The sequence below is a fragment of the Prionailurus viverrinus genome, chromosome C1, assembly GCF_022837055.1.
Source record: "Prionailurus viverrinus isolate Anna chromosome C1, UM_Priviv_1.0, whole genome shotgun sequence".
NCBI classification, from domain to species: Eukaryota; Metazoa; Chordata; class Mammalia; order Carnivora; family Felidae; genus Prionailurus; species Prionailurus viverrinus.
The window spans coordinates 16,690,813-16,762,901 of record NC_062568.1 but is presented as its reverse complement, the minus strand read 5'-3'; the positions used below and the strand labels follow the sequence as shown (position 1 = coordinate 16,762,901).

The 72,089-nt window shown below is 38.4% G+C and overlaps 1 protein-coding gene across 1 annotated transcript; it reads left to right on the top strand.

The window, feature by feature from the left end:
- Window positions 1-41,970: 41,970 nt before the first annotated feature.
- Window positions 41,971-70,443, top strand: ATIC (5-aminoimidazole-4-carboxamide ribonucleotide formyltransferase/IMP cyclohydrolase). The gene is made up of 16 exons (XM_047871552.1): window positions 41,971-42,137; window positions 42,441-42,567; window positions 46,074-46,150; window positions 47,061-47,127; window positions 50,799-50,887; window positions 51,446-51,597; window positions 51,925-52,081; window positions 57,104-57,229; window positions 58,148-58,255; window positions 59,109-59,194; window positions 60,573-60,662; window positions 61,913-62,041; window positions 66,542-66,634; window positions 67,839-68,021; window positions 69,762-69,917; window positions 70,212-70,443. Exons 1-16 carry the CDS (start codon window positions 42,119-42,121, stop codon window positions 70,329-70,331), a joined length of 1,779 nt encoding a protein of 592 aa, XP_047727508.1. The 5' UTR covers window positions 41,971-42,118; the 3' UTR covers window positions 70,332-70,443.
- The last annotated feature ends 1,646 nt before the right edge of the window (window positions 70,444-72,089 follow it).

Here is a 72,089-nt window from a genome sequence, read left to right as displayed (position 1 = left end):
CTGTAATTTGTCTCAACTCCTCATTGTCTCAGTTTTTTTTGCCTGGTTTGGTTTTAAAGAATCACATGTCTTTTCCATACTTCTCCTACTCTCCAGTTATTTAATTTAATGGTGGAATGAGGGGAGAATTTGTATACTCACATGGTAATATATTTTTACACTCATGAAGCATCTCAAAGTATAGTGTGCAAAAGAATCATCTGGAGAGATTGTTAAAACAGGTTCCTGAGCTCCACCAATAGAGGTTATAATTCAGTAGGTGTGGAGTCAGGTCTATAAAATTGCATTTATTTCATGGTTTGTGTTTTCTTTAAGAAATCTTTGCCTAACCCAATGTCACAATAATTATCCTATGTTTATTTATCATACCTTTTCTTCCGGAAGTCTGATAGTTTTAGCTCTTACTTTCACGGTTCATTTCAAGTTGATTTTTGGTTTGGTATTAAATAAGAATAGGGGTTCATTTCCCCCCCCCCATATGGATATCCAATTGTTTTAGCACCATCAAATTACTCTAGCATATCTGTGAAAATCAACTGGGTCATGTATGTGTAGATAGATCTCTGGGTTCTCCATCTGTTCCAAACTGGGTTGAATATGGTAGCTTTACAGTAAGCCTTCAAAATCAGGTATTGTTTGTCCTCTAAACTTGTTCTTCTTTTTCAGAACTGTTTTGGCTATTCTGGGTTCTTGGAATTTTCATATAGATTTTAGAATAAACTTAGCAGGATTTTGATTGCTACTGCATTGATCCAATATGATGAGACTTACCATCCTAATTTTGGGGCTTCCAATTTATGCATGACAAAGATCTCATTTAATTTCCTTCAGTAAAGTTTTGTATCTTTGAGTATATAGTTTTGATACATTTATTCTCCATAGTTACATAGCTATTCAGATTTTCTATTTATTCTTGGGTTCATTTGAAACTGCTGTCTTTTTAAAGAATTTTTTCCATTTCAAAGGGAATTTGCCTTTATAAAAAGCTCCCAGATATTGATATGATACTGTACAAGGATAGTGCTTTGATACCATTTTGCTGTATCACTACAAACTGTCAGGAGCATAGCAGATTTCTGTTAGGTACTTACTCTTTTATTTGTTATAATTTACAGACAAAATCTCTCAGGATATAAATCTCAGGAAACAGAGTGACATCAAATTCTTAAATATTATCCCAAATAGACATTTAAGTCACAATATGTTCAAATTCTAGAATGGAAGTTATATTCAACTGTCAGTAATAATTGTGAGTGACTTTTAGCATCTATTCTTGTCCAGCTTAAAAAACATAGAAACAGGATCACATTGTTATACTCAGAAGATGTTGTCTCAGGGTACAAATAAATGACAGGCTGTAAGTGGAGCTATTTTGGTAGATTTGAGTAAATGTTGCCCTGTTCTGGCTATCCCAGGATACTGCAGCAGCAGTGATTTCTAAGAAATACCAAATTACCACAGGCTGACACACATATGACTAAAGAACATAACAAATTAAGTCAAAGGTTAATGGGTGATTAATGGCTAAATATTAGCCTAGTGGGAATCACTGCAAGGAGGGATTTGTTCTGAGTCCTTGGTAGGTTATATTTTACATAAATCTGAGTCTGCTACTATTTTAGTTATCCTCAGAGAAAACGAATGTATTTCTATTATCATACCATGAAGGTATTAGGTTTGTGGCTTGAACCAAGTAGTTGGATTAGTAACACTTTAAGAACCATGGCTGACCCAATGTAAGCTCGAAATTTTAAAGAAATAATTTTCTTGATCAGTGATGATTTAACAAGTATAGGAAGGACCCCAGGTCAACTAATCACATGTTGGTAACAGATCTTCTCTCATATTTCTATTCCTTCTCCTGATGGCTCTTCCTAAGTCTTTACCAAAGAGGACGTTAGGACTGGGGAAAAAAAAGCAGTACAGCGTTTGGACTATGTTTACACGGCAGTAAGTACAGAACAACTGTTGAGGGAGAGAATGTTGACCTTATCAATCAGTTTCAGAGATAAATTCCTATAGAATTTATGGATTGACAGTGAGGAAATATGTCATATCCTGGGCATGATGACAGGCCACAAGTAGTTGTGTGATGACTAAAATTAGCTCGAGAGGCTTATATCACTTTATTTTGGTTAGCTGAGGACCTGAGGAAATTCAACCCTGTTGCAATAGCCAATGAATCATTGCCAAAATAGCCATTGATTCATTGCCAATGAATCATTGGCAAAAGCCAATGAATAAAAGGTAAGTGTAAGTAGCTGAAGGGGCAAACTTATTAATTATCTCTGAAGAAAGAACCACCAATGGCCACCAGTATATTCAGAAGCAAATACTAAGAAGAAAATACTAGAGAAACAAGGTAAGATGAATGACAAGAAAACACTTTGTGTATACCTCTCCCAGGATACTCACCACTTTGTTTCAGAGTCACTTGTTGACAGGTTAGTTTCCTAAGTATACTATATACTTCTTGTGACCTAGAAACTTACTGTAATCATCTTTGTTTCTCTAGCACTGGGCACAAGGCTTTAATGGACACCTCACGGATGTTTAAAAATGAACGACTGCCCGAAGATGAGACACAAATGGCCACAAAACATATGAAAGATGCTCAACATCAGTAATCATTCAGGAAATGCAAACTCAAACTACAATAAGATATCACTTTATATCCACTAGGATGGTTACTATCACAAAAACGGAAAACAAGTGTTGGTGAGAATGTGGAGAAGTTGGAACTGTTGTGGATGTTGGAACTGTTGGTGAGGATGTGGAGAACTTGTGACTGTTGGTGGGAATGCAGAATGGTGCAGCTGCTATGGAGAACAGTATGGTGGTTCCTCAAAAAATTAAAAATATAATTACCATATGATCCAGCATATGATCCACTTCTAGGTATATATCCAAAGAACTGAAAGCAGATCCTCAAAGAAGTATTTGCATAACCATATTCATAGCAGCATAATCTACATGTACTGGAAGACGAATAGGTAAATAAAACTTGCTATACATGTGCAATAGTATATTTTTCAGCTTTTAAAGGTAAGAAAATTCTGATGGATATTACAACATGGATGAACCTTGGGGACATTATGTTCAGTGAAATAAACTGGTCACAAAGAGGCAAATAGTATAAGTTTCCACTCACACAAAGTATCTAGGGTAGTCAAATTCATAGAAACATAAAGTGAAATGATAGTTGTCAGAAGCTGGGGGAGGGGGAAAAGGGGAGTCATTTTTTAATGAGCACAGAGTTTTCGTTTTGCAAAATGAAAAAGTTTTGGAGATAGTTGCACAAGAATGTGAATATGTTTAACACTACTGAACTGTACATTTAGAAATGGTTAAGATGGTAAATTTCATGTAATTAGCTTTTATTATAATATAAAAATTTTTAATGAATGAGTTAATGAACGTAGGCCTAAAAATGAGTAAACAGTAAACATTTATAACAAGAGAAAATCTAACGATATATGATATATATATATGATTTATGATATAATTATGTCATGTTTTAATTTGTTGGTTAAAAAAATACAAAGTCTAGAGTGTTATCCTGTACAACATTTGTAGAAATGCGTATGGCAAAATAGCACAGATGCCACAGATACTTGTATTTGTCAGACTCCTCAGAATACAGTATTGTGTTTGGGACTCGGTAGTTTAAAGAACTGTGAAAAAAGCAAAATATTTCCAATAAAAGAACAAAATACTTAAAGAAGAAAGGAAATCCCAGAAAATATGTAAAGAATTAATTATTTCAATGAAGAGGAATCCAAGAGTCTTATGAGTCTTCACCTACAGGTTGGATAATTACAGCAGACGAATTCTAACTTCACAGGTGAAATTGGCTTAAATTGCAATAAGAGAGATTTTTTTTTTAATTTTTTTTTTACATTGATTTATTTTTGAGAAACAGAGTGAGACAAAGCATGAGCGGGGGAGGGGCAGAGAGAGAAGGAGACACAGAATCTGAAGCAGGCTCCAGGCTCTGAGCAAGAGGTCAGCACAGAACCTGATGCGGGGCTCGAACTCACAAACTGTCAGATCATGACCTGAGCCACAGTCGGACTCTCAACCAACTGAGCCACCCAGGCGCCCCAAGAAAGATTTAAGAAGATCCACAAACGACACCAATGACCATTTAGATTTTCTAATAAAATTAAAAAACAGAACTCAAAAGTTCCGACTTGAATTTTAAGAGAACTATAACTTCAAGGTAATAAGGAAAATTATCTAAAATTTGGGCAGAAGGCAAAGGATAGTGCCTGTTCTTGCAATGTAATAGGAAGTATTGTGTAACATACCCACCCAAGAATTACTTCAATTTCTAGGAGGAAGTACCTTTGTTTGATTTACTGTTTTATATGAGTAAGTACCTAGTCTTTGTGAAATTAGATGTTAATTTTCAGATTTCTGTTCATAGAAAAGATAATACAAATGGTTATAGTTGCCTTGTTGAGTAGCACCTTCACCAGTTTGATATTTAACTATGCAACCTTATTTCCGCATTCTGTGTTTCATTGGCTAGAAGTACTCAGACTCTCAAATGCCCCATTTAATTAGATTTACCATCCTATTGGTCCCTCTCTTAATGTGTCAAATAATTATTTAACACACACTCACTATGGCTATGACTATGAGTCATGTTTTTAACTTTTTGAATATTATACTTTTACCCAATGCTACTATTTGATTTCATTAAGATGGTACCTTTGTGATTCAGATAGTAAATAAACACAAGCAAAGAAAACTTATAGATCTATTTATCACTGAATGAAAGGAAATGCGAATATAAAGTTCAAAAGGAGCACTCACTGACCAAATCTCTGACGATTTGTGCCTCAATTTAAACAATGAAAGCAACAGCATATAATCCAAATAATTAAAAATAAGAACCTAAGAATACGGGCTGATATAAGTAAATGAGGGGACGAGTGAATGAACGAGGAAGAAAAGTTCAACTTTACACTATAATGTGAAAGGAATAAGTGATATAGAAAATCACCTTTTAAACAACTGATTATTAATTAACCAATACATAATTGATTCAGGCAAGAATCATCAATGGATGCTAAAACTAGTGGATGAAGTTTTGATGAAGAACAGGATATTTACATAATCTCAAAGTATCTCCCCATAAATCAGTTATAAATCACAAAGTATATATAAACTACAAAGATATGAGAAGATACATACCCTGAAAAGGACACAATTTCCCTTCATTGTATTCCTCCCCCAAAATGCATAACCTAAATCTACTCATGAGGAAATCCCAAACTTAGGAACATTCTGCAAAAAACTAACCAGTATTCTTCAAAATACTTGTGTCATTTTATGGGGGAAAAAAAGGCACCCTGTGTACTGCTGGTGGGAAATTGGTGCAGCCACTATGAAAAATTTATGGAGGCTCCACAAAAAATTGAAAATATAACTTCTATATTATCCAGCAACCTCACTTCTGCATATATATCCAAAGGAAATAAAAACAGGATATCAATGAGATATTTGCCTTCCCATGTTCACTGCAACATTATTGACAACAGATAGCATATAGAAACATACGTTGTTTGGACACTTGTTTGTGTACCTTCCAAAGTATCCATCAATGGATGAATGGATAAAGAAAATGTAGTATGTAAAAATAATGAAATATTATTTGGCCATTAAAAAAAAAAAAAACAAAAAACAACACACACACAAAACCCCTGCCCTTTGCAACCACATGAATGGACCTTAAGGGCATTATGCTAAGGGATAAATCAAACAAAGACAAATACTACATTATCTCACTTACATGTGGAATCTGAAAACAAAAGATAAACTCGTAGAGACACAGAAGACACTGGTGGTTACCAGGGACTCAAGGGGTAGGGGAAATTGGGAGGGAGGTTCATCAAAGGGTATAAACTTTTAGCTATGAGATGAATAAGGTCTTTGGATCTAATGTATAGTAAGGTGATGAAAGTTGGTAACATTATATTCTATACTGGAAATTTTCTAAGACAGTAGAACTTAAATGTTCTCACATGCAAAAAAAGATTTAAAAAACCTATTAATATCACTTTAGACAAAGAAAGGGTAAGGAATTGTTCCAGATGAAGGAAACTAAAGAGATATGACAACTGAATGTAATGTACGTGGTTTCTGGATTGGATCCTGGACTAGGAGGAAAATATATAAAGAACATTATTGAGATAGTGAAATTTCAACATTTGAAAATGTTTTGTAGATTACACAATGATATGGGATCCATGTTAAATTTCCTGATTTTGGTTACTGTACTGTGGTTATACAAGGTAAAGTCCTTATTGTTATGAAATGCACACCGAAATATTTACTGGTAAAGGAGGATGATGCGTACAACTTGCCCTCAAATGGCACATGAAAAAAATTGTATCTCTATTTAAACATCTGTATTTCTACCTATCTACATACATACACATTTACACATACACATATGTACACACGCATACACATATATGTATTATACATATACACACACGTATGTATTTTTAGACTGTGAGAGCAAGTGCACTAGGAAATGATAAAGTGTTGCAAATTGTAAACAAACAATGAATCTAGGTAAAAGGTATAGAGAAGTCACTATACTATTCTTGTAAATTTTTAGTGATACCGAAATAATTTTGAAATAAAATGTTAAGAAACCAAGGTTGGTTATCAGTGACCAAGACATCTAAAGAAATTGATAGTAAGTAATAATTTCCCATGATATATGATAAAAGGCAGAAATATAAATTTTAAAACATAATAGTAAATATTAGACAATATTGAGCATTTATATTCATGGGTATAGAGGAAAGTTTAAACAGTCAAATGATTAATATTTCCATTGTATTCTGAAAATACAAAAATAACAAGCAATTATGCAAGATATCTAATTTCTGGGAAAACTTAAAGGAAGGATGACCTCAATAGGACTTTTGCATGTCAATTATTCTCACAAAGTAAGAATTATCACCACTGACAATTACAGAACATCAGAATACTGATGTCAGTTCAAAAATTTTATTGGAATACCGATGTCAGTTCAAAATTTTTTAGGGAAATAAATGACTTTTCAAACATTACATTTCCCTAAAAACACTGCAAACCCATTGATACCTGAAAATTCTGAAACAATTATGGCCTAAAATGGCTGAGAAAAAAATAAAACATTTTCATTTAAAAGAATGCAACAATGAACAATTAAGAAGTAAGGATTATTAAAAGAATATGAGCTATTTGTTTTTGTTTTATAAACAGGTTAGGGAAGATGCTCATTTCTAATGTTCTGCACACATTGGCAGGTTTGACAAGAATCCTAAATTACAAAGGGAATTTGTTAATGAATTCACTGCAGCCTGAATTGGTTTTGTGAGGTCTTAAAGAACTAAGAAGTTGCTAGGGAACTGAAAGAAAACAAATGTAATTGTATCTTTTAAAGAAGTTATTGAAGCAATTAACATCAAGTAAGTCACAGGAAAATAGCTAGCAATGTGGTGGAAAACAATGGAAGAAAACTGTCTACAAATGGGTAATAGGTAACATGTCTCTATCAAGGAAAGTTCATGAGTCATAAAATAGGTTAGATTTTCAAAGGAGAGATCGTCAGCTGCCCCACAACTTGGGAGCTCCTTGGAAACAAAGGCATGCCTACTCAACTTTGAATAAAACACTGTAGGTATTTAGCAAAGGAAGGAAAGGGAAAAAAGGCAAGGAGAGACAGAATGGACTAGTGTGGGAAATGGAGTACATTAACTGAACATTAATGTGCTACAGTTTGACTTCTACAAAACATTCAATTTAATGCCTGATGAATACCTACAAATTTTATTTAACCTGAAAATATAAATAAAGCATAACAGTGACTCACAATGACTGAAGTTATGATACTGAATAAACTCACTCTGTAATGTAATGTTCAATAAACCAGGGAAGTTCAGAGGGAAAAAGATGCTGTTTTGTTTCATTTTTCTATTTCAACAGAAAATTCAAACTACGGAAAACATAATTCAATTAGTGCAAATGCAATAGCTGTGCATGACAGAATGGGTTATTTACCCTCTCTGATCAATATAAAAAATATGCATTTTTATTCAGCACAAGACTTGACTCCTTGGCAAGAATTATACAAAAGCTGCAGCTAATAATCTCAATGATATCCTGAGGATTGAGGAATAAAACAAGTGAATTCGTGCAAGTGCAAGGCATGAGAGTTTAATATTCAAGTTGACTTCCAAAACAAGTAAGTTCTCCATTAAAAGGAAGATAAGGATGCAAAGAATTTACGTTTACCCTTTCTGATTTTTTAAAGAAATAAATCAGGTCTAAAAGGAAAAAAAAAATGACAATATTTTGAATTTAAGAGCTCACTTCTGGCATGATCTTCAAATAATTTTTATAAAGTCTTCACATCTATAAGATGTGTTATATCCCTTGCCCCTCTCTGGTAAAAACTTAATCTAAGATACTGATAGCATATTTACACTTGCTACTCAAGTATCTCAAAAAAAAAAAAAAAAAAAAAGTGCCTTTCCAGTTGCCTGCAGGGCACCAGGTATACTCTGGAAAAAAATAAAACAGAAAATGATCCTTAAGTCCCAAGGCTAAATAATCAAAATATCAAGACTATGCCACATGCAGTTAGTAGAACATCCTACAAATCTATTAATGGCCTTAATGAAGATAATATAAATGATCAAACTAATTCATTCCACAGCCCTTATAGGAGTATTTTGGATATACAAAGTAAGTATCATGAAAAGTGAGAAAACCATTTCCACTGTTGCTCCACTATCCTTTTCTAGCAAGCCATTTTTTAAAATTCATTTGTTTTTAAAAATTTTAGAGCGAAGCATCTTTCAATTGCTACTTATAGTACAAAAGAATTTTGATGGGAGTCCCTACTTCCATCCAGGGAAGACCCCCCCCAAAATATTCTTCCAACTGAAAAATTGACAGTTTACAGTAAGTCTTTCCTACTCTGCACTCCCTCATCTAGATTTCTTAAATTGTCAAGTTCATGCTTCTTCACCGATTCTGCAACTAAAAACTCAGGCTGATGAACAGAGCAAGCAGAGAGGACATGATAATAGGAAACTAGAGTTAGGAATGAGTGCTTATATAATTGTTCTTGTTCCCTCACAATAGAAGCTCCCATCAAGGATCTGAGACCTCTTTCTTTCGAAGACAAGGATGAAGGACCTCAGCAGGCAGATGGCTGGCTGTTACACCTGCACTGAGGTGTAGTTTGAAATTACTGAATAATTCAGCAATGGCTCACTACAAGGCTGGAAACTCTTTGCTCTTCAACCTCAACTGACAAAGCAATGACTTTAAATCTATGGGCAGTCAGTCCTTATTAAAAAGGAGAGAGATTGAAATCAAAAGGAAAATTTTGCTGAGATACCAAAAAACATTTCTCCTTGTCAGTTCACTAATCAAACCTGAAGGAATGCTATCCTCCCTGCAATCTTGCATCTTTAATCTAGCCTCTTTTTTTTCTACTTTGAAAATAGTGTCCGTTAGATTTTAAAGCACGATCACTATTTACGTTAATTCTGGGAAAAGAATTGGCTGCCTCACTATGATATTGACGTTTTCTTTGTCTAATTGGGTGGGTCAAGGCACTAAATTGATTCACAGCTATGGCAAGTTTTTATACACTTTGGTGAACTTTAATTGCTTATAAATATTGTGTTATAAGACCACAAGCCTTCAGGAGAATCCTGTTCAGCCCCATATGCTTTCAAACTTGACAATATGTTGTCCATTTCCTAAGAATCTTTCATTTCAAACGGCCCTGAGGGTAAGAAAGAAAGGAATAACACATATGGCTCACATAGCGAAGTCCATTAAGATTTTTGCTGTTGACAGCACCTAATGAGTTATTGTCAGGAAAAAATATTGTCAATAAGCCCTTTGACTCATAATAAAAAATTGAAGTACGAAGACAGCAAAGCTCAATGCCCTGTAGTCTTATTATACGGAAGTCAGATTATATTTAAATGATGTTCGTGATTCCATAGCCAGCCCTACAGTAAGTGCTAATGGAAACCTTCGACAGGGTAACAGCTTGAAACTGATGGAATCTCCTGAGCTCGATAGTAAGAGACCTAACTGGCCTCAGGTAGAAGTTGGTCACAGCTCTGCGACCAGACCGTCTCTCCCAAAGTCTGACCTGCACCGCCAGTGCTTCCAATGGGGGACTGTTACTCTTGTCTGTGCTCCTCCAGTGCATCCCGGGTTGCAGGGAAGGGGTGCTGCCAGGCCTCTGGGGTCTAGTTGAAACTATCAAGAGTAGTCAGAGCCGGCGAGAAGAATCATACTTTGCTGCTGGACTAAGCATGGGCTCTGGAGGCCACTCATCACCACCATCCCCAAATAGGCCTTCAGACTCCCCCGGCAACAACCAATGATTGTCCTGAAACTGCAAAGGTCCCCCTGGTCCCACTTCCTTTGGTTCATCTCACCAGAGCCATCCTGGAATCTATAATGGCCTGCACTAGGTCAGATCAATAAGATTCTGATTCCTTCTGTTTGCTCAGGCCACTACTCTTCACATAAAGTTAGTTCCATTTGAGAGTCAAGCACAGATTCTTTGGTCAAAAAGGCCATGAACTCAAATGGTAACTTTGCCACTTGACATTGATGGCTGCATACCACACTGAATTTTATTAAAACCAAGGGACACACATCTATTTAAAATTGTTCGTTTTTTAATGTTTATTTATTTTGAGAGAGAGAGAGTGCACAAATGGGGGAGGGAGAGAAAGAATCCCAAGCAGGCTCCGCACCATCAGTGCATAACCCAATGCAGGGGCTCAAACTCACAAACCGTGAGATCATGACCTGAGCAGAAATCAGGAGTCAGAAGTTCAACCGACTGAGACACTCAGGCGCCCCTAAAATTGTTCTTTTAATAGGAGTTATTTTGTAACTAAATACTGACATTTGAACTGGATAGCAAAAGGTTTCTGTCTGCTCTTACCTTCAATTTTTTTTTTTTTTTTTTGGTGCTTGTGCATGTAAACATTACATTTTTTTAATGGCTCTGGTTGCTCTGTGGAAATTATGAGGCTGTTACAGTCACCCAGGAAAAATATGCCAGTGACATGGAGGAGTCTGGTGAATGGAGATGGATAGAACAGTGTTACCCAGGGTTCAGCACCTATTTCCAAGCTGGAGCCAGCAAGACTTGATGGAACAGAAACAAGGATGACAAGTCCTCCTACAACAGCCCCCTAAAGGAAGGAATAGTGCTGAGGCCCACAAGACAGCAGACAGCAGCCTCAGCAGCCAGATTCATGGTTAAGAGCAGAGCAACTCGGAAAAAGCAAGCAGCAGGAGAGCCTTGCCAGGAAAATGGAAGTGCTCAGAATTTCCCTGGAAAGATGTGGTAGAGGGAGTGGGAATGGGAGAGTAGGGCCCTGGTGTTTTTACAGTAGGTGGGATGGGGGCTCAATTCATTTAGTTGGACCCAGTGGTGTGCTGGAGCTGGCACACACTGGCTCACACAGGTGACTGTTAAATATTCAGGAATTTTACGAGTCCATTGGTAGCTTGAAATTGCCCACAGTTGGGAATGTTTACACCACAGATATTGGCAAAAGCTACAAATCAGAGCTTCCCCACGCCCCCCCCCCTTCCTTCTCTTCCCCACCAATGCTGGCTGTGAAATATTTGCCAGCACACCACTGAATGGACTCCACGAGGCTGGAAGCACTGAGAATGCTGCCAGATTATTTGAGTTACATGAGCAACTGACCTTGTTCTCTCCTCCAGTGAAGCAAAGAATGTTTCTGATACTCTAAAATTTAGGAGGTTCTGGAAAATTCCTTGAAATACAATGTCTATTTTCCTACTAACCAAACTTCCTAATTCCTAGTTGTGTTTTCTGGAAGCTAATATTAAAATCATCTTTTATTAGGGAGCACATATTGCATAGGAAATCTTTTGCATCGGGAAGCTGCTTCTATTTGCATAGGCACATATTGCATAGGAAGTATTTTGTATCACAGGGAAAGCTAGTCCAGAAGTTAAAACATCATAAAGAACTAGACTATAAAAGAATATGCTCAGTATCTGAGTAATCAAGAGTTTCCCTTATTTTAATTCATTGTTGTGATAATTTTGTGATAGTTACATGACCCAATCCTACTCTGACTGAATTACTATCAATAGCAGTATATTGTTGATAATATAAAAATGAAATATACATTTCTATGATCCTGTAGAGAAGCAAAAAGAAGAAAATTAAATCAATAATTATAGCTCCTGGAGATCATCACTATTCACAATTATAGATCAGTGGTCAGCAAACTACCATACCCCATGGACCTGCTACCAAGGGGCTGAATTCAGCCATGCCCATTTATTTACATACTGTGGATGACTGTTTTTGCCACAACAACTGAGCTGAGTAGTTACAACAGAAACCATGTGGCCCACAAAACCTAAAATATTTACTATCTGGCCCTTCACATAAAAACTTGCTGACCTCCAGTATTTTCTCTATGAAGAGATATAATCTGCAATAAAAAGAGAATTGTATCATACATGTTGCTTAATAACCTGCTTTATTCTCCCACTTATACCATGTAGGGGATGTCCTTCCATGTCATTAAATGACAAATGTTCTTTGTCTCTAACAGAAATACAGATTTGATAAATGTTTCAATCAGTGACATATTCTATTTTGAGCCAGAGTGATCCTGTTAAAATATTTACTCTGATATTGTCTTTCCACTCCATGGCCACCCATTTCACTCAGAATCAAAGTCCTTACAGCAGCCCAGTCTTCTCATGGGCTACCTCACAGCACACTTCTCCCTTTGTGTGTTCCATTCTCTCCACCACAACCATGTCAGTCCCTTCCTTTGTCATCCCCAACAAGCCAGCAGTCTCTGGCCTGAAGGCCTGTGTATTACTGGTTCTGTCTGCCTTCTTCCAGATATTCAGAGGACTAACTCACTCACCTCCTTCTCAGGAAAGCCCTTCTTAAAACTTCAGCCCCCACCTGTGACTTGCCATGGTCCTTCTTCAGCTCTGTTTATCATTTTTCTATAGCATGTAGCACCTTCTAACATATGATGTAATTTACTTATTATGCTTATTATTTATGATGTGTCCTCCCTCCTCTAAAATGTAAATTCCATTTGGATGGGATCTTTGTTTTGTTCAACAGAGCAAATGAATTAACAGCTACATGCTCACTAGATAATACTGAGACTGTATCAAAATAATGGTCAAAACAAGGATTTAGGGGGGGAATGTAGAACAAAATATGGAAAATGGATTAAATAACATTAAGTTTTTAAAAAGTCTCCATGTTAAATGCCAAAAAAGAAATTTATTCAAAACAAGTAAGGAAAGGAATAGATCAATAAATAGATTAGACTCCCAGCTGATTAAAAAGCAGGAAACCTTCAGAAAGGTCTTTACTCTGCCACTTGTTAACAAGAAGGGGCAACCACGGTCATGAATAGTCCACAGCATGGAATATTTCAGGAGCATCAGTTTTCTGATCCATAAAACAGGAACAGCCATTTATTTCTTTCTTACCCTGGAATTGTTGTCGGGCAAACACTTCTTGTAAATTGTGAAGTGCTTTATAAACAGAAGTGATTTTAATGTTCTAGTGTTAAAATAGTTGCTTAGGTTGCCTTTTCCCGGCTCTTAATTGACAATTTCAGTTAGCACATATGAAGCCCTCAAGTGGTTCTCATTTAGGAGAAGGGAAATTGATCCCTGTCTAACTTAGCTCTTTCAACACACACACAGAAAGCAAATGGGTGATGGGCAGGATCTCTGGAGAAATAGCTGCTTGCTGCCAGAGTTCCCAGCAGCACAGCCTTCAGGATGCAAAATGCCCACAGCCTTCTTAATTGGCAAAAAAAGATAGGGAGTGTTCCCAAAGAGTGGATGTGTAACAAGGGAGGCACAAATGACACAGCATTTTTAGGAAAGTCTTAAATGAAGAGGCTCCTTTTTCTACGTAAACTCTTAAATTACATTATTTTTCATTGATAAAGATATCAATTAATTGACCAGTAACTGCATCTTAAAAATTCAGCAATGACTAGTAATGAGTCAGAATCTAGCTGCAGTGTTCTTCATTTATTAAGGGCGTCTCTTTCAGGTCTGCTTTAAATTTTATAAGACGGGTAACATGAAAATAGGTTGAACACAAAAGTTTTAGAACATGTTAGAAGCTCGATGTAGGGATCTGTAAACAGAGATAAATAAATATGTGAAGATCTTGCAAGCAACTCATTTGGCATCTGTATTTCTGTGCTCTGAAAAGATGCCTTTTCTGTTTTTAATTGTGCTAGTGCCCTCGAGTGGTCGGAGTGGCACCTGCAGTTTTACTAAGTCCTTCCCAGCCCTCAAAACAGCGTGCCTTACCTCCCAAAAGAAAAAAAAAAAAAAAAAAGCCTATCAATAGAATCATCATTTTTTTCAATGCTGCACCCAGAATAGAAGAACATATAGGAAAAAATACAGGAAATAAATGAACTACACATCTCGATTAGAAAGAAAGCTTTGTATGTTAATGAAATCTCGAAATTTTGAAGACAGACTTCTGAGGTCAAAGATAAAGCTGAGAATTTTGAGAAAGCTATGAACTTATTTCTCAGAAAATTATGCAACCGCCTATACTTTCAGCAGTTCAGGTAGCACAAATTTAAAGGCTTGGGGTTGGGGCACCAGGGTGGCTCAGTCAGTTAAGCCTCCGACTCTTGATTTCGGCTCAGCTCATGTCATGATCTCATGGATTCTGAGGAGGAGCCTCAGGTCAGTGAAGAGTCGGCATGGGATTCTCTGTCTCCCTCTCTCTGCCCTCTCTCCTGCTGGCGTGTGTGCTTGTGCTCTCTTGAATAAATAAATTAATTAATTAATTAATTAATTAAGGCTTGGAGTTTATCTAGCTGTATACATGTTCCAGGATCCCCAGGTCAAAAATTCTATCTGAAATGTTGAATTTGAAAATCAAGTTGGAGAAAGATATGCACATTATGACAGGATGTAAACTAAGACTATATAGTTTCTATGTATACAGAATAAAAATATACAAACCACAGGAATGATGCACATTGATTTCATAATAGTGATTATGTCTCATAGCAAGGGAGGGTAATGGGAGGGGGGGAATTAAAGATGGCCACAGTTACATCTGGATTTCTTCAGAAGGTATTCAGGTATAAATGGCATAATACTATTTTACTAAAGCTTCATAGTAGATATATAAAGAATGAATTCCTATAATTTTATTTTCCATTCTTGCCCATATATTTGATGGACTTCCCAGTTTTAAAAACTTAAATTAAAAATAATATATAATTATTATGTATTAATAATATATGACCTAATTTCATAGCGATGGGATTCAGGACAGGCCACCTCAAAATGTGCCACTTTTAGGGGCGCCTGGGTGGCGCAGTCGGTTGAGCGTCCAACTTCAGCCAGGTCACGATCTCGTGGTCCGTGAGTTCGAGCCCCGCGTCGGGCTCTGGGCTGATGGCTCAGAGCCTGGAGCCTGTTTCCGATTCTGTGTCTCCCTCTCTCTCTGCCCCTCCCCCGTTCATGCTCTGTCTCTCTCTGTCCCAAAAATAAATAAACGTTGAAAAAAAAAAAATTAAAAAAAAAATGTGCCACTTTAAGATACTGACTACTAAAATTAAAATTACTTAAGAAATATCTCATGCAAGAAATGTCTTCTGTCCCTCTGAAAGCAGGAAATAAATTCCCCATGTGAAGAGTACCCTCCTTGCACCTGGTAGGTAGGAGGCATGCTTCTCACCAGAGGTAGGCAATTCCTGGCCAACGGTGTATAAACAAACCTTGCTAATTATTCATTAATTTGCTACACCAAGCCCAAACCCCTTGGTCAAAATAATTCACAAATAATTGTGTATTTGAATAAAAGGTACAAAAGCTGCTTGCTTTGGTCACTCCTTTGAATCTCTATTTCTATGAGCTCCCATACACACAAAATTAAATTGTCTTTCTGCTGTTAACTTGTCTGTGTCAATCTAATTATTAGGCCAAAGAACCTAGAAAAAAGTTTTCCTCCCCTACAGCTTTTATGTAAAAAAGGTTAATTTTCAAAAACATCCAAATGTAAGTTCATGTTCTGAAAAGCAAATTTAATTCTACGTTGTATAAAATCTTATTTTATAATATTTTAAAGCTTATTTTAAAATATAAGCTAAAATATTAATATTATAAAGAGAACCACTGTTCACAGAGTCCTAAAGTAGAAAAGCTTTTATTTTTATGGTTATAATTTGATTTCTTGATAGAGAAAGAGGAAAAGAGTGAAATTCTTCTGAAACTAATGTTACATTAGAACAAAAGTTATTATCGATCCATATTCATTCTACTATAAAATATAATGAAAGTTTAGATAAGGGATTATTCTCTTTGGGGATTTCATATATAATGAAGACAGTGTGAAGCTGACTGTGCCATGGCCTGAGAGGCTGAACCTAATAGCTTCATGCTCCTAGCTGATCTGCCACATAGCAAGCCCATTCAGAGGCTGCATCAGATACAGCTCATCACAATGCAAAGCAGCAGGGGCTTGTGCCTCCCTTAATTTAAATGGAATGTGGGAGGAATGAAGCAGCACAAGCAATATGGAAGACTGGTAAGGAAGAGGCATTATCTTCTGGTTCACCTCTCCATTGATACAGCTGGCAGACCCTAGACATGCCTGGGGTGGTAAATCATGACCACAGCATTAACCATCTGTTGGACAATACACATCATTGGCCTCTGGGGTCAGATCAAGGGTGCAGTCTTCCCTGCCCTCCACTGTTAAGGAGAAGCAATGTTAGTTTCTGAGGACCTTTGCTGGCCATGGTGTTGAGGCAGAGGGAAGAACGTTCAGTGTCATGGTAAGGAAGCACGGTAAGGAAACAAAACTTTCCACTTCTCTGTCAATGTCCTCCAGCTTCATTTGGTTTCTTAGAGATGCTATCCTTTCTGACTTGTCTCATTAAAATGACTTCCCCACCAGCTGCTGAAGAGAAGAGGCACTGTTTTCCATACACAAATTAACTCCTTCTGCTGCCTCCCCCTCACCATACTTTCTATTTTGCAAAAGGAATGCTTGGCCTGGAGTAGAGCATTAGCCCACTTCACTCTAGATCTTACGGGGAGAATATCATCCCACCCACCCCTTTCTTTCTTTTTCTTTTTCTTTCTTTCTTTCTTTCTTTCTTTCTTTCTTTCTTTCTTTCTTTCTTTCTTTTTCTTTCTTTCTTTCTGTCACTAGAATAAGAAGATCCGGAGGAATTCCTTTTAGTTAGGTCTTTGATGAAAGACACATAGTTGATGGTTTTAGCCCTGTGTAGTCCAGCACAATCTTTCAGGCTTAGGAATTCCACACAGGGTATTGGCACCAAACCCATATAGTAATAAACAGTATTCATAGGCCTGGCCTCATCCTTAGTGCACGCATCTTGCATGGTGAATCCAGAAGAAGTAGGTGTGCACAAGTGGCTGTTTTGGAATTTGGTGCTCTTGAGTGAGTCCTGGCCCAATATCAACTCAGAAATGACCAACATATGCTCTTGAAATAGTTTGGAATGGAATGGGAAAAGTAAGGATTAAGGCAAAATGAAGATATCTTGTGCAACGACCTTATTTATTTCCTTGTTTACTTATTTATTTATTTATGAGAGCACACAAGCAGGGGCAGAGGGAGAGAGAAAATGTCAAGCAGGCTCCCTGCTCAGCATGGAGCCCAACACAGGGCTCAATCCCATGACACTGGGATCATAACCTGAGCCAAAATCAAGAGTTGCTGCTCAACCAACTGAGCCACTCAGGTGCCTACAACCATCCTAAGACATGGACCCATCAATGTGGCTTCCACTAATACATGGCATTTCTGAAGCACCTAAATTGTATCTCTGAATATTTGCATATTTTGAGCTTTTTTTTTAACCTTGTTTACATTTAAGCTACTTCCTAAAGCAAGTTCCATCCATCCTAAATGATTTACTCTAAACCCAATCTGTCTTTAAAATATTCCTACAGATAAACTGGTGACGAATATCATCAGTCTAATAGGTAAATATTCAGCACTAGAATATGATCAGCATATTTCACCACCAAATAATTTGTCAAAAAAGGCAAATAATCCTATCTTACCCGCGCTGAATGAGAATTCACTCTAGAGTTTCCTTCTCATGAGGCAGAGCTTGACATTCAACAACTCACACATTTCATTTTCAGAGGTAAATGAACATGCTGTAGTTAATTTGAGAGTTAATTCCTAGTTAGGAATAAATGGAGTAATGTGGGGGGAAATAACTCCTAATTGGAATACACTGAGTGGCTATAAAGTTACTCATAATGCTATGCATACCAAGTAGATTGTTAATAGCCACATAAAGGTTGAGGATCAATGTGGCATCGGGACCTTGCCCATGTTAATGATCTATGGCAACATGGAACATGCACTGGACTTCTAGAATTGTCCTTAGAAAAAAGTGCCCAGCACCAAATCTCCCAGAGTACAACATTTTATTTTAGGTGGAAGGCTAGATTAGATTAGGTGGTCTCTGAATGCAAGCAAACCTAAATTTGAATCCTAGTGAAACCACAGCTAGCTGAACCTTGGGAACAAATGCCTCAGTGTTTATAAATCCAAGGAGAACATCAGGACACTACAAATGATGGATTTGGGTACCACACAGGTATAATTATAGTCTGTAGACTTCCTCAAGGGAAGGTGGAGGTGAGGATGACAAAGTTAGCCTCATCAAATTCTCTGGGTTAAAGAAGTCCCTAATCTGAAGTCCCTATTAGATTTCCAGCCTGCGCCAAAAAACAGCATGGGGCTTGGAGATGAACGGCAAAACCCACTGCCACACTGAACTGTGGTCTGTATACCTGCTGCAGGTCCAAGAATGGTGTGTTGTTGGTTCATGGGAAGAGAAGTACAGAAATTAAGAGTAAGGATTTTAAACTTTTAGAAATATTTGACAATAATGTATACCTGTTGAAACTACTAATAAAAAATGTGTTTCTGTTTTGTATGTCTTTATTTTCATGCTTCCACTATTCTAGTACTTCAGTTTTACTGTATTTTATCAAACTATTAGTCTGTGACAAATTGGGAGGAGGGAACCTGGTGCATCATCAAAGACAACATGTAAAAGCTCTGATCTCGATGTTAAGGCCCTTAAGTCTATGGACTGAAGTTGAAGAATTAATCTTTTTATGCAAAAGTATGGATTCCATACAGATCTATGGTTTTTTTTTAATCTTTTCCTCCAGTTTGGTTGATCTCAGTAAGCAAAGCACTGAAGTCCAAATTTAAGCTAATTTTTTTAATGTTAATTTTTGAGAGACAGAGAGAGAGAGAGAGAGAGAGAGAGAGAGAGAGAGAGAGAGACAGCGCATGAGGGAGGGGCAAAGAGAGGAGACACAGAATCCGAAGCAGGCTCCAGGCTCTGAGCTGTCAGCACAGAGCCCAACGTGGGGCTCCAACTCACGAACCATGAGATCATGACCTGAGCCAAAGCTGGATGCTCAACCAACTGAGCCACCCAGGCACCCTGTTGAAGTCGAAAATTAATGTCAAGATTTGGATTTGACAAGATCAGAGCTAAATGGAAAACTAATTAGCAATCATTATGCTCATCAAATATAAACCTATTTAATATAATTTCTTTTGCCTGGTTCAATGCTTTACAGGCTTCCATGAAGCAATACTCTTAATCGAGTACCAATGGCACACACTTGTTTCATGTGATGCTACATTACATAGGCAATAATAAAAATGTTATTAAAAGTCAAGAGAAATGACTCTAGTCTAGATGAATGAAACATAATTTAATTGAAAATATGGATCTGAAGACTTGATTTTTCAAAAAGCAATTTTCTCCTTTGGGTTTGTCCTACCTTTATAGTTCTATGCAAATTTTTAATATCCAATATAGATCTCATAGTGCTATTCTTGAAGCTCACAGTTGAAAATGCTCGTTTACAAATGTTTATCTTACCAAACAGATAAACATTAAGGTGCTCTGTAATGGGTTTTTGTTTTGAGTTTATCCATTGATTTGTAAAATTCAGAGTGAGCAGATCCCTGTGTTAGGCTTTTAAATTTGCAAGCACTGGAGTTCAATCAATTCCAATTGTTGGAGTGGGACCAACATCCTTAGGTGAAAGAAAACATTACTTGATAACTCCTTTTATCTTCTTTAAGCTGAGAAAAGCAGCGGTCTCATTCAAATGCCAACTTCCCAATGAGAAACACACACTTTCTGCTTTATCGCCAACATAAGGCGGAAAGAAAAAGGGAATACAGCAAGCAGGAGAACATTACATTGCGTGTGAACATCTGATAGTCCTACACATCAGAAACAGATCTAATTGAATGGTCTGTACCTTTTAACAGATACAGCAGTTATTAAACAGCCTTATTCCTTTAATCATTCAAACCAAGTCTTTATATTTCCTCTCTTTTATATGGTATTAAAGGTTTTTATTACTTTTTTCCTGATTATAAGAGTAATGCTAGTTCATTATAGAAATGCATAATAAGGGGCACCTCAGTTAAGTGTTTGACTTCAGCTCAGGTCATGATCTCACAGTTCATGAGTCCGAGCCCTGCGTAGGGCTCTGTGCTGACAGCTCAGAGCCTGGAGTCTGCTTCAGATTCTGTATCTCTCTCTACCGCACCCCCACTTGCACTCTGTCTCTCTCTCTCTGTCTCTCAAAAATGAAGAAACATCAAAACAGAAAATGAAAAAAAAGTCATAATAAAAAAATAAAAAAGCATCCATAGTCTTACCACATTTAAAGATAAACATCATTAATGTCTGTATATACTACTTCCCTTTTCTTTTTCCTGTAGATACTCATACATGTTTAATTTTCTCTATAGCTGAGATTATAATGTGAGTATCATGTAAATGTGTATCTTATTCTCTTGTTTACTATTAAACTATATGTATTTTTAAAACCCAATAAAAATTATTTGGGCACATAATCTCCAATAACTGTATAATATTATATTGAAGTTATAATGCACATAAGCATCCTTCTATTGTGGAACATGTAACTTTTTAAACAGGTTAAGAAGATGTTTTCAGAATCAATGATTTGGTTCAATTCCTGGCTGGCTCCACCACTTATTAGCTATGTGACCTCAGTCAAGTTCTTAATCTCTCTAAACTGTAATTTTCTCATTCATAAAAATTAGGGTAATAATACCAGCTACTTTATAGGGTTGCGACAGTAAACATATAAAAGAGCTAAGCACCATGTCTGTATTTTCTCATTAAATGTTAATTATTTTGATACTAGGATAAACATCTTAGGTCAGACAGCTTTGGTCTATTTTTTTATTTAACTTAGACATATTCCCAGAAGATTAGAAATAGGAGAATATATTTTAAAAAGTACTTTAGGGGGCGCCTGGGTGGCGCAGTCGGTTAAGCGTCCGAATTCAACCAGGTCACGATCTCGCGGTCCGTGAGTTCGAGCCCCGCATCGGGCTCTGGGCTGATGACTCGGAGCCTGGAGCCTGTTTCCGATTCTGTGTCTCCCTCTCTCTCTGCCCCTCCCCCGTTCATGCTCTGTCTCTCTCTGTCCCCAAAATAAATAAAAACGTTGAAAAAAAAATTTAAAAAAATAAATAAATAAATAAAAAGTACTTTAGTTCAGAACCAAAAGGCTAATTCCATAAAAAAAAAAAAAGAAAGAAAAGAAGAAAAAAGTACTTTAGGGGCGCCTGGGTGGCTCAGTCAGTTGGGCATCCAACTTAGGCTTAGGTCATGATCTAATAGCTCGTAAGTTCGAGCCCCATGACAAGTTCTGTGCTGATGGCCTAGAAGCCTGGAGCCTGCTTCAGATCCTGTGTTTCTCTCTCTCTCTCTGCCCCTCTTCTGCTCACTCTCTGTCTCTCAAAAGGTGAATAAACATTTAAAAAAAAAAAAAAAGAAGAAGTACTTTAAAGGGTTTCCTGGGTGGCTCAGTCAGTTGAGCATCCAACTCTTTCTTGGCTTTGGCTTGGGTCATGATCTTATGATCTCACAGTTCCTGAGTTCGAGTGCCACATTGGGCTTTGAGCTGACAGAGGAGAGGCTGCTTCAGATTGTGTCTCCCTCCCTCTCTGTTCGTCCCTCACTTGTGCTCTCTCTCTTTCTCTCTCTCTCAAAATTAAATAAACATAAAAAAATTAAAAAAAAAAAATTAGGGACGCCTGGATGGCTCAGTCAGTTAAGCATCCCACTTCGGCTCAGGTCATGATCTCGCACTTCGTGAGTTCGAGTGTCATGTCTGGCTCTGGGCTGACAGCTCAGAGCCTGGAGCCTGCTTCAGACTGTATGTCTCCCTCTCTATCTGCCCCTCCCATGCTCATGCTCTGTCTCTCTCTCAAAAATAAACATTAAAAAAATTTTTTAATTAAAAAAAAATTTTTAAAGTATAGCTTTGAGTACAATCAAGAGAAACTGTTGAACAGTGACTAGACTTTGTCATAATACATTAGATTACTTACTGTTAGCAAACAGCAAGACAACGTGGAAAAGTTAATGGATTTAAATGCTGGAGTAACAAAAACATTTTGTTAATGCCTACTTCACTTGTAATTATTCACTCATTTCTCAGATAAGTGTTAAACATAAAAAGATGACTGGCCCACTCAGTAAAAGATGTTAGAAATAGATGGAGGGGTGGGTAGGTAGACAGACAGATAACCAGGAGATATACAATATTTTGTGCTTATCTTAGAAGAAATAAAACCTTTAATATGCAGTAACTCTGACCTGCCCAGGCTTTCCGTCTGTCTGAACCTCCCCTTCTTTCTTTTTGTTCATCCCTTATCCCACAGCTAACCAAGAGAAGTAGTTGCTGATTGTCGATCTTCTATACAGATGCTGACTTCACTGCAAAATACTTTCATACACACCATATCTGTTTACTCCATAACCTCAGCAAATATGAGAAAGAGGAACAGAAAGGAGTAAAAGGAACTTAAAGATATCCAAACCTATTTACTCTTACAAATCTCTGAAACACTTAATAAGAATTAGAAGTTAGCTACCCTAAAAATCAATTTATTGCTTTTGTCATGTCAATACACATGTATTAAGTAATTTTTTTCTCCATCTACATTTAAAAAACAAACAAGCAAACAAACAAACAAACAAAAAACCTTGGGTAACTGAGTTTAAAGAGTAACTGTGGCAGCCAACCTCTAAGATGACCCTTGTGTAGTCACACTGAATATGGGTCCCCTGTGTAGCCAAAAGAGTACCTTGGAAATGACAAGTGTGACTTCACAGGCTAGGTCATCAAATACATTGTACCCACCATCCTATCTCTTGGATCACTCACTCTGGTGGAAGCCAACCACCATGTTGTAAGGACACTTAAGCAGCCTTATGGAGACAGCCATGTTGTGAGGAGCTGAGGTCTCCTGCTTCTAGCCAGCATCAACTTTCCAGCCTTAGGAGTGAGCCACCTTTGAAGCAAGACCTCCAGTCCTTGTTGAGATGCTCAAGCTGACATCTTGACTGTAACCCTGTGATTCCTGACACCCCGAGCTAGAACCACTTAACTAACCTAGTTTGTGTGCCCCAAAATACTTGACCTACAGAATAATAATAATAATAATAATAATAAATGCTTATTTATTGTTTTAAGATAGCAAGTTTTAAAGTAATTTGGTATATGTGCAATAATATATAGATAATACAACAACTGACGATGGTGCTCTTACAGGATTATTATTACAGTATTCATTTAATTCACATTGACCAAGTAAAACTTTCCTTCATGATGTATAAAAAATATATAGAATAAAAACTTAAAAGAAAATTAACTCTGGGGTCAGGTAGGTAGTATATTCAAGTACTATAGTCTGTAAGTACATGAAAAAATATTCAATCTCACTTGTCATCAGAATAATTCAAATTAAAACCACAATAGATACAACCATACATCCACCACAAAGGCTAGAATTAAAAAAGAAAAATAATACCAAGTGTTGGTAAGGATATGAAGCAACTGGAATTCTCACTGACTACTGAAGAATGTACAATCACTTTGGTGAACTATTTGGCAGTACAGTATGTACTAAAACTGAACTTATCCATGCCCTATGACCTAACCATTGTACTTCTAGTAACTCCAACAGAATTGTATACATGTGGGCACATCTGGTCCAACACTGAGAACAATCCACATGTCCCATAGCAGTAGAATGGATAAACTGAGATATATTCAGACAATGAAATACTAGACAGCATTAAGAAATAAACAAATTACAGAGATACTCAACAACAAGAATGAACCTCATATATTAATACTGAGTGAAGGAAGTCAGTCTTTTAAAGCAGGAAAAAAAAAAGAACATAGTTCATAGTTATGTAATTCCTTTCATATAAAGTTCAAAACCAGTCAAAACTAATCTATATTTATAGAAGTCAGGATAATGGTTACCTTTGAGGAGGAGGAGGTAGAAGAGGAAGAAGTAACTGGGAAGGGACACAGGGTAGGAAGATTTTGGGGGCTGATAATGATCTATTTCCTGATCTGCCAGGTACTTATCTGGGTGTGCTAACCAGGTGGAAGTTCATTAAGGTGTGTAGGTGCTGTGTGTCTATGATTTGTGTACTTTTTTGTATGTATGTTATTCTTAGATTAAATTCATTTCATTTAATAAATATACAACATGCTAAGTATCAGTCTTAATTTCCTCATTTTCATGGTTGTACTTTCATTAGATGGGAGAGGGCTCTTGTTTTTAGGAACTACATATTTTTTTTAGGAACCACATATTTAAGTATCAAGGAAGAAAAGGACACATGTCTAAACCTCAAGTGGCTTAGGAAAAAAATAATATATATTTTATATCACACACACACACACACACACACACACACACACACACACACACACAAAGAGACAGAGAGAGAAACCCAGTGATGAGAAAAATGTGATAAAAAAAAGTTAACAATTGGGGAGTCTAGGTAAAAGGATGTGAGAATTCTTTGTATTATTCTTATAATTTTTCTATTGTTGTAGGATATTTTACCTCAATACCCAGGTTTCATTGTCTTGCCGCTTTGAAGAATGAAAAGGTGCTCAGAATAAAAGGAGCAGCAGGTAAAACTTTATTAAAGTGTAAGATTAGAAAGTAAGGATAGTATGAAATCTCTCTTTGCAGAGAGGGGGCATGGGAAAGTGAATACCTGTGGACTATAGGCAAAGGACTGTTTTATAGGGTTTGGTTGGCCCCCTTTCCTTCTCCCTTGTTTCTCCTCAGGTTCTACCCTTACTGGCTAGGTAACTCTAAATGCCTAGTCATTCCTTTTTGATTGGCTTGTTTCCACTATATGAGGGGTGGTCTATGGCCATACCAGTTTCTTTTTGGGTCAACTGTTTTACAGTCTACTTATTTTTAGTCAGATCTTTTGTCAATTTCCTGAGGGAAACCTGAGGGGGGGGGGGAGGTTAGGTGGTGTCTGTTACATTCTTAAGAGGAACCTTCTGCCTGAAGGAGTTTGCTAGAGGCCAAGGTTCTGAGCATTGTTCCAAAGCATGTGTTTTTTCCCCACCCAAGGTTCTAACCTTTTCCTTTCAGCCTCTTTTATTCTATTTTTCCCTATCATACTATGAATTTGAAATTATTTAAAAATAAGAAGTTAAAAAGTATAATTGAAATACATCTGATAGCTCACTTACTGACTGCATTTTCATAGGTTTATAGTCAAATTTATAGGTAAATTTCTCAATGCCTCAGAAGGCTCTACTGTTACATGGAGATATTAATATCTATTTTTCAAGGCTATTTTAATGATTTGAGAAAATAAGAGAAAAACTAGGTAACAGTTGTATAACTTGTCCTATGTCACACAGCTAGTTAGTGTGAGCCAGAATTTGAACTCAGGAACTCTGACTCAAGAATCTACACTGTCATCTAGCATGCAAATCAGTCAAGCAAATGACATAGTGAATGCCACATAGTAGATATCTTTAACAGTATCTATGATGATGACGATTATAGTTGTATTATCAGTTTGCTACTTCTGTTGTAATTAAGTACCACAAATTGAGAGGCTTAAAACAACATAAATGTATTCCCCCATTGTTCTGAAAGGATAGAAATTCAAAATCAAGGTGTTGTCAGGGCCATGATCTCTGCAAAGTCTCCAGGAGAAGATCCCTCCTTCATCTCATTATAAGGACACTATTCATATTGGATTAGGGCCCTCCCTAATTCAGTATGACTTAACCTTAACTTGATTACATCTACAAAGACCCCATTTCAAAATACAGTCACATTCACAAGTACTGGGTGTTAGGACTTAAACCCGTATTTTGAGGAAACACAATGCAGCCCATAAAAAATGCTTTAGAACTTTCTGTCATGTTCTTGCCAAACTGAGTAAGTCTAACTGAAAGAACACCCCTGCTGATTCCTGGGCAGACAGGAAATGATACTTGGGCACGAGGTAAAGAAGTCCTCTTATGGCTCTTCCTTCTGCTTAAAATAAGTGAAACAGAGATGCTCCATTTTGCTCCCAGGAATGCAGTCATTTCAGTTTATCCAGTTCTTTCTGTATTAAAAGTATCGGAGCAAAGGCAAATTCCTCTAGAGTTACTTGAAAAAGGCATAGTTTTGAGGAAACTTTGTTAAAGGGTACCTCAGGGCAATAAATGTAGATAAAGTGTTATAAATATATATATGTGTGAGCAGTGGCAAATTGTTATGCTTAGGTAAAGGTTTCTCTTCCTCTCTGAGAAGTACCTCTATCCCTCAGAAATATGTGTGTCTGTGTATGTATTAAACTTGGTTATTGAAAACTTCCAATGAGAGAGTATATCTGTGTTTAACATTGGAGGAGGGATGGGAAAGAAAGAATGAAGAAAGCCATTTGAGTTCAATTAGTGCCCACTTTAGTCTATCATGGTGAAGCCACCAGGGATGACATTCTAGCTTAAATAACTCAGATATTTAGAAACATGCTCTGCATTATTATTTCTAAAGATTAAATGGTAGAGGAAGATCAGACACATCCCTGTGAATGGAGAAGTGAGTTTCCCAAAAGGGAAACTGGAGGTTCATACAGTGTATGTATGAATAAGAAAGCAAGTGCTGAGAAATATGGAATTGAGGGTAGGAGATCAAGGAAAGAAGGAATCTGAGTTGTGTCCACAAAGGAAAACCTCTACAAAGGTTCTAGTCTTTGGGAGCTTTTCCCTCGGGCACTGAGAATAATGACATGCAGCATACTGCTTAAAAATTTTTGTGTAGTAATTCTCTTTACTCCTAACATGATAAGTGAGTCAGATATATCTGTTCAGCCCACTGAGGTATGGAGCTAAAGGGTTAAAGGGTGGAGAATAGAAGGAGGTGTAGCAGGTTGTCCATCTATCCCTCTGCATCCAATCGAGGGTGGCCTATTTTCCAGAAAACGTAGGCATTGTTAACGTCAAAAAAGGGTAGTGATCAGTCCCAAAGCAGAATGGCATGGGATAGGGAAGATCAGAAAGTCAAGAAAGGCAACCATCCACAGGACTATTCAGAAGTTGGTGTAAGATAAAATTTCCTAAGAAAGGTGATCTTGGGAATCTATGAATAGAGAAAGGGAGTGTGCGATACTGCACAATTACACAATCACTACACAAAGCTCTCCCACAAAACCCCACCACCTTATCACTTATTCTTTTGTATCACATGTTCACATTAAGTTACCAGAAATTTGTAGAAAAGATAATGCTGTTATCTTTTAATATCATGTAAATAAGACCACCTAAGGACCATATAACTACAGAATACAACTTCCTTTGACTTACTGTTCACTACTGCTTAGGGTTTAGTGTCTGTGCAGTTAGGTGTTTCACTTGTAGAAACCAATCAATTGCAAATGACATCTGTCCTAAAGAGAAGCTAACCCTGAAAGTTATTGTCTACTGCCATGTTGGCCATTAGATTTGCACGTAATTTAGCAACTGAATGCCAGAACTCTTCTTTACTTGTATTTTTTACTTGTATATAACAATCTCATATTCTTGTTTGCACTCGTTTTGTTAACCTAGTCATTAAATAACAGTTTGATCCATACTATCTATCTGTATACAAATTATATTTTATATTTTGAAATATTAACACCTGCATACATTTGTAGAAAATCCTATCAAAAGACACATACTTTCCTTTTTGAGCCTGGTTGTTAGAGATGGAATGGACAGAAAGGGGAAGAGCAAGAAAGGACATATCAGACATTTCAAGAAGTACATTTGGAGTTTGTAAAAGCAAACAATATATTTTATATTTGATGACAGTAAATAAAGCTTCAAAATTGATTTTGGCTGGTGGGAACATACAGATGATGGCAATAATTTTCAGATGGAGCATGATGATTTTATGTTTATTAAAAAAGGAGAATTATGGTCAAAAAATTCCTTTAGGAAATTGTTCAAAATTGTAAACCTTATGCCTGGAAGTATGATGCACTATTCTGTTTATTACTACTCTTATTTTTAAATCATATAAAGAAACCAAAATGCTGTGCTTGCCACAAATATACTTGAAGACCTTATCTTTGGTGTTCCATAAATAATCATTTTGTAAGTTACTTTGGTGTGTGACCAATTAGCTCAGCTCGTTAGTTACTGTGCTAATGAGGCCAGGGCCTCAGATCTGATCCCCAAACCATCAAGCTGGTCTTGCAAACTCATGCTGTATCATTAGTCACAAGAGGGATCTAACATTTATAAGAATGTGAATGAAGCAGCACAAATCCATCAACCCCAAAATAACCTCAACTATACACCACAGATTTCACAGGTTAATAGCATTCTTTATCATAGTGTGTGGGCTACAGAAACATGTCAAGCCTGGAAGTGACTACAACCAATGACTTTTTTTTTTTTTAACTAATGAAAACCAGGAAGAATGTTTACCATAAAATTTCATAGAATGCTTTAATTTTAGCAATCCATTCAACAATATTAATAGTTAGGGCTTCTCTTGTATTGAAAAACTGATTTTGCTCTAAGCCAATCTTTATAAATTGGAGCCTCACCTGATACTAACCTACCTTCGGCTTATATTTAACTCACTCTGACTTATTTGGCTTATCGAGGGATTGTGGATTCCCTGTCATCAACCCAATTCTAAGAGTGTTAAAACCCCCTGAAGCCTTTCTTCCTTAGCCATAGGCTTTCAGTGGCTTTAGGAAAATGCACTCCCTCTCAGTATCTAAGGAGTCAGTCTCCGTTGGTCTCTTTACATAAGGAAGAAATTGGTTTTTCTGCTCCATATGACAAAAGCAAAGAGAGAGAGGGAGGGAGGGAGAGAATATACCCTTTTTCTAATATCGTGATATGTTCTTACCACCTACCAGCTATTTTTATTGATTGATTTCCTACACCAAGTCCAACAGGATTCTATATCAAAAGCAGCAGGTTCCCTGAAAAACTGGTACTTCGTTTTTGTGAGTCTATTCTCTATTAAAGAGATCATATTTTTTCAAGCAATGTTTTTACATGCATTCAAATAGGAAAGGCTCCTTTCCAGAGGCTTCTCAGAAGCTAATTTTATTACATTATTTCATTATGGAACATCCAATAAGTTAATAAAATTACCTTCTTATTTATATGTAAAGTTTACGGTGTGTTAGATGGTGATAAGGCTATATAGACAGGAGGCTGCACAAGGAAAAGGGAGAAAGTATAGGAGGATGTGAAGGGGATTTGCACATACTGTAGTCACTCTATTTTTTTCTCCCTCAAGCTTTCCTTAAATGTCAGCCTCTTAGTGACATGGCTCTGTATCACTTTGATCTTCTCACGTGCGTTCTGCTTTGCTCTATAAGACTTAAGGCCAAATTTATGTCTGTATTACATGTTGCTTATTATTTGCCCCCCCCCCCTTATACTGTGAGGCAGGAATTTTTGTCCATTTAATTAACTACTGTATTCCAAGGCTCTAGAGCATTATGTAACACAGAGTAAGGGCTCAATAAATATATACACAGTATATGGAATGAATGTAAGGGATGGCTTCCCTGGAGGGCTGACCATGGGAAGAAATGTAACGTTGGTAAGAGGATGAGCCTCGAAGGTGGACTCATGCCTGGAGTGTTGAAGAAGCGTGGAGACTCCACCGTGGCTGCAGTGGAACAAGATGGGTTGGAGTGGAAGAAGGCAGGGGAGTAAGGGCCCGGATGCACAGTGTCTGTGGGTCACTCTAAGCACTTTGCCTTTTCCTTGGAGTAAGAAGGGAGGCCACTGAAGTTAGAGCACAGTTGAATCATGATTGTATATGTTTTTCAAAGGATTTCTCTGTCTGGCTACTCTGTTGAGAATAGACTGCAGAGGGGTAGACATGAGAAAAACATTTAGAAGACGGTTGCAATAATCAGGAGGGAGATGACAAGTACATGGTGGCAGTAGAGAGTGGTCACATTCTGCACACATTTTGAAGATTAGAGTTGATGGCATTTACCAACAGATTGGCTGTGGGGTAGAAGCTCAGGGTGACTTCAAAATGTTTGACCTAAGCAAGTGGTTGGATATAGATGTCATTAAGATGTAAAGACTATAGGAGATACTCTTGGGGGGAACAAAAAAAAAAGGTGCTGAGAATGAATATTTTTCTGTTAAATTTTGATTTTCATGGTCAAAATGGCCCAAATTTGTCTTATATTCCCAAGCCACCAAGAAGTTTTACGGTGTGGACTTACCTCCAGGCTTTGTAAGTCCCCTAATGGCTGCCACCCGTTGCAGATTCCCAATATAAGTACCAAAGAACCTTTCTAGGATCTTCTGGGAATTTACATACATATATGTATATGTGTGTATATATATATATATATATTCCCATATATATATATGTATATATATACTCCCAGAGCAGAGCTCAAATCTGAGAGTGACTTACCCATGGCCCTTCTGTAAGGAACACAGGAACAGGGAACAACTCAAAGGGTTCAGCGGGAACCTTGCCTCATCCCATAGGCCAGTAGCAGTCAGCTCTGGATCTCATTCTTTGTCACAAAAAGCTGTTTAAAAAATGATTAAGGAAGACAATTTAGGTGATGCAAACTTTATTTAACACTTCATAAAGCAGTCTCCTTTTGGAGGACTGTAAAACAGAGGTGAAGGCAGAAAGCTTTTATAGAATAAGGAACAAGGAAAACACAAATAGAAAGCACCTGATTGGCTGAGGCCACAGAGTCAACCTTATTTGGTGTGAGAAGGAAAAAGGAAGTAAGTATAGAACCCAGAGTTGGCTTTTGTGGATTGGCTGACTGGTTAATACTGTGTTTTAGTCAAATGATATCTGTCTAGGGACACAAAAGTTATCTAAGTTTTGGCTTGCTGATATGGAGTGACTCCATGTTGGGCCTAGAAACTTAGTTGAACTTAGTTACACTGTGTAACAAATTACTCCAAAATTTGGCAGCTTAAAACAACAAGTGTTTTTTTTTTTAATTTTTTTATTTTTAACGTTTATTTATTACTGAGAGACAGAGAGTGAGCAGGGGAGAGGCAGAGAAAGAGGGAAACACAGAATCTGAAGCAGGTTCCAGGCTCTGAGCTAGCAGCACAGAGCCCGATGCAGGGCTCAAACTCACAAACTGCAAGATCAAGACGTGAGCTGCAGTTGGACGCTTAACTGACTGAGCCACCCAGGCACCCCAAAACAACAAGTGTTTTTAACATGATGGTTCCTGTGAGTCTGAAACCCAGCACTGGCTTAGCCGGGTGGTTCTGGCTCAGCATCTCTCACAACACTGTAGTCAAACTGTCAGCCATGGCTGTGGTCCTCGGAAGTCCTGACTGCAAATGAGAAAGGAGAACCCACTTCCACTCCTCACCACTTGGGCCTCTCCATAAGGTTGCTCACAGCATGGCTGCTAACCTCACCCGAGGAAGTGATCCAAGAGAGAGGAAGAGGGAGACAGTCCCAGATGGAAGCTGTCCCATCGCTTCTGTAGTATGTTATCCGTCATACAGACCAAACCTGCTTCAGGGTGGGGTGGGACTCACAAAGATGAGAAGACCAGAGGTGAGCGTCGTTGGGGACTATTCTGGAGACTGACTATACAAACCCAGTTTTACCAATTCCCATGTTTTTCTGCACGATAACTATGTCTCATCAAGAGAATTGATAATGCAGTATTTCTTAAACAGTGTTTCAGTATTATTTCCTTAATTAAGAAAGCTGGGAGAAAGGATTTTCTATCCAGCTACCAGCACCCATTTTGCAATTAACACTGGCACTGCCTTGATCTTACCATGTGGCATTGAAAAGTTTGTTGGTTTTTCTTTTTGGTTTTTTTGCCTGAACATTATTTCTTAATCTTAATGTTCCCAGTGCCAGTCTAGTATAAGACACACAGTAGCTGTTCTAAGAATGTTTATTGAAAGCATAAGCTTTTCAAATGATCTAAGCTAATTCCTTAATTTCAGTATTAGCCCATGGTTTCTCAGCTCTTTTAGAAACCCTGAATGTCAGAACAATCATATTTCCTGCACGCTAAAAACTGTCTGGTCATTATAGGCAGGCAGAAATACATGTAAAGCAATAAAGGGGTAGTCTTCAATAAGGATACAAAATAAGGATGAAGAATGCATCCACCCCCATAGTGTAACTGAACGGTGCTGCAAGGTTCACCTCCAGCAAAATATCTTCTCTTTTGCCACCAACCACCATTATTACCTGACCTGAAATTGCACACTGCCTTTTTTAAAGGAATAAGTGCTTTTGGAGCACCTGGGTGGCTCAGTCGGTGGCTCAGTCAGTTAACCATCCACTCTTGGCTTTGCCTCAGGTCATGATCTCACAGCTCTTGAGTCCAAGCCCTGCGTCAGGCTCTGTGCTGACAGCTCAGAGCCTAGAGTTTGCTTCAGATTCTGTGTCTCCCTCTCTCTCTGCCTTCCCTCTCTCAGTGTCTCTGTCTCTGTCTCTCTCAAAAATAAATAAACATCTAAAAATTTTAAAAGAATAAGTGCTTTTGAGAAGGGAAGGACTCCATAAGATCCCTTCCTAGTTTTGTTAATGAATCAGGAATCATCACTTTGAAATTTCAAATGAGAAGTGACTCTGAATACACTTTAGTATGAAACAAGAAGAGGGAGAATGAGAAAGACAAACCAGGGAATGAAAAGAGTACAGCTCCACTATACCATTTTCTTTAAAAGGTTATCAACACAGACATACACACACACACATAAATATGAATATGCACACATAAATAAACTTGAATTATATACATATATATTTACATACATATATTTATATATATATATTACTTTCTTAAGTTTACAACATACTTTCTTTTTTTTTTTTAATCCTCTGAAGTTAAAATGCAACTTAATGTGGGGGTGCCTGGGTGGCTTAGTTAGTCAAGCATTTGACTTCAGCTCTGGTCATGGCCTCATAGTTCTTGAGCTTGAGCCCCACCTAGGGCTCTCTGCTGTCAGTGCAGAGCCTGCTTTGGATCCTCTGTCTCCCTCTCTCTCTGCCCCTCCCCCCACTCTCAAAACTAAACAAACATCTGAAAAAATTAACATGGAGTGTTATGCCTCTCTTCCTACTTAGCAACAGAATACCCAATATAAAATCCATGGTGTACCTTAGAGTTGAAACATTCAGTGGCTGCCCCTGTCTAGGCTGAAATTTATGCTCCCAAAGGGGGTGCCTTTTATCACATGCTCTCTATAGCCTATTAGTCTCAGCACAGACTTTGGGGTGGGAAAAGGCAGTTTCAACTGTATGACTTCCTGGCACTGTGACCTTGAGCTTCCACAGGCCTTTCCTTTCTACATCTGAAAAATGGGTAAGAATAGAAGAATATCCTCGATTGTGTTATAATAGAAATGAGTGATAAGAGCGCTCATTACCTGGAAAGCACCATGCAAATGTAGTGGTTATTTTTATGCGAAATTCTGAGATGGTGCTGATGACCCAAGGAGCAACCTCCACTGCCCCCTGGCGGTGGTGTGTTCTCCTGGGAGCAAGGTTCTAGAAATAAATCCTCTCCGCTTTCATTACTCTCTGAGGAAATGCTTTTCTTTTGATATGCTGAATATTGTGTGTAGAACTGCATGAGGTCATTACATGAATATGTAGAGAATACTCTAAGCAGGAAATCGTTTATGTATTCTGTGACTGCACTTTCTTGAACATCTCCATTTCTCTGCCCTTGTTAAGCTTAAATGACCTAAATGGCCTCCTTTTATCCATTCCCATCTCCTTGCCCTTAACATCTTAGCAAGCATGAATTTTTGGTGATTACACACTTATGTTGTGTTACTGTAGGTCCCCTGGCCCCACTCTAGTTTGCATTATCCTTAAAATTAAAAACTAATAATTTTATTTAAATATAGCTTTTCTAGCTTCTTTTCACTCTTGACCAGAACCAGTTAAAAGTTTTTCCTAACAGCAAAAATCATGCTCATTTTTTATTACATTATTTAAAAGACCTACTCTTTGCCCTGTACTCTCCACTATTATACACATGTTGAATACAATGGTCCTCTCAAAAAACAAATAAAGGAGACACATTCTTAAATGCATATTGAATACTTGATATCAAAGAATCCAAACAGATTATAATGGGTTTCACAAAACTTAAACTTAAAAATCATATGAATTTATAGTTGACATCTCTTTACATTTGATGACCAAAAAAAGTGATAATAAAATATACTGACACTATTGTGAAATAATTCTTTCGCTTGGAAGTTCTTTTGATATCCAGGTTCAACAATAAATTGATGTAGTATGTGGTCTTGGGGTCTGATATTTAATCTTAATCCTAAACGAGATTCTTGTGGGAAAGAAGACATATGACAGATGACAATTGTGTTCTGTCTATAATTGCACATATGGAGTCTTTTTTCTACTCTTGAAGGATTGCATGGGTTTTTTTGCTGCAAGAAAGGCATCTAAGTATCTTATTATGCTCTTATTATTCCTAGTAATCCAAAATATTTTTCTTTTGCTATTGGATTTTTATATGGAACCTTCCCAGATGTTAGGTTGAAGATTTTATTTTAACCTTGCAAACTGACCTTTTCTCTTCAAACACTAAGGATATTGGTTTTAAGTTCTAAAAATACGATGTAATATTAAGATTTGATTTTTATGAATAAATTCTGAGAAAATACAGCTGGTTAAATGAATTTATCTACATGAAGTATAGAGAGCAGTATGCAGCACATAGTAATATACGATTATTAACTATGTATTTATAAGAGCACATAAACATTGCTATAGCTATACATTTGCAATAGGTATGTATAGAATATGTTGCTAGAAATCAGTATAATATATTTTGCTGAAAGAAGTTACACAAGACTAATATAAATCCATACAAATTATTCCCTTAAAAAATTAGTGCAGACAAGACTTTTACGAAAACCTTAAAATACAGAAATTTACTTTCCTATGTATTCAGTCACAATGTACACTTTAAAATCTATGTATACATTCAACTATTTTTTTTCCTAAATTTAAAAACTTACATATTGGCAAGCAACCCTTAAATAAAACAACACTTCTACATAATGATTACTCTTCAGCATGAGGGAAAGGGCAAGGTTCATCCACTTCCTCAGAGTCTTATGTAGGAACATAAGGAGTCTATATCAGACTATGTGCTATTTCTATTTTTTTCTAATGATAATTATATGCTTTAAATCAAGTTTTAATTTAGCTTTTCCTGTTGATAGAAACATACCCTATGATAGAACCCCAAATCCAGGGTTCAGAGTTAGATAGAGAAACTGACATTTTTCTAATTTCTGATAGAGAGAATTGAAATAGTACAATATGCATTTATTTGTCCCCATATATTATTTAGTATCTCAGAGACAGGAAGAAGATATGAAAAATACATCTGTAGGATCTAGTACCCAATCCTGAATATATATAAACTAGATTCTATATAATCAATCCTAAGTGTCTGGAAATCTTAACAATTCTGGCAAAACCAAATGTACCACTTTCCACGTTATTTTATTATTTTTTTAAATTTTTTTTTTCCAACGTTTATTTATTTTTGGGACAGAGAGAGACAGAGCATGAACGGGGGAGGGGCAGAGAGAGAGGGAGACACAGAATCGGAAACAGTCTCCAGGCTCTGAGCCATCAGCCCAGAGCCCGACGCGGGGCTTGAACTCACGGACCGCGAGAATGTGACCTGGCTGAAGTCGGACGCTCAACCGACTGCGCCACCCAGGCGCCCCTATTTTTTTAATGTTTATTTATTTTTAGAGGGAGAGAGACAGAACATGAGTGGGGGAGGGGCACAGAGGGAGACGCAGAGTCTCGGGACTCGAACCCACGAACTGCGAGATCATGACCCAAGCGGACGTCAGACCTTTGACTAAGCCACTCAGAAGCCCCATACTTTCCTCATTTTAGATAATTTCTAAAATTTGAAATTTATATTTGAATCTTGCTATATAAATAGCATTTGCAAAGTGTCAAATGCTGGAAATGGCCAGCAAACCCTGTGCTGACTGTTGAAAGATTACTCCACACTTTGCTAAGAAAGAGAGTTCTAAGAAGGAGAGCAGAAGGCATGGGGATCAGCTTTCACAAAGACTGCCTCACTTTTACTCTCATTTATTGCAGTGTCAGGCCAATCACAAATCTCACTTGGCTTGTTGTGTACAGAGGCCTTATAACATTTCAGGTGGGCAAAAACAAAGGCTGCATGACTTAAAGGTGAACAATCACAGAAGACTAAATCAGAGATATACAGCAGGGGTCTATGTATCCTATCGTTTCATTAAACTTTGTATGCAATGTATAGATAACAGAGTTCCCCAAGGACTGCAGAAACACCTGGGAGGGCCTCCAGGGTAGTAACAAAGCAGTCCTCTTCCTCCTCCTCCAGCATTCCAAGAGATCCAGGCCCCTCCCAAGTTTAACTGCAGCCCACCAGAGATCTTGGCGTTATGTTTTACCTAGCCAAGCATTGCATGTAATCTTTAATCTCGTCATCCTCAGTAATAACCCCATCAGTCAAATATAAAGCTTTTCAAAGAACTCTGTGCCTCATCTCAGTTGGCAAATGATATGAGAATTCTTGGATTCTGTCTAGATTAATGCTGTCCAGTAAAAATATAATGGGAACCACATATCTTTACAGTATTTTCTAGTAGTCGCATTAAAAACAGTAAAAAGATAGCTCAGTCTGTTAAGTGTCTGACTTCGGCTCAGGTCATGATCCCAGGGTTCCTGAGTTTGAGCCCCACATCGGGCTCTCTGCTGACATCTCGGAGCCTGGAGCCTGCTTCAGATTCTGTGTCTCCCTCTTTCTCTCACTGCCCCTCCCCTGCTCTCTCTGGCTCTCGCTCTCTCTCTCGCTCTCAAAAGTAAAACGTTAAATTTTTAAAAAATTTTTTTAATTGATGTATTTATTTGGGGGGCGGAGGGGCAGAGAGAAAAAGGAGAGAGGTAATGCCAAGCAGGCTCCATGCTGTCAGCACAGAGCCAAGATGCAGCTCAACCTCACAATTCGTGAGGTCATGATCTGAGCTGAAATCAAGAGTCAGAGGCTTAACTTACTGAGCCACCCAGGAGCCTCTCAGTCAATATTTTTTGAGTGAATCCGAGAGTAAGTAAATAGTATCCTTGGTAAATATTCATCAGATGAACACTTGCCATATCAAATTTTTTTAATTATACTATTGGCTACTAGATTAATTATATGAAGACCAAACAATTAAAATCCACATGTACTCCTAGGGTATTGAATGCTTGCTTGAACAAATTTCCTTTTTTTGGCCTTCTGACCTCATCTATTCATTGGGTCTAATGTGTCTTCTTTCAGGCTTAAACTACTACTTCAGTGTCATTAACTTTACAAATTTATCTTTAGCTTCACATCTATTCCTGATTTGCATTTGTATTTCTAAATTTTTAAAAATATTTTGGGGAGAGCACAAGCAGAGTAGGGGCAGAGTGAGGGGGACAGAGTTAGTGGGTTCTACACTAACAGGCTGATAGCAGTGAACCTAATGTGGGGCTCAAACTCACAAACCAAGAGACCACAACCTGAACCAAAGTCATACACTCAACTGACTGAGCCACCGAGACAGCCCTGCATTTGTAGTTCTAAAAACTTAGTGTATATTTTCATTTTGATGTCCCTCACTGTTTATACTTTAAAATCAACATTTAGAAACTCAAATTTATTTACCCAACCTCTCACATTGACCTCAAACAGACACTGGCAAAACTTTCTTTCTTTCTTTTTTTTTTTTTCAACGTTTTTTTTTTTTAATTTATTTTTGGGACAGAGAGAGACAGAGCATGAACGGGGGAGGGGCAGAGAGAGAGGGAGACACAGAATCGGAAACAGGCTCCAGGCTCTGAGCCATCAGCCCAGAGCCCGACGCGGGGCTCGAACTCACGGACCGCGAGATCGTGACCTGGCTGAAGTCGGATGCTTAACCGACTGCGCCACCCAGGCGCCCCAAAACTTTCTTTTTTTTATGTTGATTATTTGCTTCACTGCTACTCAGATGATCAAGCTAGAAACAATGACGTCTCCCTTATTTCCTTCCATTTTATATTTCCTTTATGCAATTAACCTTCATGTGCTGCTGGTTTTACCTGATTTTGTCTCATACACATCTCTCCTTTTCCATGCTTTCAAGTCTTTGGTTGGGAGTTTGTTAATGCAAAACCTTCTTATCTGGTTTCCCTGCTTCCGGATATTCAATTCACTCTTTGTATCATTGCCATCTTTTACAATTCCAAACAGTTCCCACACCCTTCAAGGAAAATGTTCAGATTTCTTAATATGTCATAAGAGAGTTTAACCTCTAGATCAGAGAGGGATTTTGTAGACAATACTTAATCCTATTACCCAAACTCCTGGGAATCGCTTCACACGGCAAACTACATCCACACGAGTGGGTAAACTCTTGCTTGGAATAAGTTAGCTCAAAATGGAGCAGCTTTACTAATCCTTAGAGGCCAGAGGAAATTCCAGGTTTAAAAACGCGATAGAGGCTTTTTAGAGAAAGTGTTACGTTTACACAAGAAACCAATAGCAAATAGGCAAAACAGATTAAAGCACACTTGAGGAACCGAAATCACTTATAAATATATTAGATATTTTTAGATACAGTAGTCCCCCCTACTGTTCCAAAACCCCTGGTGGATGCCTGAAACCATGGAGGGTACTGAACCCTATACACAGTATGTTTTTTCCTTTACGTAACAATGATAGAGTTTAATTTATAAATTAGTCACGAGAGATTAACAACAACTAATAATAAAATAGAACAACTATGACAATATACTGTAGTAATAGTTATATAAACTTTGCTCTTTCAAGATATTTGACTATTCTGTACTCACACTTATGATGATGCGAGATGATAAAATCCCTACGTGACGCGATGATGATGACGTAGCAACTGTGAGGTAGAGCTAGCGTACTATTGATCTTCTGCTGATTCGTCATAAGGAGGCTCATCTGCTTCCCTGCAGCAGTTGGCCTCGGATAACAAACTGCGGAAAGCGCAACCACAGGTAAGGGGGAACTACCGTATATAAAGATGATCCCTGGGTCTTCAAGCTTCCTTCTGGACGGGTGTCAAGTAAGAGAAGAAATGAAAATGTAACTATTATAGTGCATGCATGTCTTTTCTGTCTTAAACAGTAATGCTAGTGATAGAGGAATTCAACATCTCCCATTTCTAATACACTGGCTTGCTTGTGACTAGCATCTTTGAGGAGGCTGTATTCTGAAGCCCAAAGAGATACACATTTATTTACCTGCATCAGGTGAATGGAACAAAAAAAGAAATTACAAGTTCTTTCTTACCTACATCAGTCATTTTGCAGTTTGTGCTTACTTTTTATTTATTTATTTTGAAAGAGAGAGCATGCACGTAAGCAGAGGAGGGGGAGCGAGAGAGAGAGAGAGAGAGAGAGAGAGAGAGAGAGAGAGAATCCCAAGCAGACTCTGTACTGCCAGTGCATAGCCCAACACAGGGCCCAAACTCATGAACCATGAGATCATGACCTGACCCAAAATCAGCTCAACCGACTGAGCCTCCCAGGAACCCTACAGTTTGTACTTTCAACAGATTAATTTGCTTCTTACGATCTGAAGTAGACTGCAGAACAAATATTATATCCATATTACATAACAGGTAACTATGGTCCTAAAGTTGGAGTCATGTGGCCAGGATCACAAAGCTAGCCAAAAATTCATTTACTCATCTTGCCATTTACATATGAGGTGATTATCAAGTCTGAACTTGAAGACCACGGAAGTATTCGTCAGAATTCATTTTAGTAAACATCTTTAAATGAAAAAGCTGTGTCTTGGTCTGGAACCCACGGTCCATTCTTTTTTAGTACCTAGGACAACATTCCAAAAGACCACTACAAAAATCAGTTTAATCCCATGTTTTCTCGTTATATTAACATATTCTCATTGTACCTAACTATGTATCTATACCTTCATTCCATCATGAGCCCCTTAAGGATAGTGATTAGGTAATATTCATCTGCCACTCAGGCAGAAAGGGCTCAATAAATATTTATTAAATATTTGAAATTCACAAGTAGGAAAAACATCCAATGCCTAAATACTACTTACTTTTCTCTTATCACTAATTTCAGCATTATTTTCTCCTCTCTCTGCTTTCTATTTCCTATGAAAACCTAATGGTGACTGAGCAGTGAGATTTCCTTTATTATTAGCTATGAACCTTGTCTCTTTTTTTAATTTTTTTTTAATGTTTATGTATTTTTGAGAGAGAAAGAGAGAGAGAGACAGAGAGTGAACAGGGGAGGGGCAGAGAGAGACACACACACACAGAATCAGAAGCAGGCTCCAGGCTGCCAGCACACAGCCCGATGGAGGGCTCAAACTCACAAACTGTGAGACTGTGACCTGAGCTGAAGTCTGATGCCCAACCGGCTGAGCCACCCAGGCGCCCCTGAACCTTGTCTCTTTAAATTCAAAGTTGGCAAACACAATCTGAAGACACTGTGCTAATCTTAATATTTCTTTCAGAAATGTGAGATATTCAGAGCAAGAAGTTCACATATTCAGAGCTCTTGATTCTGGCCAATAGATACTCATTTGGGTGAGTAAAAAAGCTTGGAAGAATTACAGAGGGTACCAGAAAAAAAACACAAATAAATAGCATATAGGTAATAAGAAAATACTCTCTTTTCTGCATCTGTGAGCCCTAGACTAAGAATAAAAGATAAGCAGTACTATTTTATAATATAATCCTAAGAAGGAACACTTAAAAAAATCTCTGTAAACAGCAATATGAATTTATGTTGTTGCAAAGGTGTTATTTGCCAAATGAAACGAGTGTGCAGTGTTGCTTTTCCTATTTTTAATGAATTAAGAAAGATGTCCTCCCTTCCCCCTTAACCGTTATCATTCCTTTCATCCAGGCTAAGTCAAGTATTATTTACTGATGCAAGCCAGTCACCACCTTTAAGCAGATCTCAGACTATTTCAAAATGTAGAATCAAAAACTTAAACAAGTGTCCATTTCACTGTTTTGCCTCTATTACGTGAACCGTGGTGTCAATCGCTTAATCTTTAACCATCAGGTCTTCATTTTATTTATTTTTTTAAATCTATTAAAACGGAGTAGGTGATTGCTAAGATGCTTTCTTCCTTCGCCGCTGTAGGTATTATTCCTTGTGTTGCTCGTTTTCTGTCCCAGTGCTTTTGACACTGCTGGCCGCGTTCCAGCGTCTGGGGACAGGCTGTTGGCATTTGCTCCTGAGGTCCTGTGCCGCCTCACTTTTGCGGAAAGGGACAAGTCACGCTTAGAACGTGAGATTGCCACGGTGATCCCTTCAAGTTCCGGGCCTAGGAAGGCCAGCGCCAACCTGGCTGCGCCTTCCCCTTCCACCCCAGGCTCCAATTTCAAGCCTGAAATTGACAGGGCGGGGGCGCCCGGAAGGGCGGCTGGGTCACGTGGCAGGTCAGGTGACCGCCCGGCGCGCCTCTCTTGCCTGATCGCGCGCGTTCTGGGCACTCGGCGCCCCTCCGCACGTGGCGTGCCCGCAGCTGCCCTCGCTCGTCCGGGACCCCGCAGCCCGCAGCCCGCAGCCATGGCACCCGGCCAGCTCGGTGAGCCCCTCGCGCGCCCTCGCGGAGCCACGCCCTCCGCGTCCCTTCCCCGCGGCGTCCTCAGCCCACAATGGCGGCGCCGGGCTGCGCGCAGTGACTGCAGGCTTGTGGTCCGTTCGCGGTAGCGCGGCTGGCAGGTGTCTGACCCGGGGGAGGCTCCGGGTTAGGCCCGGCCAGTGTGGGCCGCCGTGATGGCCTTGAGTTTCGTGACCGTCCTCCCAGCCGATCCCCCCACTCCCCAAGGCCTGGAAGGGCTTCGTGTAATGTACTGCGAGTAGTGAGGGGAGATGTCTTCTGTTTCAGCCTTATTTAGTGTCTCTGACAAAACGGGCCTCGTGGAATTTGCCAGAAACCTAACTTCTGTTGGTTTGAATTTGATCGCTTCTGGAGGGACTGCAAAAGCTCTCAGGGATGCAGGTCTGGCAGTCAGGTAAGGCACAGCTTAGTTTTTAAGGTAAGTCCAATCCGAGGAACGGAGTGTGATCACGTTGACCAGAAAGGAATGCACTCCGGGCGCAGAGACTGAAAGAAGTCATTTACTCCTTCCAGCAGTGTTGGGAGGTTGGCACACTACTTACACACTTTGCAGAAGAGGAAAGTGAGGCTCAGATTTAGTAACTTGTGCTCAAGTTTACAGAGCACCGTGAGGAGTTAAGGGTTGAAGCCCCAGGAGACCCCATTTCAGAGCCCTCTTTCTTAGCCCCTTCCTATAGAAAATTAATTTAGGCGGGCTATTTGTTATTAAAGAAAAACCCAGATTACCTGATTCACGCGATTCACGTGATATGTTTGGACTGGCTCTGTAGTGAAACTGTTGACATTGTTAAGATTCAAGTCTTCCTGCGTCCCCTTACCACCTCTTAATGATATGAAGGCGCGGGTCTTTCATTCATTCCCTTCTTCACAAGCTGTTCCTTACCTGGCTAAGTGATGGGAAGAAGGAATGGGTAAAATATAAATCAGCTGCCGTTCCTGACCCCAAGGAGCTGGCATTCTGGTGGGAGAGTGAGGAGGTAACTACTGAGGGGTAGAAAATGAATGAGGCTGTAGGACAGCTCTAATAAATGGCAGTGACTTTTTTTTCCTTTAAGTTTATTTATTTTGAGAGAGACAGAGACTGCAAGTGGGGAAGGGGCAGAGAGAGAGGGAAAGGGAGAGTTCCAAGCAGGCTCCACAGTGCCAGCACAGAGCCCAACGTGGGGCTCCAACTTGTGAAACCGTGAGATCATGACCCAAGCCCAAACCGAGAGTCAGATGCTCAACTGACTGAGCCACCCAGGCGCCCCTGGATTACTACCTTTTTCATTGTGTAATCCTGCCTTCTGTAGCCAGCTTTCCTAAATTTGACAAGTTCAGATGGCGAGAATGCTTTATTTTCTTTATTAAATAAATGCTTTCTATTTTCCAAAGTCTTTTTGCATCATCTCTCTGATGTTCTCATAAGAACCCTGTAAGAATCGTGAAAGACAGGCCAGCCTTTTCTGAAGAGCAGCAGGGTGAGAATCCAGTATCTCGGCTGTTCTTTCTTTTGGAGCATGATGGATGCTGGTGTAGTTGGACCTTTCAAATTAAGCAAGCTCCTCTTCTGTAGCCTATTTTTCTCCACCAAACTTTGTATCATGGGACCATTTCAGACATAATCAAAAGTAGAAAAAGGTAACGAGTCTTCATGTTGCATATCCATTCTTCAGTTTAAATACTTGGCAGCTGTGGAGTCTTGTTTGATCTCTGCCTCTACTCCTCGCTTACCTCCATTATAACTATGTATTTCTTACAAATTGGGAATGTAAATGTATTTCTCTCCCATTAGAGCGTGAGACTGTTCACACTTCATATTATACACACACACACACACACACACACACACACACACACACACACACACTGTCACGTAATCCTAACAACTTTTCAGTGTAGGTAGTATTATCCCCATTTAATAAATAAGGAAACTGAGGCACAAAGAAGTTAGGTAACTTGCCCGAGTTCGTAACAGTTAACACAGCTAGTAAAAGGCAGAGCCAAGATTTTATCCCAGGAAGTTAACCTGGAGGTTGAGGTAAACTGATGAGATTTTAATTGGTGACTCTACAGCAGTGGGCATACCGAGACTCTTTGAAGACTGCAGCTGCTGCATGCAAATTCTGGAATACAAAGGAGCAACAGGATTTTTAATGACCCCACGTGGTTTTTCATTCTAAGAATAGATCTGCCTTCTCTGTTCTTAGCAATCATCCTCAGTTGGAGAAACTGGATTTTATTTCCCGAATGCCAGGAAAGGGAATTTTGAATTGGACAACATGTCACCAGTTTTTTTTTTTTTGTTTTTTTTTTGTTTTTTTTTTGGGACAGAGAGAGACAGAGCATGAACGGGGGAGGGGCAGAGAGAGAGGGAGACACAGAATCGGAAACAGGCTCCAGGCTCTGAGCCATCAGCCCAGAGCCCGACGCGGGGCTCGAACTCACGGACCGCGAGATCGTGACCTGGCTGAAGTCGGACGCTTAACCGACTGCGCCACCCAGGCGCCCCAACATGTCACCAGTTTTTAGTGTATGTTGGAACTGTGTGAGTCATTAGTCAAACACCAGTCATCTGCAGATGGCCCCTCATGGGAGACTGTACCCAGGAAATTCTGTATCCTATTGGAATTTGCTGCTTTAGTTTTTTTTTAATGTTTATTTTTGAAAGGGGCGGGGAGGGGCAGAGAGAGGGAGACAGGATCTGAAGCAGACTGTGCACCTGCAGCAGTGAGAATGATGTGGGGCTCGAACTCACAAACCCACAAGATCATGACCTAAGCTGAAGTCTGATGCTCAACCAACTGAACCATGCAGGTGCCCAGGAATTTGCTGCTTTAAAATATTTATTTTTTTTTTATTATAAAGGCAGTGTATGTTGGTTGTAGAAAATTTGAAAAATGTAGAAAATTATAATGAAGGTAATAAATAGTTTATAATCCTGTTTAACAGTTGATATGCTTCCAGTGTTTTTATAAACATCTGTTTAATTTCATAGCTCGTACAGAAGATAGTTTTGCTTCTTGATTTTGTTCACCTAACATATTGTCAGCATTCTTCATGTCATTAAAATTTGCTTGTAAATCAGGCTGGGGAATAGGGGAGTTCATGTCAGTTTGGTGATAATGAATCGATATTTAAACATTGTTTTGCATTTGGCCCTTTGTCAAAGTTTGAGATTGTTTTTTCCAGCTTTTTTTTCTGTGTGAAATTTTTAACATTTTACATAGATCTATTAATTCTTTGTTTAATGCTTTGAATGCACGCCTTACGTATTTAATTTTAGTAGTTCTGTGATTTTTTTAAATGCTCAAACCTTTGGGGGTACCCTGGTGGCTCAGTCAGTTCAGTGTCTGATTCTTGATTTCGGTTCAGGTCACGATCTCACAGTTCATGGGATCGACCCCCACGTCAGGCTCTGAACCTGTTTGGGATTCTCTCTTTCCCTCTCTCTCTGCCCACCTCGATTGTATGTGCACGCTCTCTCAAAATAAATAAATAAACTTTTTTTTTTTAATAATCAGACCTTTGATTCATTGGGAATTTATTTTTATGTGGAGTAAACTCGGATTATTCCAATTACGAATATCACTTTACTAAAACACAATGTTTTATTTTCCCACTCATTTGATATGTCATCTTTATGCTTGTTTATTCTTAAAACTGAATTCTTGTTTTTACTTTAGTCTGCTTCTGAGATATTTAGGGGATTGTTAGTGCTTTTTTGTATATACTGCTAAATTAGTTTTCAGTTGAATGCATGGCTTACAATTCAGTTTCTGAATTCTGAAAATTAAGGCCCTGAAAAATCCCCCCCAAATGAGAACTGTGTACATAATGTTGAAAGATGCTTTGGAATAGCATAAAATGGAAAAATGACAGTTCAGCGGAAACAGCAATATTCTGTTCATCTATTTTCAGAGATGTCTCCGAGCTGACGGGATTTCCTGAAATGTTAGGGGGGCGTGTGAAAACCTTGCATCCTGCAGTCCATGCTGGTAAGTGGTTGGTACCTTCAATTCAAAACAATCAGTGGTCTTCAGGAATATTTTGGTTGACTACTTTATAGAATAAATGAGGAAAAAGGCAGGTCATAAGCCCCCCCAAAAATTACCTGTGAGTCTGTATTGGCTTTGTCACATTTGCTGCTAAAGTTCATACTACGTTAGACCCTGTTTAGAATCTAGAATGCTTTATTATGCGATGGATTCACATCGTTTTCCTCTGCTTGCTTTTAGTCCTGATAACTAAAAGTGTTATTTCCTTCTGTAGTTAATGAAAATGTTTCAGTTTCTTGTGTGAAAAGACTTATTACACTCCACACTTAGGATAAAGTATCACAGTGTAACTGACTATCAAAATAATTCTTTTTCAAAGTGCTTTAGTTTTGTTTATTCATCTGAGACCAAGAGTTACATATTAACCGAAAACGGTAAGAGATAGGTATATTGCTAATTACAGTTATAGTAAAATTTGGCAGAATAAAATCCTTAGGCTAAGGAGGATCACCAGACAAGCCACTTACTTTTGGGAGCACATAGATTAATGGAACTGGCAATGGTTATGTGAAAATTCCTTTTACACTTTGTTGCTTAAGAAAAGGGGGAATAATCGGTGTGCCTGGCTGACTCACTTGGTATAGCATGCAGCTCTTGATCTCAGGGTTGTGAGTTCAAGCCCCATGTTGGGTATAGAGATGACTTAAAAATGAGAAATCTTAAGAAAAGGGAAAATGAGGAACTTATAACAAAGCTTTTTAAATATGCCCACTAATCTTTCACTATTTTGTTTTCTTTATTAGGCAGTATTAGAGGGTTTAACTTGATTGATGGGACTATATTGGAAAGAAGTACTTTATTATAATGTGTTTTTTTTTTTTAACTTAATACTTTAACTTTGTTAAATTAGGAATCTTGGCTCGTAATATCCCAGAAGATAATGCTGACATGGCTAGACTTGATTTTGATCTTATCAGGTAAAAATTCTGGAGTTGAAATTTTAATACGTTGAGAATCAAAGACTGTAAGCATGACAAACATGGTGCCCCCCTTTTAAGACTAAGGTTAACATTAGGTTTAGTTTTCTGTTCACTCACTATAAACGTTTATTGAATACCTTCTATGTGACATTGTACATACGTGAGCATTTTTAGTTCTGCCAAGTTTATATTACCAAAATTCATGTTTAAACTAAAACAAAGGGGCGCCGGGGTGGCGCAGTCGGTTAAGCGTCCGACTTCAGCCAGGTCACGATCTCGCGGTCCGTGAATTCGAGCCCCGCGTCAGGCTCTGGGCTGATGGCTCAGAGCCTGGAGCCTGTTTCTGATTCTGTGTCTCCCTCTCTCTCTGCCCCTCCCCCGTTCATGCTCTGTCTCTCTCTGTCCCAAAAATAAATAAACGTTCAAAAAAAAAAGAAAATTTTAAACTAAAACAAAAAGAAAACAACAAAAAGAACTTTTTTTAAAAGAAATTATGACCTACATTTTGATACATATTAACAGTGTACTTATTTGCATAAAAATATGCACTGTTTCTTTTCGACGTATATAACTTTACTCAGATAAAATTTCTATACCATATAATTTCCCAATTTAAAACACAATTTAGGGGCGCCTGGGTGGCTCCGTCGGTTGGGCGTCTGACTTCAGCTTAGGTCATGATCTCACGATTTGTGAGTTCGAGCCCCGCATCGGGCTATGTGCTGACAGCTCAGAGCCTGGAGCCTGCTTTAGATTCTTTGTCTCCCTCTCTCTCTGCCCCTCCCCTGCTCACACTGTCTCTGTCTCTCTCAAAAATAAAATGTTAAGAAAATTAAAGAAAAAATACAATTTAGTGTTATTTAGTAGATTCAGAGTTGTACAGCCATCACCACAGTTAAAATTAGAACATATTCATCATCCCCCTCACCCCCAAACCCCCATACCCATTAGCATTCATTCTTCATTTCCCCCCAAATTTCTAACCCTATGTAACCATAAATCTGTTTTCTCTGTCTGAATTTATCTGTAGAGGTATATCATACCAATAGAACCAGATAATGTGGGGTCCTTGGATTTCTTAGCATGTTTTCAAGGTTCATCCATGTTCTAGTATGTCTTAATACTTCATTTTTTTATTACTAAAAAATAACCTATTGTATAGATATATCCTATTTTATTTATTGTTTTATCAGTTGATGGGCATTTGGATTCTTTTCACATTTTGTATATTAGGAATGAGGCAGTCATGAGCATTCACGTACAAGTTTTTGTATGGATGTGTGTTTTTACTTCTTTTGGTTATATACCCAGGAGTGGAATTCCTTGGTCATCTGGTAACTGTGTTTAACCTTTCTAGAAGCTGCTATACTGTTTTTCAAGGTGCTGATCATTTTACATTCCCTGTAGTAGTATAGGATGTTTCTGCACATCCCCACCAACATCTGTTAGCTAGCCTTTTGATTCTAGTGGTTCTGGTGGGTATAATGTGGCATCTCATTGTGATTATTACTGGCCTTTCTTAGTGATGTTGAACATCTTTTCATTTGCTCATTAGCCATTTTGTATAGCCTGTTGCAATCCTTTGCCCATTTTTTAATTGTTTTTAATAACTTTATTATTAAGCTGTAAGAGTTCATTTTATCCTATTAGGTGGATTGTTTTTTCCTTTCTGTAATGGTGTCCTTTGACTATCACAAAAGCTTTAAGTTTTGATGTCCACTTTACTTTTTCTTTGTTGTTTGTGCTTTTGGTGTTATATTTAAAAAGCGGTGGCATAATCCAAGATAATAAAGATGTAAGAGTTTTCAGTTTTAGCTCTTATGCTTAGGTCTTTGATTTTTTTTTAAGTTATTTTTTACATATGGGTGTGAGTTAGAGGTCCAACTTCATTCTTCTGTATGTGGCTGTCCAATTGTCCCAGCATCGTTTGTTGAAAAGACTTCTTTCAGAACCCCATTGAATGGTCTTGGACACTTGGCCTATATCTCTGTCATTAAGCCAGCACCACATCATTAGTTTTATCTTTGTGGCAAGTTTTGAAATTGAGAAGTGTGAGTCCTCCAACTTTGTTGGTCTTTTTCAAGATCATTTTGGACATTCAGGGTTTCTTGCATTTCCACACGAATTTTGGGGTCAGCTTGCCCATTTCTGCAAAAACCCGGAGTTGGAGTTTCATAAGGATTGTATTGAATCCGTATATCAATTTGGGAGATGTTGCCATCTGAATATTGAGGGATAAACTGGGGTGGCTTTTCATTTGTTTAGATTCTTTAATTTTTTCAACAATGTTTTGTACTCTTTAGCACCCACGCGTTATGCCTTTGTTAAATTTATTCTTAAATAGTTTTTGTTTTTGTTTTTGATTGTACTGTTAGTAAAATTGTTTTCTTAGTTTCACTTTCGAGTTATTCATTGCTGATGTGTGTATAGTTCAGTTAATTGTATGTCCTACAGCCTTGCTGAATTCAGAGATAATAGTTTTTGTGTGTATGTGTGTGAAATACCTTGATTTTCTATATACAAGATAGTGTCATCTGCTAATAGAGATACCTTTACCTCTTCCTTTCCAATCTTGATGCTTTTTATTTAATTTTCTTTGTTAATTGACCTGACTAGAACCTCTAATACGATTTTGAATAGTGGTGGTGAGAGTGGACATCCTTGTGTTGTTCTTGATCTTAGGAGAAAGCATTCAACCTTTTGCCTTTAAATATGATGTTAGCTATGGGTTTTAGGGTTTTTCTTAACTACCTTTTATCATGTTAAACAAGTTCTTTTCTATTTGTTGAGTGTTTTTATCATGAGTGGATGTTCAGAATACTTTTTGTGCATCTGTTGAGGTAGGTGGGTTTTTGTCCTTTGTCTTATTGACATGGGCTATTACATTAACTGGTTTTTAGATAGCAAACCAACCTTACGTTCCTGGGGTAAACCATACTTGCTGCCATGTGTGCTTCTTTCTGTGTTTTGTTGGATTCAGTTTGCTAGGTTTTTGTTGAGGAATTTTTTGTTTTTATCAGTTTTTACCAGTTTTTACCAGTTGTGCTTATTTCACTGGGTGTGAACCTGCCCACAGAGCCCCTCACGTTGCAGGCCCGGGCACAGAACTCTACTCCACTGGTTAATTTTAGATTAGTTTTGTATCTTAAATTATTCTTTTGGCCTTACTGTTGCTGTCGTTGTATATGATCTCTCTGAAGACAAAACAAATACTTCACCCTTAGAGTGGTCTATCCTTTTTCATCATTATACCTAACCCGTTGGAAATAGAGTCTAAAATTGAATGTCGAAGGTAATAGTGATTGTATTCCAAAATGAGGATGTTATCTACAGCCTTGTATTTTGCATTTCTGTTAAAATTTAACCAAATTTTTTAATGACTGGATCATATCATAGGAGCTAAGTGTACCTGGACAGCAACGTTGCAAAATGATTTAGGGGAAATATGTTTTGAGAGTACCTGCTGACCAAAGCCACTTATATTTACCTATGTTCTGCAACAGTGGGAGCTCCTGATGTCTCAACATACTTTTTAGAATTCTAAAATGCCAGGCTTATATTTTACATCTTTAGACTCTTTGGTCTTGTTAAAGCTGCTGACTGACTTACATGTAAACCCCATAAAGTTTGTGTTTCTAATGGCAGCTAAATCCTTTTTTTTGGCTTAGGGTTGTCGTCTGTAATCTGTATCCCTTTGTGAAGACAGTGGCTTCTCCAGATGTAACTGTTGAACAGGCTGTTGAGCAGATTGATATTGGTAAGTTAGAAAAAACATATTTGAAGACTGACGGGAGGATTATTATATCTTATTTATTTATTTTTGGACTATTTACATTTATTTATTTTTACTTTTTGCGTTTTTTATTTATTATTTTTTAGAGAGGGAGAGGCGGGTCTGGGGGTCGGGGGGCGGAAAGAGAATCTTAAACATGCTCCGTGCTTGTGGAGCCCAACGTGGGGCTCGATCGCGTGTCTCTGGGATCATGACCTGAGCCAAAATCAAGAATCGGATGCTCAACTGACTGAGCCACCCAGGTGCTCACTGGCTGTTTACATTTTAAAAGATATTTTGTTTTGATGTTCACTGAAAATCAAAAAGTTGAGAGAGCAGAAAATAGTTACTGCTCCCAGATTGTGTTCCGGGATGACCATAATTCATCTATATTTTCTAAGCTCTTTCTTTATATAGAAATACCTCTGGGGTACATTTTCCTTATTTTTTTTAAGGCAAAAGTTAAGGTAGAAATACGTATACAGTGACTTTATTTAAAGGAGGTTAAAGTCCTGGAAATACAAATTGTCTTGTTCTTCTAAGGTGGAGTAACCCTCCTGAGAGCAGCAGCCAAAAACCACGCTCGAGTAACAGTAGTATGTGAACCTGAGGACTATGTGGCCGTTTGCACAGAGATGCAGAACTCCGACAGTAAAGACACCTCCTTGGAGACTAGACGCCAGTTAGCCTTGAAGGTGGGGATGCACTTTTATCGAGCAAAGTGTTTGCCAAACCAAATGGTGTTCAGTTTTTAAAGACCATGTCACTCATCAGGCCTCTGCTTGGAGCTGAAATCCTTTTCCTATAAGTGAAGAGAACCAAGCATTTCAGAGGTATAATGTCAAAAAGTTGAAAGACACTTGGATAGAGAATGATTTGTTGTGTTCTTTAGTGATAGTGGGTGTCTTTCTTGCACAGACGTGTGTGGGAAGGAGTGTGGTTTGCTCTGTGCTACCTGAAACCCTCTCGCCCCAACTTTGGTAAATGCTGCTGGTATTTCACAAAACTTACCCTTTTTGTAGGCTTTCACTCATACAGCACAATATGATGAAGCGATTTCAGATTACTTCAGGAAACAGTATAGTAAAGGAATATCTCAGATGCCCTTGAGGTATGGAATGAATCCTCACCAAACTCCTGCCCAGTTATACACGCTGAAGCCCAAGCTTCCCATCACAGGTAAAGGCTGTGTGTTAGGTGGCATAGTTTGCTGTGTGTGGGTGTGTGTGTCTTTCTCTGTATTATATCTGATGTGGTTCGCATTGAAAAGGTAAATGAAATTACATCATGCCTTTCAAAGCCACTGGAAGTCTGAGGTGCTAGGTGTTCTCATGAACAAAATCTGTTGAGACAGTCATGGGTTCTGGAGAGAGGTCAGTTGGAGATGGAGTTTGAAATGTCCTTGGCATATAGATGATTTTGAAGATGTGGGACAGGATGGATGGATTTCCTAGAAGAGGTCGAGATGTGGAGGGACCAGCTGATGAACACAAGGCTAGAAGACCAGCAGGGCTCCAGCTGGTTTGGAGTGCTGCTAAGAACAGGAAAGTGACTGTTTGATCCCGGAAAAATTTCATGAAGCAATTTTCTTGGAATGATGGTTCTGGAAGCCCAGTTGAAGTTGGCTGAGATAGGAATGTGAGGTTAGGAGATAACAATAATAAAGATAGTTCTTTGAACAGGAAAATCAGTTAGGACTTCCATGGGTTTGTAGAATTAAAAGAGGCTTTTCACTTTTTTGTCCTGTTTTATTCTTGAGGTGGGCATTAGAACACGTGCTGCTGTCTGGTCGGGAACGGGGCGGGGTGGGTTGCATGCGTGCAGAGGGCAGGGGAGAGAGTTGTGTGTGTGAAGCCCTTGGGTAGGAGTGCTGGCCTCGGGTGACCATGAGGACAGCTCTCTTCGTACACTGGGAAGGCAGGGCGAGAGCACGCTTGTTGGTACATGGGGTGGCAGGAAGATGCGGGTACTCCTGTCTGCTTCTCCTTTCCCTTGTTACCAGCAGAGAGAGAGGAGCAGGGAGCAGGGTGGGAGATTTGAGGAGAATTTCAAATACTCCTTTCCTTCCCCTTCTTCCCATTCACTGGATCCAGTCCTATTTTTACCCTACTTCAGATACATTTGGAATCTCTTCTAACACTGTGCCAGCCCCCTCAGTCACCCCAAAAGTCTCCAGACTGCAACAATCTAATTCTCTCTGCTTTGTCTTTTCTACTCATGGCAGAATAATCTTAACCATGTAAATCAGGTGATGTTACACCCAATTTGAGACCATACATTGGCTTTCCTTCCCACTTGAATGCCTGTGCAGGTAACAAACCCTGTTATCTGACTGCTCTTCCGTGGCAGCCTTCCCCAACCCCAAGCTCCTCAGCGCCTTGTTTCCATTTGGTCCACAGGCACAGTGTCTGCGGCCTTTGCTCCGGTCTTTGAGGTCTTTTTTGCCATTCAGATAATCACCTTAAAGTCACCTCCTCAAAGTTTTCTCTGATCACCCAGACTGAAGTAGCTGCCCATCACACTTTTCTCATAACACTACTTGGTTGCATATACAGTAAAACCTTGGTTTGCGAGCATAATTCATTCTGGAAACATGTTTGTAATCCAAAGCACTTGTATATCAAAGTGAATTTCCCCATGAGAAATAATAGAAACTGAGACAATTTCTTCCCCAACTGGAAAATACTCATATAAAAATGATTACAATAAAGAAAATACAAAATACAAAGAAAAATAAATTAACCTGTACTTACTTTGAAAACCTTCATTGCTCATGTGAAGGAGATGAGAGAGGAGGGTTATTGTGTAGGATGACTTTTGACTATCACTAAGGGAATCACTGCTGTCTATTGGCTCAGTGGCATCTTCTTTTTATGCAACTTGAACAAGGCACCTATGTAATGACACTTGGTTTTGCCTCCTTTTGAGGATTTCATGGAAAGTTGACACTGCATTGTCCTTAAGCAGATTCATCGCTCACACTGCTGTGGCTTTATTTGAGTGGTGCTTTTCTACAAAATTTTGCACTGTTTCCCACATTTTACATATCTCCCTAATCTCATTGCAAGTGAGGAATTCCTCTGCGTTTTTCTTCTCCTCTGCAGACGAGACACAGACTTAGACTTATAAAGTCTTGCAATTTTGGCCACTCACATAACCTCATTGGTACTTTTCGATGATTTTCTTCTTCCACTGTAATCATCTTCTTACCGCCTTTCTTTTCAACCTTTTTCTGCGTAGGGGCCATTGCATATGCTCACACCGATGTTGACTACAGTACAGTATTAATAAACTCTTGTCATACACTGTATTGAATGTAACTGGCAATAAGGCAGCAGAGGAAAGGGTCTGAATGAAGGAATGAAGCAAAGCATTCCTAAGCTGACTGTTGTGTGGAAAAGCAAAGGACTGTCCAGAGGTGCTTTGAAGTGACAAAAAATACACTGGTGCCAGTTGTGGGCACCTTCCAATGTTCTGAAAAATCCCTGATTTCTGCTAAACACCGCGAGCTGAGATGGAGCATCCGAGGATGGGAGACAATCACCCCACAGTCCTGCAGTGAGAGAGAGAGAGAGAGAGAGAGAGAGAGAGAGAGAGAAGAACCATTATCTTGGTTGTGATCCTGTGACATTTGGAGTCACATACTACTCATTGCAAGACATTGCTCATTTATCAAATTAAAATGTATTAGAAATTTGCTAATTTTGCAAGTTTGCTCGTCTTGTGGGATACTTAGAACAAGTTACTTACAATCCAAGGTTTTACTGTGTTTATGTTTTAATTGTCTCCTCCCATTTAATCATCTTCTCCCGAGAACAGAAACCTCAGCTTTTTTCATAGCTTTTTGTTTATCGCTGCATCCTCAGTACTTAGAATATTGCTTGGCATGTTTCCTAAGTATTTATTGAATGAATACCTGGAAATTTGACATTTTGTATGAATTTTTACGTTTAGATTTCTTAGAAGAAATTCTCGTTTTATTCTCAGGTATTTCCTCCTTATAATGTTTCCCATTTAGATTCTGAGGCAAGAGATACCTCCATGTACTTTCAGTTCCCGTATTTTTCATTTTCAAAAGCTATTTTGGGAGCGCCTGGGTGGCTCAGTCGGTTGGGCGGCCGACTTCGGCTCAGGTCATGATCTCGCGGTCCGTGAGTTCGGGCCCTGCGTCGGGCTCTGTGCTGACAGCTCAGAGCCTGGTGCCTGTTTCGGATTCTGTGTCTCCCTCTCTCTGACCCTCCCCCATTCATGCTCTGTCTCTCTATCTCAAAAATAAATAAACGTTAAAAAAAAAAAAATTAAAAAAAAAAAAAAAGCCATTTTGTTCGTGCCGGTCAAGGGAACTCTTTTTTAGGAACTTTTTTTTTTTTTTTTTTTTTTTTTTTTTTGGTAGATTTTGTCTTTTTTTTTTTTTTTTTAATTTTTTTTTTTTCAACGTTTATTTATTTTTGGGACAGAGAGAGACAGAGCATGAACGGGGGAGGGGCAGAGAGAGAGGGAGACAGAATCGGAAACTGGCTCCAGGCTCTGAGCCATCAGCCCAGAGCCCGACGCGGGCTCCAACTCCCGGACCGCGAGATCGTGACCTGGCTGAAGTCGGACGCTCAACCGACTGCGCCACCCAGGCGCCCCGGTAGATTTTATCTTTTAAAGTAGTTAATAGATTCACAGAAAAATTTCTCAGAAAGTACAGAGAGTTAGTTCCCAGACATTCCCTCCCTCTGCATCTCCTCTCCCCAGTTCCCCCCTTTTACATCTTGTATTAGTATGGTATGTTTGTTAAAATTGAGGAACTAGTATTGATTCATTATTATTAACTAATGTCCACGTTACATTAGGGCTCACTCTTTGTGTTGTGTATTCTGTGGGTTTTGACATGTATAATGTCATATCCGCCTTGACAATATCATGCAGAATAGTTTCACCAACTAAAAATTTCGTCCATTCTACCTCCCTGACTCCTGCTGCCATTCATATTTTTACCATGCCCATAGTTTTGCTGTTTCCATAATGTCATAAGGTTGGAATCATACAGTATGTAGCCTTAACGCTAGCTTGTTTCATTTAGCGGTATGCGTTTAAGTTCCTCTGTGTCTTTTGGTGGCTTGAGAGCTCATTTCTTACTGTTTAACAATATCCCATGGTATAAGGATGTATCATAGTTTATCCATTCACCCCTTGAAGGACATCAAAAATAGAAAGACAATTTTTAACAGTTATAAAAAGTTGCTAAAAACTTTCAAGTCCAGGTTTTTGTGTGGACATGTTTTCAACTCATATGTGTAAGTGTGTAATATTTTCTCTTATCGTTTTCTACTTATTGCCTATTTTGTTTCTTCTTTGGCTCTCCCATAATCTCTATGAAGGCAGTGATTGGGGGATGAGACATTGGGGGCGGGGGGCTAGCTTATTCACTGATAATATTATCCCCATTACCTACAACAGTGCCCAACATTGTTGTAGGCACTCAGTAAATATTTGTCAGAGTTTTATTTTTAGAAGTATGTATTATCCAAGATAATACAAAGGAAATGCAGTTATAAATTGGCTTTTAACTAATGGCTCCCATTTTTTTGTATGTGCTGAATTTATAATTTATATAAATATATATAAATATTTATCTTGCTATTGTCAAGAAAATAGGCAATGAGAAACCCTGAAATTATCATCTTTTTAACTGCATTTTAGGCAGAGCCTACTGAGGCTGGTATAAAAGAGGAAAAATCCAATGCATTTTTCCTCCATCCACAGCTCTTGCATTAGTTTGTAATGTTTTTGTATTGACAAAGTTTACGGATTAGATTTTGTACTACCTCTAGAATTACCATGACTGTTCTTAGTTCTGTACTAAAGTGGATCCCTGACGATCACTGGTCTTGTTCTCCTATTCCTGAAATCACTGTTGGTTTATTTCTAGATTGGCTAGATTTGGTTTCTTCAGTAGCATATAGCATATGGCATATGTGAGTATGTATTGTATGTTCTTTTTGGGCAGGGGGCCAGTGAGGCAGGCTAAGGCTCTAGTGTTTTGGTCTCTGTTTTCATCAGGTTCTTTTATATTTGTGTATATGTCTTTGCCTCTTAATTATACTTCTCTGAAAACATACTCGTGCAGCCTTGACATAGGTTATGTTTTCAGCACTGTATATCTGACTTGATTGATCCTGCTTGGTAACATGTTGTGTATGTTTCCATATGTAGTTCTAAATGGAGCCCCTGGATTTATAAACTTGTGTGATGCTTTGAATGCCTGGCAGCTGGTGAAGGAACTCAGAGAAGCTTTAGACCTTCCTGCTGCTGCCTCTTTCAAACATGTCAGCCCAGCAGGTAAAGCACTGCTTTCTGAATGCTCTGGAACTGTTCAAAATTCACTTTTTAATTTTAGAAAGAATTGACATGTTCTAATGTGAAGTCTCAAACCACTTTTTTCAAGTCTGTTAACAATATTGATATGGTAGCATGACAAAATTTGGTAGTAAATTAACACATAGATGTTATTTATGTGTATGTAATTTTGTAACATTACTGTGAGATAAGGATCAGGAAAATGCTTTTTTATAGTGGAAACATAAAAAATAAAGTAAAATGGTTTAATGCAATATGGCTAAATATTTTTCCACAAGGTTGAAATAGAACTGATACAAAGAAGTTCTAGGGGCACCTTTTCTGTAACTTTTTATAGCCACTGTATAAGATACATTTTTACTTCTATGGCTAAGTCCAATCTAACACATAATTCTTTGAAGCTTATTTGATACTAAGGTGATGTAAACAGGAAAGAAATAAATGGTATGGGTATCAAGCCGGGTGGAGGGAGTCAGTAATGAAGCAAACTAACTTCGTAGATGTGTGGTGCTGGCAGACCCAGTGGTTGTTTTCAAAAGGCAGAGAGAAGAGATTCCCCCCTCCTCCCCCTCCTCTGAAACTGTATTTTTGTTGTTTAATTATCTGGCCAGATTTTTGTGTAATTTGGCATGGACACTAGAAATTATGCTGCATAGACCAGATGTTAAGAAGAGTTGCTTTGGGGCGCCTGGGTGTCTCAGCCTGTTAAGCGTCCGCCCCTTGATCTCAGCTTAGGTCTTGATCTCACGGTTTTGAGTCAAGCCCCGCAATGGGTTCTGCGCTAAGCACGAAGCCTACTTTAAAAAAAAAAAAAAATGTATATATGTATATATGTTGTTTTGATTTAGGAGATGGTAAGCAGTAACGTGTGGGGGTTTATTTTATGGTTTTCCATACCAGGTGCTGCTGTTGGAATTCCACTAAGTGAAGATGAGGCCAGAGTCTGCATGGTCTATGATCTGTATGAAACACTTACACCCATATCAACTGCGTATGCAAGAGCAAGAGGTCAGAACAGTAAAAGGGTTTTTATTTCTTTGTTTGAAAAAGAGAAAAGAATGTTTTATTCTAAGTAGAATAAAGTAGTAATATCTTTTCTTTCAGTAAAAGATTCCAAGTTGTCTTTGTTTTTGTTTTTTTTTATTAATACTTAGGAATGACTCTATGAGTGCCTTAGAATAAATTTGTTTATAAAAGTGTGTGCTCCTATTTTAATGTAATAAATGGAAACGTAATTAAATTTGGTGCATCTGATTTCACATTAGGCTGTTGAGTACATTGTTTAATATATGACTAAAACTATATGGTTGTTTTAACTACACTATATTTGGTTAGAATTATTTTTTATGTATTGCAGAAGTATCTAATTCATGAGATTAATAGCCTGTGAATATTACTGTAATATTTATGGAAGATCATTGAGAAACTTCACAGCACTGTTCACCTTCTACAACAGGGTTACAGACTGTGGCTCATGGGCGAAATAAACCCAGCCTGCCACCTACTTTTGTCAATACAGTTTGATTGAAGCAGGGCCAAGTCCCTTCGTTGATGGGACTGATTTCTACAATGGCACCGCTGAGTAGGTGTGACAGAGACAGTGTGCCTGCAAAGCTTAAAAAGTATTTGCTATCAGGCCTTCCACAGAAAAAGTTTGCCAAATGCTGCCTTAGAAGTTAAAATTAAAGAATACTTTGTTATGATCATTTCAGTTAAGTGGCTTATTAATCTGTTATTTAGATCTTATATAAATAATAGAGTTAAATTTAGAGAAATGGATTTTATATGATCACATTGGGGTTTTTTAAACATCTTTTTCTATGCAGAGACCATTTGTAACACTTCATTTTTATTTTTATAGGGGCTGATAGGATGTCTTCATTTGGTGACTTTATCGCATTATCTGATATTTGTGATGTCCCTACTGCCAAAATTATCTCCAGAGAGGTTAGTGGACTTTCCTGTATCTTGATCCAGGCATAACTGAGTAAAGCTCTATTTGGTCATAGTTTTCATTGAAACTATAACTTCTCATATTTATTTACACCATTTCTAAATTAAGTTTATCATTTAGAATGTTCATATTTTATGTAGAACGTGAATCCTTGACTGAATTGTAATTTTGAGATTTAGTGAGTGTTTCAAATGAATATTTTGCTATTATGATAAAGTTTTAATTTATATATTTAGGTTTTTTTTACATTCTCTAGTAGTCATTATCTTAATGCCAAAGTTAATGTTTCTAAAGAGCAGAGGATGATGTAATAATGAGCCTTACCATAAAGCTTTGTAGATCTGTAATGAAAGATGTTGTATAGGGGAAGATTATAAACTACTCTGAAAAACTAACCCCCATTAGTTGAATACCAAACAAGCCTTCTGGAAAGGTGGGTTTTGGGGCAAGGAGACAGACTGAAAGAAAAAGAAGATAGCTTGGAGGGAAAACAAATAGGTAGAAATGAAGGCTACATGAGGTTGACAACATTTAGTTGCTTTGGGGATTCTCCCCATGACCATTACCATCCCTCTACCATCCCCATCCACAGTGGAGCTGACCTGCTGTGTTTTATGTTCTAGCAAAAGGCTTTGTAGTATGACTTCGCTATCTTTCAAAGATGTTAAATATGGTCCCTTTTTCTTGCTGTTGAGGTACTTGCCTTGCCTAAGGTTATTAGCAAAGATGTAATCTGATCCCCATGCCCTGCTCTTGTGGAACTGGCTTTGCCGAAGGTCATTTTGCTAGTACTGGCGGAGAGGGCACTGGAGAGGGCACTAGAGCGGGCTCTTTCTAGTGCAAAACACTTCATGAACAGGATAGTGAGAAATTGTTCTTCTTCTTAAGGTACATGTATTACTGTGACTCCTTTGTTTGTTCTTAGTTAAAACTGAAACAGCCCGAAACCCTGAAAGGAGAGCAAGTGAGATAAGGTCAGCCGTAGAACTCTGTGTTCTAATATAGGCTTATCTTTTCCAGGTATAGGTACTAGCATTATCTGCTGGAGAAGAAACCAGAAAATGCTGCTGCATTAAGACAGATAATTGTGTTTAGATTGCTTAGGAAATGTTCCCTAATTTTTGAAAATAGAAATTAATGTTTAAAGGTTACCTGGGTGGCTCAGTCGGTTAAGGGTACAACTCTGGATTTTGGCTCAACCCAGCATCAAGCCCTGTGTTAGGCTCCGGGCTGAGCATGGAGCCTGCTTGGGATTTCTTTCTCCCTCTCTGTCTCTCTCTCTCCGCCACCCCCCCCCCCCCCGCCCCACCTCTCCCTCTCCCTCTCTCAAAATAAAAACTTTAAAAAAATTAATGTTTAATATATTTATAGGTATCTGATGGTATCGTCGCCCCAGGATATGAAGATGAAGCTTTGAAAATACTCTCTAAAAAGAAAAACGGGAGCTACTGTGTTCTTCAGGTTAGTTTAATTCATGTTTGAAATAGTAATTTGTTTTCTTCTCTTAGTTTCTTTTCCCCCATATTTAATCTTTTCTTTATGATGACAACCTTTGAATTTACCCTTTACTGAAATTTCTTTAATTCTTAATCCTACAGGGTTTTTTTTCTTACTATTAATTTTTTGGTTTAAGATGAGGGTAGCTTCCTTAGTCTTAGTTTTAAATTCTAATTAAAAAAAAAAGTTATTCAAAAGGTGTTAAATTTAAATATCATTTGATGAAAGGCCTCCCCATCCTTCCTTTTTGCCACTCTGTTACCTCTTTAAAAGTAATATTTTAAATTTCTTGCTTGTCTTTTCTGAAATAGTTGGTACTTTTTAGGAAATATTTGCATTTCTTTTTCTTTTTGTTGTTGTTTTTTCCTCCTGACACAAATGCATACAGTCTGACCATCTTTGAAGTTTGCCCGGTATGGGTGTAGCTTATGTAGCCAGTCACCCAGTCATTAGCCACCACACACGCTCTGCAGTGAATTAGGACCTGGTCACAGTCTGTGATAGGTCCTGCTCCTCTTTGAGGTTGTCCCATCAAATTTTATGTCTTAATGGGATTTCCTAATAGCTTTGCCAGCATTGTGTTCTTTAACTTTTTCTTCTTATCAATAGGAGATAAAAATGGCATCTCATTGCAGCTTTAATTTCCCATTATGTGTGTGGTGAACATCTTTTCATATTTAAAGTATTTTTTATTCCTTTTTATAAATTATCTGACTATATTCTTTGCCTGTTTTTCTAATTGATGAGATTTTTCCTTACTGATTTTTACACACTCTTAGGTATTAGGGAAATTAGCCCATAGTCGAAGATTGATATTGATGCCTGGCCATTCTATTATACCCATAGTGAAAGGATCTTACACATGCTTAAATTAGAAAAAACGAATATAAGCTTGCTTATAATGATTTTTTTTTTTTAATTTTTTTTTTTTTTCAACGTTTATTTATTTTTGGGACAGAGAGAGAGCATGAACGGGGGAGGGGCAGAGAGAGAGGGAGACACAGAATCCGAAACAGGCTCCAGGCTCTGAGCCATCAGCCCAGAGCCTGACGCGGGGCTCGAACTCACGGACCGCGAGATCGTGACCTGGCTGAAGTCGGACACTTAACCGACTGCGCCACCCAGGCGCCCCTAAAATGATTTTTTTGTAAAGTTAAATGAAAAATGTTAAAGGTTGTAGATGTGTTGGTTTTGACTCTAAATTTGTATTTTAGATGGACCCGTCTTACAGTCCAGATGAAAACGAAGTTCGAACTCTCTTTGGTCTTCGTTTAAGTCAGAAGAGAAATAATGGTGTCATTGACAAGTCATTGTTTAGCAGTGTTGTGACCAAGAATAAAGATGTAAGTTTGAAAATATCTGAACTGTATGCTAGTTACTCAGTGAGTATTTTTAATATTTATAAGCTTATGCATTTTTAAAGACTCATATTTAAAAATGGTTGATGTGCAAATGTCTAGCTCATTTTTAAGTTATCAAGTAAGTTTGAGAGCTTAAAAAAAGAATAAATTATGATATTAGAAGCTAATGTGTGTATGTACATAGAGATATTTATCTTCATTTCTACGTAAATGGCATCGTATCTTTTATGATTCTGTTCCGTAACTTGCCTTTTTACCATGCACTAAGCTGCAAATATGCTTTCTATATCAGTAAGTGTAGATCCACATCTTCATCTAAAAGGCCACATGGCGATCCATGTATAGATGTACTAGGATAGATACTTAGATTGTTTCCATTTTCAGTGCTGTGATCAGTGTGTTCACGTAGTCAAGTTTTTGTTCTTGTGCTGTTTGTCATCTGTTAGGAAGGACACATTCCTAGGATGATAGTGGTGATTTTTTCTAGTATTTATATATACCCTATCATTTAATAGGCATAGCACTCTATGTGGGGGTTGGGGAAGGGTGACTATCCGATCATCTCTATTGTAAAGATCACAAAATTGTGACGTCAGGTACAGTTAAGAAATTTGTCCAAGGTTGCACAATATGGAAATGGATGAGCTGATATTTCTTTTCTGAAATCTCTTAATTGGACATTCGATTTTGAAGGATATTTTTGCTGGTTCTAACAGCTCTACTTGCCCCCTACCCCCCCCCCCCCCCCCCGCCCCGCCCAAGTACTTAAGATGTGTAACTACACTGTTTTGTGGTCTTACCTGCTGGTATGTCTGGTATTTTTGATTGAATGATTGGGCATTGAATGTGAGAAAACTGTAGAGCTATTTTGAAGGTCTGGATGGTGTTTTTTTCTTCCCTCCAGAAAGAGCTGACTTCTCCTTTTGGTGGGCAGATCATATGGAGTCCGACCATCTTTATCCTGGCAGGAATTAAGCTGACTTGAATTTGGGCTTAAATCTTTGTGAGGAGCAGTCTGTTTATGGTTCACCCCTGCTCTGCTGAAAGCATCAAGGGTCTGCTAGTATCACTTTTCCCTGGTGTACTAAACTCCATTTTTGCCACTTATTCCTGTAACACTGCCAAAATTTGGGCTCAGTTCCTTTACCTTTTAGCTTACTGCCTTTCAACTTAGAAAATGCTTGAAGCAAAAAGCATAGACAGCTACACTCGTTTCTTCCTACTTCCTTTATCTCTGGGATCTTTGCTTCTCAGTACTTGCTGTTTTACTACCTCACTGTTGAGCGTGTTTGTTCCTAGAAAAGGTTTAGTCTCGTAACAAGTCATTCATTGTAACAGAAATAGAAATGAGGAGGTGCAATTGTTCCCAGCTCTGACTCCTGAGGCTTTAAGTAGAGTTGCTGAAAGTAAACCTCCGAGCCTTTATTGGAATAATTTGAGCTGTTAATAAGTATATGGTGATTGAGACGTGATTTTTGTTGTTTTATTCTTCCATTTTTATTTTTAAAAATCAGTGGTGCCCTGAAGTAAAGGAACATGGTAGGCATTTCATATAGAAATAGCTTTCAGTCCTTTGCAATCTACTCCTTTGGTCAAGGCTATTAAGTACTGGGATTTCCAGATGGAAGCATGGTTTTGTACCATTGTGACTGTAGGCAGCTCACATTATAACATAGTAATATGAGGCTCTTTTTCTTCTTACTTTATTAACCTGACTGGTTAATGTGTCTTTTTAAAATACTGAAACAGTATTGACCTAGATTCCATCGTACCTCTATTGACAACCCTGCCTGCCTATTGAGACTCTTACTTTTGTAAGTTTTCCTTATAGGTTTGTAGGTATTGGACAGATGAATAATTTAACAGTATTTGATAGATTTTGTACCTCTGACTGTACTAACTTAGATGTTTTTTTACAAGTAATGAAGTATGGTTTTAATGCCTCTTTTATCTAAATTCTTCTCTACTTATTTCGTATGTATTTTTAATTAGAAATTTGGAAAGTGAAGCATAGGAGTGATGGTTTTATCTTTCTTTGTATTGCCCTCTCCTTTGAAAGCAGTGTTTTGTTAACTTTTCAGCCTCAAAATCCTTGGAGGTGTAGAACAGTGGGAGAAGCATAAGGATTGATTGTGCATTAAAAATTAGTGAACATGGTTGAATTATTTCCTCTTCCAGTTTTCTTAAATAATGCTTTAATTTGTTTTAACTATTTATGCCATGTATATATGACTGGATTCCTTCACTCCCATCCCCATACCATCTCCCCCTTGAGATATCTTGTCTCATATTTCTTGATCCTGTCTCAGAATACCAGGATTACGTTTCAGGGCAGACCTGTAGGAAAGCTGGTTTATGTTATTAATCTTTCTTAGAACCAAAGGAATAAAATGTATAGTTGGCGACTCAAACAGATACAGACAGGAAAGGATATACTACGTTAATACTATCTTAGAATAAGAAATTCTTAAGAAATTCTTTTAATTGAGCTTTTAATTTTGAAATAAAAATGAGAATTATAGATTACAGGCACTGTTAAGAATTCCCATGTACCCTTTGCCCCATTTCCCCTGATGGTAATATAATGCCTTGTAATACTGCAGTACAATATCACAACCATGGTAATGATATTGATACAGTTAAGGCACAGAAAGAATGCTTCCACGACCACAAGGATCCCTTATGTTGCTCTCTTACAATCACACTCCCTTCCTTCCTGCCTCCACCCCCTCCTTAACCTTGGATAACATCTAATCTGTTCCCCCTTTTATAATTTTCATTCATTGCACATTCATGAGTGAGTTTTTCTGTGAACATAAGTTCTCATTCCTCTGTTATAAAAGGCCCAGGAGTATCATCAGTGGCTGCTGGGTAGTATCATAGTTGCATATTTAGTTTTTTTAATTGCCAAACTGTTCCAAAGAGCCTGTGTGATTTTGTGTTTTACACCAGCAACATGTGAGTGACCCAGTTCTCTGCATCCTCACTAGCTTTTAGTGTTGTCGCCCTTTTTAGGTGTGTAGCAGTATCTTGTGATTTTAATTAGCATTTTCTAACGGCTAATGATGGGTGTTTTTTCATATTTATTTTGCCATCTGTGTATCCTTTTTAGTGAAATGTTTCTTCGTGTCTTTTGCTCATCTTCTAATTAGATTGTTTTTGTCACGGAGTTTTGAGGGGTCTTTACTTACTTAAATAGTAGTCCTTTTTTGGTTATGTGGTTTGCAAATATTTTCTCCCTGTCTGTACTTTGTGTTGTTTTTTTTTAACTTTTTTTTTTTTTAACGTTTATTCATTTCTGAGAGAGACAGCATGAGTGGGGAAGGGGCAGAGGGAGAGGGAGAGGGAGACACAGAATCCGAAGCAGGTTCCAGGCTCTGAGCTGTCAGCACAGAGCCTGACGTGGGGCCTGAGCCTATGAACCATGAGATCATGACCTGAGCCAAAGTTCGATGCCCAACCAACTGAGCCACCCAGGCGCCCCTGTACTTTGTCTTTTTATCCTCTTAATATAGTTCGCAGAACAGAAGTTTTAATTTTGAAGTCTGATTTTAATTTTGATGAAGTCTGATTTTTCCCTTAGCTAATTGATCAGTTAGCTGCTGCTTATAGTCTTTGTCCACATAGATAATCCTTCTTTTCAGTTTGTATTTGCTCTTTACATTAAATATAGTGACAGGGGCGCCTGGGTGGCTCAGTCAGTTGAGCATCGACTTTGGCTTGGGTCATGATCTCACTGTCCGTGGGTTTGAGCCCCGCATCGGACTCTGTGCTGACAGCTCGGAGCCTGGAGCCTGTTTTAGATTCTGTGTCTTCCTCTCTCTCTGCGCCCCCCTCCCCGCTCATGCTCTGTCTGTCTCTCTCTCTGTCAAAAATAAACAAACATTAAAAAAAATTTTAAACATAGTGACATTTCTGGCTATAGCAATTGCTTTATTCTGTTAGGACTGGTAGTTCACAAGTATTTTTGAATAGTTTCTACTTAGAATATTCTAGACAAAGCAGAAAATGATCATAATTTGATTTTTCCTCAACAGCCGTGGCTCTGTGTAGACATCACAGTTGTTTGTGATATCTGTGAAAATTATTCTCCATGTTCTTTCTCAACATAAACTTTATCATGTTTCCATATATGTTCCTTGGCACTGTGGTAGAGAAAGTATTATTTGTCGGTTTAGGAATGGATATGGTACTTCACAGCATGATATGTAAACACACTTAAGCCAGAGTTGCTGCAAAATGGCATTAGTTTGAGTCCGTGATGCATTAGGCACTGCTGAGTTCCACAACAAGTATGTTGAATGTTGATCTTTTTCAGTAAAACACAATAGTGTTTTCTATGAACAGTTAATTCCATTCTATCATTTGAAAGGTACAACTAAACTACATCATAGGTCTATAAGAAAATGACTTGTAAGATGCTTAACGTTTTCCATTGGAGCTACAAATTCCACCATAGTTGACCGCCCTGTGTCTTTTCAGTTGCCAGAGTCTGCGCTCAGAGACCTCATTGTAGCCACCATTGCTGTGAAGTACACGCAGTCTAACTCCGTGTGCTATGCCAAGAATGGTCAGGTAACCACACTCTCAAACCCACTTCGGGCAGACTGTTGTTTTTCAAAATGATACTCGTCCCTCAGGTGATAGACTGCTTGGAAAGGAAAATTGGCCAGGTTTTTCTTTTCTGGGTTTGTTGATATCTACTCAGTAATGTGGTAGACCGTTAGAGCTAGTGATGATCACAGAGTATCTTCAGAATGACATTAAAATTGGTCATATTACTTCTTGCCCAGACTGAGTTGGCACATTTGGGTTAGTGGGACTGTAATAGCCGCTATAAAACTAGTTTATTCACTCCCCTCCTCCTGATGGCTGTGATATTTCCAGTGAAGAGAGAGTCAAGAATAGTACTGCTACCTATTACTCCATATTTTTGTAGCTTGTTGGATATTTTTGCGTTATTTCTAAGGTTATTTTACCAAGAATCTGTAGACTGCAAGTTAATGTGATCTTTTAAAATCAGGTTTACTGAGACATAATTTACGTACAATAAAATTTACTCTTTTTAAGTGTCGAATTTTGAGCAGTTTGCCCACATTATGTAGTTTGATGAATGACCACTACCACGAGCAAGGTGTTGAATGTTTCTTATAGACGTCAAGCGAGATATTTCACTTGTTTCCTAGTGGGCTGAGCCGTAGAATGCAGCACTGAGCCAGCTCCTCCTGGGGGTCTCTTCTAACTCTGGACTGAACTGGTTCTGCTTTCGCCATAGCTTCCTCGGCGTTGGGAGCCCTTCTCACGGTGTCTTGAGCTCTCCTTGGCACCTGTTAAATTATTTGTCCCATAAGTGGGGGAGGGAAAGTGTGGATATTCATTAGCATGTGACCTGGAAGACTTTGAAATTCAGAATTTTAGTGATTGTCAACTGTTAAAAGACTGCTTGTCTCTGTTAACGAAAACTTGGGGGATTGTGGTTACTGGTGTTCTTGGAGTCAGGTTCTAATAAGTTCCAGTAAGACTGTGCCTCACTACTGATGTCCAGGAGTTCTAGAAACTTACAGAGTATTAATAGCCATACTTCAAATGTCACCGAAGAGGTAAAATGTGTTAACAGTAGTTACTGACATCTACTCTCACCCTTAATAACTTAAGAATTATTTGTATTTTGGCCTACTGTTTTTTTCACAGAATTGATAGATTTTAGGAAATGTGCACAAAAGGCCTGTTTGAAAAAAATATTGAAAGAGAGATTCATCTTAATGTTCATGTTCTTCAGGTTATTGGCATTGGAGCAGGACAGCAGTCTCGAATACACTGCACACGCCTTGCAGGGGATAAGGCGAACTACTGGTGGCTTAGACATCATCCACAAGTGCTTTCAATGAAGTTTAAAACTGGAGTGAAGAGAGCAGAAATCTCCAATGCCATTGATCAGTATGTTACTGGAACCATTGGCGAGGTAAAAGTCACTGGGTTTGTGAGTGGAGTATACTGGTATGCTCACTCTTTTCTGTAACAGGTATTTTTCTTAAAATTTTACATTGTCTAAAATTGTAATTCTAAACTTTTTACCAATTCTCCATTGTCTGCTGTCTTTAATTTTTTTGTTCATAGTTAATCCCTTTCTGATACCACAGACTTTCCTTGTCTTTTAAAATTATAACCATTGGTTTAGTTTTATAACTTTGTACTTTCCCTGTTGGTTTTGAACTTTTGATGGCAGGGACTATTTTTCACCTATCCTGAGGCTTCTTTCACAGTGCCAACCAAGCATGATGCTTCTTCATGATAGGTGTGTATTCAACATGAAATACAACTTACCTGATAGCGGGTAACCAGTGTCTTCTCCCCCTACACTTTCTTTTCTTTTTTTCTTTTTTTTAATGTTTGTTTTTGAGAGAGAGAGAGAAACAGCGTGAGTGCGTGGGGGAGGGACAGAGAGAGAGGGAGACACAGAATCGGAAGCAGGCTTCAGGCTCTGAGCTGTCAGCACAGAGGCTGAAGTGGGGCTTAAACTCATAAACCGTGAGATAATGACCCAGGCCGAGGTCAGACACTTAACGGACTGAGCCACCCAGGTGCCCTTTCCCCTACACTTTCTACCAGAGTCATTAACAACTCAATTTTTGTTACATTACATATTTAATGTCTTCTATTTTGAAGAAAGCATACGGGTGCATTAAAATAACAACTGTTGGTGTATGTGGGTAGCTCAGTTGAGCAGACCATGATCTCACCGTTCATGAGTTCGAGCACCACATTGGGCTCGCCACTGTCAGACTGCCAGTGCAGAGCCCACTTTGGATCCTATGTCCCCTTCCCTTTGCACATCCCCCCCTTGCACTGTGTCAAAAATAAATAAACGTTAAAAATAAATAAATAAGTAAAATTGCAACTATCAAGTAGCCTGCTAAAAATCTAGAATTTAAACCTATATCTGGACATAGCAAATGTTGATAAATCCTATGTGGAAAGCAAAAGAGAAGTCTGGTAATCGGATACTCGATAGTCTCCTGAGGAGGTGAGTTAACCACATTACGTTGTCCACAAGTTCAGGGACAGGAATCCATGACATCATAAGTGTCACATAAGTGTGCCTTAAAATCATAAAGTACTTAAAACATAAGCCTTTCTTTTTTTACTCTAATATTGGTATTATCCTGTTTAATATTACTAGTGAAATCTTGCTCGTAGTTCTGGAAGGATCTTTATATGTATGTGAACAAGAGTTAAAAGTATGTTGTTTTAGCCAACAAATCATCCAAAATGGAAGCACCTTTTTAAAAATGTGAATACTGTGAATCATACCTTGATTTCCTCTGTATGACTGACTGTAGACTTGAGGCTGTGTAAATATACTTCTAGAACATCCATCATCATCTGTTTGCTTGTTTTGATACAGGGATATAAAATAGTAGATTTAATTTAGGCAGAGATTAAGAAACAAAATATATTTAGAATTAACTGATTTTGAAAGTAAATGGTATAGTCTTTATTTGGTACACTTAGAATTACTTTTCTTAATGAAATGTTAAAAGCATCAAAAAAAATTCTGGAGATGTAAATTGGAATGAGCCATTATTTATAATTAAATCCTGGGACAAATGCCCAAGTGCTTTCTGGCATTCTGATTTGCATCAGATAGTATTAAAGATTGTATCCAAAATCTTTCTTTCCCCTCTCCACCCCCTTCTCATAGGATGAAGATTTGGTAAAGTGGAAGGCATTGTTTGAGGAAGTCCCTGAACTGCTAACTGAAGCAGAGAAGAAAGAATGGGTTGACAAACTTAATGAAGTTTCTATCAGCTCTGATGCCTTCTTTCCTTTCAGAGATAACGTAGACAGAGCTAAAAGGGTAAGTGTGGAAATGATGTGCATTTGCACAGAATTGATTATGATGTAAAACCACTTCAGAAACCCTGCTTTTGGTGTTTAAGTTCTGTGAGTTTTATAGCCAAGTTATGGCAGTGTGATCAGTAATATTTAAGTATTTTACTTTTCCATTTGATGTTCTTTTGCTCTTTTGGCCGAGCGAATCAGTCTGTATTGTGAACCCTTGTTAGCTTATGCTTTGTAGAGGAGGATGTTGGTTCTTGCGTGTCTTCACCTGAACTTGTGTCTTGAAAGTCAATGTCTCTTCTCCCCGCAGAGCGGCGTGGCATACATCGCTGCTCCTTCTGGTTCTGCTGCCGACAGAGTTGTGATAGAGGCTTGTGATGAACTGGGAATAATTCTCGCTCATACGAATCTTCGGCTCTTTCATCACTGATTTCGTTGCACAGTATTTTATGGTTTGCTCATGTGTAGGTGAAAAATCGCATGTGACCTTTTGACAGGTGCCTTTTTTTAAAAATAAAACATTAAGTCTTAGTTATCTTGGATCCACAGCTTTTGGTTGTATTTAATTTCTTGAAGTTACAGGCTCTCTAGCGTGACAAACATTACCCACAAATATTTGTGTGTAAGAAATACAGGTATATCCCTGCCTCCTGGAACTCAGCTCCTCCCCAAACATTGCCTGCACCAAACATTAAAAATCATCAAGTAAGCCAGAGAAGCCGAGCAGACACTGGCGTTAGATAACATGAGCAGCCTGCAGCCTCACTGCTTTCCTCATAGGGGATTTCACTCATGCAGCCTTTTTTTTTAGCCACAGTTCTAAAAAGCTTGGTTTTCCACTTTCTACAAAAACAGCACCTTGCAGTGTGGGGCCTAGAACCTTAGAAGGGGTTAAATAAGTCTTCTGTTGGCCACATATACGAGTAATACTAGTCTATACTCTTCCCTTCGTGTTAAATAAAAAGTTACCTGCAGTATCAGCAAGCCCTTCGTGTCCCTTCTGGAGGTCTGTAGAAACATAATGTTTGCTGTTCAAAAGTTGACCCAGCATTCCATGTACAGGCTTACTACTGAAAGTAGAGCACAGTGGGGTGGCAGTGCCTCCCCACATCACAGAATGGTGCCCTTATGTGCCCTGCACAGGTGGCCCTGACTGCTGATATATATGATACCTGTGGCCAACTAAAACCTTTTGTGATTTTTCATCGTAATGGAGGGGGTCTTCTTTTTCTATGTCTTTAATCTACCTCCTCCCTAAATTGAAAGTTCTGAAACTTTTGTGTTTTTTAAGGTCATCCTTCTAGTCATGCAATGGACTAATTTCCCAGCCCTCATTGAAAGAAGGCTGACTTGGTGTAACCAATAAAATACTCACAAAAAATAGTCGATTTCTGGGGCTAGGTCCTAAAAGGCATTGCAACTTCAGCCTTAGTTTCTTGGATTACTTGACCTGGGACTGGCGAACACCATGTTGTGAAGACATTTAGGCAGCCCTCCAAGAGGAGAGGAGCTGTTTTGGCAACACTACCTGCCAGCTCTGGGAGCCAGCTGTCTTGGAAGTGGTCCTCCGGCTCCCATCTCAGGCAACATCTGGCCGCGACCTCTTGAGAGACCTGAGACACAAGTGTGCAAAGGAGCTTCTCGTGAATTCTTGACCCACAGAAACAGAGACATGTTTGCTTAAAGCCACGATGGTTGAGGGTTGATTTGTTAGTAATAGGTGGCTAATCTAGGTTTTGGCTTATAAATTAAGTGTGCATTCGATGTCCCCAACTTGATTGTTCTTTAACTTTACCAAAAGTTAACATCAAGGGTATAATTATCAAAACAGTGGTTGCTGTATTTAACACTGTCTTGCCTATCCATGCTTGCACAAATATTCTTGAGAACAGTACTACAAAATATCCTGCTTAGATATGCCAACGTGCAAATTCATCAAATTCATTCATTCTGTAATTACTGTTTTACATTTGCAGAAGAGGACTGTGTAAGAGCTGAAATGCCACCCTCCGTTACTCCCCAGATATGGAGGAGCAGTATTTTTTTCTTTTATAATTTATTTTTTATTATTTTTTTAATGTGTTTATTTTTGAGAGAGAGAGAGAATGGGGGAGGGGCAGAGAGAGGGAGATACAGAATCTGAAGGAGGCTCCAGGTTTTGAGCTGTCAGCACAGAGCCCGACGTGGG

Excerpts from the sequence above, each read along its gene's own strand:
- ATIC (XM_047871552.1), top strand. Across the intron at positions 57,230-58,147 it reads CAAACATGTCAGCCCAGCAG|GTGCTGCTGTTGGAATTCCA; the intron begins GTAAAGCACTGC and ends TTTCCATACCAG. Across the intron at positions 62,042-66,541 it reads TTGTGACCAAGAATAAAGAT|TTGCCAGAGTCTGCGCTCAG; the intron begins GTAAGTTTGAAA and ends GTGTCTTTTCAG.